General features: G+C 34.3%; 1 long non-coding RNA gene and 1 pseudogene across 1 annotated transcript; both read right to left on the reverse strand.

Annotated features, from left to right (window-relative positions):
• Positions 1–14,998: 14,998 nt before the first annotated feature.
• LOC115513183 lies at positions 14,999–15,098 on the reverse strand (annotated as a pseudogene).
• A 14,887-nt stretch (positions 15,099–29,985) lies between these two features.
• LOC115511697 lies at positions 29,986–48,296 on the reverse strand. Its single transcript, XR_003968133.1, has 3 exons — positions 48,278–48,296; positions 39,339–39,341; positions 29,986–30,038 (listed from the first exon to the last, which is right to left on the reverse strand). It is a non-coding gene; the product is annotated as an uncharacterized LOC115511697 (long non-coding RNA).
• Between the last annotated feature and the right edge of the window lie 23,793 nt (positions 48,297–72,089).

Consider the following 72,089-nt stretch of genomic DNA (forward strand, 5'->3'; position numbering starts at 1 on the left):
GACTCTATTCTGTCCCATTAATGCTTATATTGCTCTGATTTCATCACAGAGGCTTTATTATAACTTTTAAAATAATGTCAGTTAGGGGTGCCTGTGTGGCTCGGTCAGTTAACCATCCAGCTCTTGATTTTGGCTCAGGTTATGATCTCAAGGTGGTGAGACTGAGCACCTTGTCGGACTCTGTGCAGCCTGTGGAGGCTGCATGAGATTCTCTTTCTCCCTCTCCCTTTGTCCCTTCCCCACTTGTGCATGCTCTTTTGCTCTTTCTCTTTGTCTCAATAAATGAATAAATAAACAGATAAACAAACAAACAAATAAAAATGTCAGTTAGTCTTCAAACTTTGATATTCAATTTAAATTGTTTTATCTATCTTACATCCTTCAGATTTTTACATGAATTTTGCACATATCATGGCAATTTCTATGAGAAAACTTTCTGGGATTTTTATTAGAATTTCACTGAATTTAGAGATAAATTTGCTTAGAATTAACATCTTAACAATATTGAGTCTTCTGACCCAGCAATAAATTATATCATTCTATTTATATTTGCTTTAATTTCTCTCAACATTTTTTTCAATTTTTAGTGTACAATCCTCTCAAATTTCTTGCTAGATTTATCCCTAAGTTAATTAAATTTAAAAAATTATTCTATTTTATTATTGCTCCCTGCTAGAATAAAGAAATATCACCTACTTGTGTATGGTAATCACGTGTCCTAAGTCTCACTAAATTTATTCGTTAGGTCTACTGGCTTTCTTTGTAGATTTCACTGGATTTGATATATGGACAATGATGTTACCTGAAAATAAAATTTAATTGCCTTGCTTCAATGTGGATTTTTTTTAAACATAATTTCCCTGGTCAGAGATGCTTGTACAATGATGAATACAATTTGTATCAGGAAACATTCTTGTTGTTTTCTAGTTAAATGATGCAACTTTTTACAGATGTTCTTAATGAGTTTTTATCTTTAGTTTCCTAAAAGTTTTCATGATGTCGCATTTTTTTCAATTTTTTCTTCTGAACTTATTGAGACAATCACTAAATGGGAATAAAATTAAAGTCATGTATTATAAAGTACAGGCATACCTTGGAGATAATGTGTATTTAGTTCCAGACTACCTCAAGGAAGGAAAGATTGCAATAAAGTGAGTCAAAGGAATTTTTTGATTTCCAGTGCATACAAAAATTATGTTTTTACTACAGTTTATAAAATGTGTGCAATAGCATTGTCTCAGAAAACCATGTACATATCTTAATTTAAAAATCCTTTATTGCTAAGGCATCTGGGTAATTCAGTGAATAGTCGTACTCTTGATTTCAGCTCAGGTCATGACTTTGCAGTTCACGGGATGCAACCCTACACTGGGCTCTGCATGGACAGTGCGGAACCTGCTTGGGATTCTCTTTCTCCTTCTCTATCCTTCTGTCCCGTCCTCACTCATTCTTTCGCTCCCTCTCTGTCTCTTTCTGTCTCTCTTTCTATTTCTCTCTCAAAATAAATAAATGAAACTAAAAAATACTTTTTTGCTAAAAAATGCTAATCATAATCTGAGCTTTCAGAGTGAGTTGTAATCTTTTTGCTGATGGAAGGTCTTTTCTCCATGCCAATGGCTGTTAATTGATCAGGATGGTAGCTGCTGAAGGATCAGGTGGCTGTAGAAATTTTTTAAAATAAGACAATACTTAAGGTTGCCATATAGATTGATTCTTCCTTTTATGAATGGTTTCTCTGCAGCATATGATGCTGCTTGATAGCATTTTACCTACAGTCGATCATCTTTCAAAATTAGAGACCATCCTCTCAAACCCTGTAGGTGTTTTGTCAACTGAGTTTATGGAATATTCTAAACCCTTTGTTGTCATCTCAATAATCTTCACAGCATGTTTACCAAGAGTAAATTCCAGTCAAGAAATCACTTTCTTTGCTCACTCTTAGAAGCAACTACTTATCCATTCAAGTTTTATCAAAAGATTACATCAATTCAGTCACATCTTCAGGCTCCACTTCTAATTTTAGTTTTCTTGCTATTTTCACCACATCTGCAGTTACCGCCTTCACTGAAGTATTGAACCTCTCTCAAAGTTACACAAGAGTATTAGAAATAACTTTTTCCAAATTCCTGATGTTGTGGATATTTTGACCTCTTCTTGAGATCAGAAATGTTCTTAATGGCATATAGAATGGTGAATGCTTTCCAGAAGGTTTTCAATTTTCTTTGCCCAAAACCATCAGAGGAATCACTATCTATGGCAGCTATAGCCTTACAAAATGTATTTCTTAAATAATGGGACTTGAAAGTAAAAATTACTCCTTGAACTGTGGGCTCTAGAATGGATGTCATGTTAGCAGGCATGACAGCAATATTCATCTCTATCAGAGTTCTTGGGTGACCAGGTGCATTGTCAATGAGAAGTCATATTTTGAAAGAAATCTTTTTTTTTTTTGAGATATACTGCTTAACAATGGGCTTAAGATATTTAGTAAACCGTGTTGTAAATAGATGTGCTACCATCCAGGCCTTTTTTTTTTTTTCCAGTGAAAGAGTACAGGCAAAGTAGACTAAGCACAATTCTTAAGGGTCCTCGGATTTTTCAAGCAATAAGTATTGGCTTCAGCCTAAAGGAGAGTCAGCCTGTCCTTTGAAGCTTCAAAGCCAGGCATTGACTTCTCTCTAGCTGGGAAAATTCCAGATGACATCTCCTTCCAATAGAAAGCTGTTTCATCTACATCAGATGTCTGTTGTTTAATGTAACCAACTTCATTAATGATCTTAGGAAGATCTTAGGAACAACTTGCTTCAATCTCTACATCAGTACTTGCTGCTTTCTCTTATATTTTGATGTTATGGAGATGGCTTCTTTCCTTAAACGTCATGAACCAACCTTCAAAGAATTGAAGACTTAGGCCCTTGCTTTGCTTTCAGTTTTTTTTTTCCTTTTAAAGGAGAAATAGAGACCTTTCCCATATACAAAAACTAAATAATTTCGTCAACCAGAGGACCCCTACTATAAGAAATGTTAAAGGAAGTCCTTCAAGTGGAAGAAGAAAAGATACCAGAATGAAATTTGGAAGTATAAAAATCAAATGGTAAATAAATGGGTGATTTTCTTTTTGTAGTTTCACATATCTTTAAAAGATAAATGACTAAGCAAATAGTCACACTGAGTTGTGGGCTTTACAACAAATATGTATGTATAATGTATGACAACAGTACTTTGAAGACTAGGAAAAATGAAATATACTATTGAAAAGTACTTCTGTGAAGTGGTATAATATCATTTGAATATAGACTGTGATAAGCATGACTTTATGATCTGAGGGCTTCCAGAATGCCTGGTTTACAAGGATGAAATCCTGCATATGTCTTCTCAGAACAAGTGACCATTAAACACTTAGCTAAAGTGCCCGTTTGGAATGACACCCTAAGGACTTGGAGTGCTGTGTTCCAAGATGCTGTTTATAAATTAAAATATCAGATGATATGTGGTGATTTTTATGGTGCCTAGCAGGAAAAGACATAATTCATATGCCAAAGAGGATAATTCATCTTGATTACAAAGTGTAGCCAGCAGACACATAAGAGTATATCTAGAACCTGAGGAATTCACTGGGGTCTCTCTTGCTTCTTCCATGCCTAGTAAAAACACTGGAATGATGATTTCAGCAACCATAGCCTGGCCAGTGCAAGAAAACTAAAGGCTCTGTTCCCTCAAGAAGTGAAATCTGGGTGACCTCACCATGGACGCAAGTGACGTAGGAAAGCTGAAGAAGTGCCTGAAGTTGATGCAAATAGAGAGTAGACCATCAATGATAGAGGATGACCATCAATTAAGTTCTCAAGAACAGCTACAGGAGTTTGGACTATATTTGCTCTACTAATCCGTTTATTGTAAATCTTTTTCGAATATAACAACCCACCACACTGAGGGCACTTAATGTGGGCATGAGCTGATTTGAGTGTAACAGTGGTTACTTGTATAAGGTACTTAGAACACCATTGATTCATAAATTCTTAGTCCTGGTCCAGTTCATTCCAGCTGCAGCCATAGTCAACAGTCCCTGTGTAACCCAGTAGAATTCAGTCTGAAGGTGATGACACTATAAGAACATAGGGCAACCGAGAAATGTAAGGGATTAAAATTCCAAGGAAAATCATATTGGAGTTCAGAAGTTAATGGATAAATTCACAGAAATTCCTTCCTTTGTGGAGACAAATATGATGCACATTGGCATGATTTTTCAGATGGACCACAGCAGGATCTAAATCTGGTTTCTCAAAGCAGTAACTAGAATAGCAGTTCACCCTTCGTTGGTGTTCTCTCTTTTCCAGTTTCATTCTCCCAACTGCCCCTTTTGTGCTTCTTTTTTTTTTTATAGAAAATGGATTTTATTCGATACTAACATATAACAGATTGGTAGCACATTGCTTATATACAAATGATTTAACCTAGGTCGAAATATGTACTGGTTTAAATAAACCTTCAGTGCATGTAAATAAACCTTCAGGGCATCCTAACTTGGAAGTTCAGTCTGTGTGGCTTTATCTACTCTTGAAGCAACAGCCTTCTGTCAATGCTGGACTTTTTCCAGATCTTCCCGAAGTTGGAGAATGACTTCATCCCTCTCCTTCAGCTGCAGCTTCAGCATTGAGTATTCATCCTTCATTATATCCCAACAAATGCTCTGCCAGCCAAATGAAGAGCTCCAGAATCAAGAGTGCCTGTTGGAAAAATCCCTCTTGCTGGTTTCTAAAGATCACCTTCTGAATAAACTAGCTGCATGTGAGTCAGGTTGTGATTTTGTGAGAACCTAAATCAAGACCCCATACCACTAAAGTGAACCCAGTTTTTCATAGTGTAAGCATCCTACTGAACATTTTAGTTAGACATCTTCTCCTCATGTTTTACTCTTTAATTTGTTTTTTCTTGAGAATCTACATTAGAATCATGGAATCAAAATGTAACTACTTTTAAGGTTTTCATTATCACTGACATACTGCTGTCCAAAAGATACGCCAATTTATGTAGCTACCAGCAATGTATGGAGTTGGTACTTAATTAAAAATATTTCCCATGCCAATTTTGATACAGTTAGTGTGATTATGGTCAGACTAAGTTTACATGCCAAATAAAAAAAATGTTCTGTTTTGTTTAAAAAACTTATTGTTTATTTCCAAAACTTTTAGCAAATATATTTTCTATTCTGATTTAATTACACACAAATCTAGAAATATTTGAGTAAGATATAGTTATTGTAATCGGGGAATAATCAATTCTGATTATTGTGTGTAAGAATATTACTGTGTCATATTGTGGGTCACATAATTTAATGTATTTTGTTAGACAATTGATGAAGTAGAGGCTTTCCTTTCAATGGGATGTTTTTCTTAGATTTTTTCAAACACATAAACTTGAAAAAGTTAGGCGCATAAGCTACCAATTAAGACAATTAAATATTACTGCAATAAAATATGGACTACACAATGATATACATGACTAATAATGCAATCTCAATAAAACAATTCGTTGAAATATTATTCAGTTGGTTGATAGAAATGTGAACTGTCAGATAGTCTCATATATTAGTAATACACATTATGTCTTCATAAAAATAGATTTACAATTGATCTCTGTAATTGTCTTGTTTATATCATGAACATATACTTTTTAAAATAAGTTCATGTTTACTCTGTGTCCTTATTGCATGTGCTTATGGTTCAACTTTCCTTTATTTCAAATATACAGCTTTTGTTCATTTTAGACCTTAAATTCCTTGAGGAAGTTATACACTGGGAATATTCCAACCTACTGTGTAATAATAGATGTGCATTAAGTTTAAAATAACATATTTGGTCAACTTTCCTTAATCAAAATAGTTTATTTTTAAATGTTTTATCCACTTTAATATATATAAAACCAAATTCTTAAAAAAAACAGAAAGTTGTTATTATATTAGGAGCCTTAGAATTCAAAATTCTTATCTAGCATATTAAAAAAAATAGTTTCACATTTTTCTTTAAATTGCAGTTAGTTAATACACAGTGTAATATAAATTTCAGGTGCACAATTTAATGATTCATTACTTGCCTACAAGGAGCCTGTGAAGAGTCAGTGGTCATTGCAACAAGTGCCCTCCTTAATATCCATTATTCATTTAACCCCTTCCCCACTCAGCTCCCCTCCAGCAGCCCTCAGTTTGTTCTCTATAGTTGAGTCTCTTTTATGGTTTGCCTTTCTTTTCTCCCCCCCCCCATGTTCATTTGTTTTGTTTCTTCAATTCCACATATGAATGAAATCATATGGTATTTGTCTTTCTCTGACTGACTGATTCCACTTACATAATACTCTCTAGCTCCATCCACATTGTTGCAAATGGCAAGATTTCATTCTTTTTTTTTAAATGGCTGATTAATGTTCCATTGTGTATAAATACCACTTCTTCTTTATCCAGTCATCAATCAATGGGCATCTGGGGTCTTTCCATAATTTGGCTACTGCTGATAATGCTACTATAAACATTGAGATACATGTGCCCCTTTGAATCAGTATTTGTGTACCCTTTTGGTAAAGACCTACTAGTGCAATTACTGGGTCAAGGGGAGTTTTATTTTTAACTTTTTGAGGAAACTTTATACTGTTTTCCAGAGTGCCTGCACCAGTTTCCATCTCTAGTAACAGTGTAAGAGGGTTCCCTTTACTTTGCATCCTTCCCACTGTTGTTTCTTGAGTTGTTAATTTTACCCATTCTGATAGGTGTGAGGTTGTATCTCATTGTGGTTTTGATTTGTATTTCCCTGATGATGAGTGATGTTGAGCATCATTTCAAGTTTCTGTTAGCCATCTGTATATCTTCTTTTGAAAAGTGTGTGTCTTTTACCCATTTCTTCACTGGATTATTTGCTTTTTGTGTGTTGAGTTTGAGAGGTTCTTTATCAGATATGTCATTTATAAATATTTTCTCCCAAATCAAAGGTTTCCTTTTAGTTTTGTTGATTGTTTCCTTCATTGTACAGAAACTTTTTATCTTGATGGTGTCCCAATAGTTCCTTTTTGCTTTTTCTTCTCTTGCCTCAAGAGACATATCTAATAAGAAGTTACTATGGCTAAGGTCAAAGAGGTTGCTGCCTCTGTTCTCCTCTAGGACCTTGATGGTTTCCTATCTCACATCTAAGACTTTCATCTATTTTTTTTATTTATTTCCATATATGGTGTAAAAAAGTGGTCCAGTTTCATTCTTTTGCATATTGCTTTCCAGTTTCCCCAACGCCATTTGCTGGAGAGACTTTTTTTTTTTTCCATTGGGTATTCTTATCTGCTTTGTCAAAACTAGTTGACCATATGGGGCGCCTGGGTGGCGCAGTCGGTTAAGCGTCCGACTTCAGCCAGGTCACGATCTCGCGGTCCGTGAGTTCGAGAGTCGCGTCAGGCTCTGGGCTGATGGCTCAGAGCCTGGAGCCTGTTTCCCATTCTGTGTCTCCCTCTCTCTCTGCCCCTCCCCCGTTCATGCTCTGTCTCTCTCTGTCCCAAAAATAAATAAAAAACGTTGAAAAAAAAATTAAAAAAAAAAACAAAAAAAAAACTAGTTGACCATAGTTGTGGGTTCATTTCTGGATTTTCTATTCTGTTCCATTTATCTATGTATCTGTTTTTATGCCAGTACCATACTGTCTTGATCATTACAGCTTTGTAACATACCTCAAAGCTGTGATACCTCCAGCTTTGCTTTTCTTGTTCAAGATTATGTCAGCTTTTGGGACCTTTTGTGATTCCATAAAAATTCTAGGATCGTTTGTTCTAGCTCTGTGAAAAGTGCTGGTGGTATTCTGAAAGGGACTTCATTAAATGTGTAGATTGCTTTGGGTCGTATAGACATTTTAACAATGCCTGTTCTTCCAATCCGTGATGTTTTTCCATTTTTTCAGGTCATCTATAGAGTATAGATCTTGTACTTCCTTGGTTAGATTTATTTTGAAGTATTTTATGGGTTTTGGTGCAATTGTAAATGGTATTGATTCCTTGATTTTTCTTTCTGCTGCTTCATTGTTGGTGTATATAAATTCAACAAAATTCCACCTCACTCCCTGACCAGGGTTTTTTCCTCTCCACAACACCCGTGATCCATTTCTCTCCCAAACCACATCTCTGCATGTCCTGATCTCTATAATGCACTTTCTTCTCTCCCTGTAGTTATCCATTTTGTTCGGTCAGTCCTCAGATCGATTTCTTGGGTATTCAAAATGAGTTGATATTTATCTCGCTGTGTTTGAGGTATGAGGAAAGCCTAGGGTCCTCCTACTGATCTATCTTAGCTCCTACTCCCAACATATTTTTCAAATGAGCAAATAACCTATTAAATGTACTGATGACTCCTGTGATTCCATGCTGCATAAATATAATTTTTTCAATTGTTTTTCAAGAAGATTTATCTACAACTAATTAAAATAATATGCAATATTATACACATCTGTGACAAGAGAAGTCAACAACAACTGGCTTCTCTCTTAAGTCAATAAAATAACATTCTCTTGTGGGAGAAAAGACAATTTGCATTCCTATATCAAATTCAGTATGTTGATAACAATTAGTTATTAATAATTATATGTTAATATCATTGATATGTATTTAAGTTAATAATTGTTGTAATAATTAATTATTATTTGTTATCTGTCAGATTTAGATCAGGATGTTAATTACTGTTTAAAAGCAGTTTAATATTTATTTTTTTAAATTCATAAGAATATTCTGACAAATACTTATTTCATTGGTTACTAGCATAATATCAATATCATTCTAATTCATAACAAGTGGGCATTGACTTAAAATAAGATTAAATAAGTTAAATATAAAATTAAATAAAATTAAAATTAAAACTCACATTATCTTTGTGTTGACACATAAATATATTATATAGAAACTATTATATATATTTTGATTTTTATATTACCTCCATGCTACAAAAGAGCACTTTCAAGACATGACAAAAATAGGTAAAAATATGATGATTTAGTGGTATTTGAAGCAATAGGCCAATGCATGGGTATTAGAAAACAAAATGAAACAATATGAAGCAACTTAAAATATATCTTACCTTAAAAGATTTTTCAGTTAGTAGATCAACATTTGAAGAATATTTTTTAGAAGGCTTCTAACTAGTAACATGCAGATTAATTTCAATGAACCAAATTGTCCCAGACGCTTGAGTAAATAGAAACAGGAAAAGATAAAATGTCAGTGTAGTCTGAAAATTTTCCCCCTAAATCTTCAGCATTTTATTGAATTAAAACAACTGGAAAAGGTATTTTGGAATTCGATGGCAGAGATTTGATAAATAGTTTATCAATAATTTGCAGCAGATAAAACCACATAAGCATCTGTTCGGGAAAGAGATAACTAAATTGAACATGTGCTTTGGAAATGGTTGAGCTGGTTTAAGCCTTAAAGCAAGAGAAGAAAATCAAAGCCATTTCTGCTACCAAATTACATTATCTGGTCTAGAAATACTGAAATGTCTTTTAATATTTTGAAATGAATATTTTGAAGAAGATGCAGTTATATCATTTTCAGTTAGCATACAATTGGATTGAAAATACTGCCTTCCCTCCAGGCAATAGGACTCTGCTTTTCTTCTGGTATATGCATACTACTTCCATTAAAAAGGAGAATTCCTAATTTGTGAGTAGATTGCTGAAGCTTGAATACATATTAGTTCCTTTAAAAGTTTAGGAAGTCTCTTTACCAAGAACCATACTTTTGTCAAAAAAAAAAAATCTTAGAGTTACAATATAAGCAAGCACAGAACCTGGCAACACATCTAGATTTGCTGTTTTGGTCAAGAAGTTGCATACAAATTTGTGACTAATTTCTACGTTGGCAAGTACTGCCGCAATTATTTTGGTCTTATTCCAGCAACATTGTCTAATACGACAAAAATCTTTGTCATGATCAGAATTACTGCCTTGACTCCTTCTCTTTTTTAAAAAGTTTAGTTAATGTGATCAGAGTAAAACATGAAGTTTTCTACAGTTCAGAGAATTTTCTGGATTTGCATAGAATTAGCCTTGAAGCGTTTGATAGAATTTTTATTAGGAAATACCACTTTTTTTCCAATACAAAAAGAAATCCTTAAAGAATAAACTTGACAGAAATAAGTTCACCTATGGCTTTGCTTCCTGGTTAGATATTAGAGGTCACACAACTAAGGACAGCTTTTTATTTAAGGCTGTGTGATTACAAACTGACATGCTGCTAGGCATATACAGTTGACTTTAGAACAATGCAAAGGTTGGGGGCACCGACCTCCGTGCACTCAAAAATCCATATGTAACTTTTGACTTCCTCAAAAGTTAACTACAGATAGCCTACTATTGACTAGAAGTTTGATCAATAATATAAACAGTTGATTAAAACATATTTTATATGTTGCATGTATTATATACTGTATTCTTAAATAATATCGAGCTTCTAATTTTTTTCAGTACTTCTAAGCTAGGCAGTTTGTTTGAGAGTTTTTTCAAATTGTTGCAAATCTTCCAAAATTTCCCCACTCTATCCTTTGAAAAAAATCCACATAGAACTGAACTTGCTCAATTCAAACCCATGTTGTTCAAGGGTCAACTATAATTTGTCAACATGCCCATCTGAAAATGGTGATCGAAGGCAGAAGAAAGATATCCTGAAGCCTTGTCAAATTTACTGCAAGCAGACATCTATGGACACCTAGAATCAATACATAAGTTTTGATAGGAATGTTTGTTAATATAGTCATTGTCTGACCTTATCTGTGCTTTTGCTTTCTGTGGTTTCAGTTACCCACAGTCAACCATAGTGTGGAAGCAGATGATGCTCCTTCTGATGTTTCTCCTTCGTAAGGTCATTAGCACATCACAATGTCTACATTATTCACCTCACTTCTTCTCATCATGTAGGCATTTTGTCCTTTCAGGTTATCACAAGAAGGATGAATACAGTGCAATAAGGTATTTTAAGACAGAGATCACATGTTCATAACTTTCATTACAGTGTATTGTTATAATCGCCCTAGTTTTTATTGTTATTATTGTTAATCTCATGCTTAACTTATTAAATTTATCATAGATACGTGTGGATGGAAATAAAAGCATAGTATATATAGGGCTTCATATTACCTCCACTTTTAGATGTCCACTAGGCGTCTTGGAATCCATCCCGTGCAGGTAAGGGATGTACTACTGTACTACTTAAAGTGGAATGTGGATTGTAACTCCCTTACTAAAGGGAAAACAGTAGCAGAATTTACTAATGTTGACTTCATTAATTTTTGAAAAAAAGGAAATTATAAAATACTACTTGAATGAAAAGAGTTTGGGATAATTTTGTACCTCTTAAATCAAGAATTTTTTTTTTCTGTAGCAGAGACTGCTAGTTTTTACTCGATACCAATCAATTTTATCCTCAATTCTTACATTGCCTATAGTATTGGAAGCAGAAGTATACACCCTTCCTTCCTAATAAAAAGAGTCATTTGCTCATACTCCATCTTAGATAAGAGGTGAGTGGCCAAAGACATGTAAGCAGCTATCAAACTTTTCCTCTTTCCTCTTCATTTTTCCTCTTGCTAGAAATATGTACCTCATGGCTGGTGTTCTTGCAGTCCTATCACCATGAACTTCATATTAAGCATAATGGAGATTAAAGACAGGAATGCATGTGATATTGAGGACATAAATAGGCACAAAGCAAATCTCTATTTTGTTTAAAACTATGCGTGTTCCAGTTTTCTGTAACTATACTTAAACAATGTTGGTATTTCTAGTCATGAAAATTTTGAATTCATTTGATAAAACACACTCGTCTAAATTGGCATTTTGGCATGGCTGCAACCAAATTGATTGGTAAAAATTGAATAGGTGTCAAAAATTATACAGCCATTGCCATTACATATTATCCTTTATCATTTTGGTGCAAATGCTATGAAATAGTTATAAAATTGAAATTCACTTCATATTAGAATCAAAGTGTATTTTGTGTGTATGTGGGGGGGGGGCATTTATAATATTTTCCTCACTTTTTCCCTGATACTGATTCCTCATTTTTGTACTGAAACATAAAATTGAGAGAGATAAGTTTATTTGTAGCCAGTGGTCAGTTTCCCTTAGAAGCAGATATTTTGGTGTGGAGTGGATTGAGAAGTATTCTTAGCATCAGCACTTGTGAAACAGAAGGGAAGGAAATAGGATTGGTCAGATGGAGAAGTTCAGCTGTGAAGCCAACCTCATTTTAGCTTCAGTTGACCGCACACGAACTCCACTGGGGACATGGAATTCCAGAGTGGTCTCTGGTTGAGGCAAGTGGGCCAGGTCTCATTACACTGGCACTGGCCAGCTTTTGGATGTGGGCCACCCAAGGAAATAGGTTTAGTTTGTGGGAGGCAGTTGGCAGTTGAGTAGGAGTTAAGAGTACCAGGCAGTCTGATGGCAGCATCCCCTGCTGGGTGTTCAAATCCTTTATTTCTGGAATGGTAATCTGAGTAGTTTATCACTTAGTCACAGAATATATGGTGATTTTGTCACAGAACTAATTTACAATGCAAAAAAGTGATATGCATGTGCATTGCTCTGAAGGGAAGTAAAACTGATCAGCTTCTCAATTTTTTAAACTTCTGCCTTAGATAAAATGTTTTTAAAGTGCTTATTAAAAAAAAAAACATTGCTTTTTTAAAAGTATAGTGTGCAGATTAGGGGGAAAATACACTTAAACAGTATTGAATTTTAGGCAAACTTGCCTTAGGTGAGTGTATCTTTAGGTGAAGTGACTTGAGGCTTGCTGATAAGATGAAGGGCAATATTTTTGCTGATTCCAAATTCCCATGTAAGTGCAACTAATTGTTATTTTTGTCCCTAAAAAGATGAGCACCTAGAACAATTAATTATTGCTTTTGATGAATCTCTGTTATGAAAATGTGCTATCCTAACTCAAAATGAACACAAAAATGACTGAAAAATAATAAAGCCATAGCATACTGTCTTGAGCAAGACATTTATATTTTTATTTCCTCCATTTCTTATTCTGCAAAAATTGTTTCTTCATGAAAGTGATTTAGTTAGTGTTGTAAAAACAATCCAGAACCCAAAAATGAGCACTGAACAAATACAAAGTACTATTCTGGTTTTTTATATCCTGGTAATTAACTACCCTTTTCTCTCAATTCTATAATCTAAGAAGAAAAAAGTAAGTAGCACCTTTTATTGCTTTACAAATAAATAAGCATTTTAATTTTTTCCAGTTGGCGTATTGGATTGGCGAACGCGTCATTTAACGACTAATAGATCCATGAAACATCTTATTATGATTGCTGATAAAATGACTATAATTTGAGCCTTGAGAATGTGTGGATAGATAGTGGTTGCTGTCTACTTACATTGATATAACACTGAGTCATACTGAAAGAGACAAACAATTAAAAGGAAAAAAAGTAGAAAAAATATTTTCCCCTTTTTAGTTTGAAATTCCTGTGACAAATGTCACTGTACCTTCTAAATCTAAATGTGTTACAAGGGCACATCTGATGTTGATAACCGCCTACGTATCCTCTCTAACCAGTCATGTTTGGCAGTTTTTCTTCATTTAGAGTTCAGTTCAAAGGCTTGACATCAAATTTCTGCAACAAATTCAGAGCTACACATTTTCCTTATCCGTTCCTTTCTGGTTTTGATTCTAGTTTCAGTAGTTAAAAAAATGAAGACACTAACCACCAAAGAGATTGAAAAAAGACCAGAGTTATTTTTCACTAGTTAATCATCTCAGCAAAATTTCACTAGCAGTGCCTTACTATTTTCATATATGAAATATTCCTTAAGTATATCCTAAAGTTGGTGGAAAGGAAGTAATATTAAAGTGATCCATGCTCCAATTTTGACTTTATCACTTAGAACTAAGTGAACAACCATGATTTAGGTAACTCCTGTGAACTTCATTTTACCCATTTTTCCAGTTAAGAGTGATGATACCCACCCAGAGAAGTGTTGGAAAGAGTGACTGGAATAGAGCATAGAAAACTTTCAGCACTGTGCATGACAAATGATAAACACGTGAAAATATTTCCATTTTCTCTCATTTTTCACTTCTATTTATTCTTGCTCTTTTTTTTTTAATCTTTTAAACTTATTATACAATTTTCATATGTTTGGCCCCTTGTCTGACTTTCTTTGAAAAAAAAATTTTTATGTTTTTATTTATTGTTGACAGAGAGAAAGACACAGCATGTGCGGGGGAGGGGCAGACAGAGAGGGAGACACAGACTCAGCAGCAGGCTCCAGGCTCCGAGCTGTCAGCACAGAGCCCGACGCGGGGCTCGAACTCACAGACGGTGAGATCATGACCCGAGCCAAAGTCAGAAACTCAACCGACTGAGCCACCCAGGTGCCCCCCTTGTCTGCCTTTCTTAAATATCAGTGCTTTCTTCTCTGGTCAGGATTTTTATCACTTGGGTTTCACTACGAAGTATTTTGTCACAAGTTTTCTTTAGTGTTATACCTCCCTCTTCCCATATCTAGACACTCACTGTGATTTTTTTTTTTTAATATTGTCCTTTAATGCCTCAGATTCCTTTACTAAGTATTCATGCATTTATTTAGCCAATGTGTTCATGTGTTCAAAAGCAGAGTCCCTTCATGGAGACTAAGACACAGGTTTCCAAACATTCTTGATTCATAGCGCCCTTAGATCAAAAGAAATACTAATAATCTTGTTGATTGATTATTTAGACCAAAAAATTATTTATTTACCTATTTTTTTAACGTTTTTTTATTTATTTTTGAGACAGAGAGAGACAGAGCATGAACGGGAGAGAGGCAGAGAGAGAGGGAGACGCAGAATCGGAAGCAGGCTCCAGGTTCTGAGCCATCAGCCCAGAGCTCCAAGCGGGGCTCGAACTCACGGACCGCGAGATCGTGACTTGAGCTGAAGTCGGACGCTTAACCGACTGAGTCACCTAGGCGCCCCTATTTACCTATTTTTTAATATGGAACACTTCATGGATTCACATGTCATCCTTGCACAAGGCCATGCTAATCTTCTCTGAATCTTCTTAGCGTATGTGCTGCCGAAGCAAGCACTAGACCAAAAATTTAATCAGTAGTCTGTGTGGTGGCCTGGGAGGTGCCTTGAGAGCTGCCAACAATAACTGCTTGGGGAAAATGGCGCTTGGCTGCGCAGTGTAGTCTGTGACATCCGTAGATTGCACAAGAGGTCCCTGTGGGATTGGATAGACCTCTGGGTGGGAACCAACAGAAGCAACACAAAGTACAAAGGCTGAAAATCCAAGAAGTCTAAACTCAGATTTGGAAATTCAGAATCTTTACGAGGGGTACATTCTTAAAGTGGAAGGGCATAAAACATTTAATATATATATGTTATATACATATATATAACTTAATAGATATCGTATAAAGATTTTATAAACACAAGATGTATTCGTTTCCATTTATACTGTAGCCCTAAACCCCCCTAAATGTTAGGAGTAGGTTGGTTATCAAATTCTATCAGAACATATAAAGAAGAAGTAAAGAAAGATTATTACATAAATAGACTGAGCCATATTTTAAATCTCCATTCTGAATTTGCTTTACTTCTCACCTATACAGCTTAAATAAAGAGAATCACTTGAGACAAATTGGAATAGACGAATTGTATGATGTTATTAGAGTTTGGTTTTCTTTTAATTAGTCATTTTAAACAATTTTGTATAGATAGAACTGACAATGTGGAACTTACAGGTAAAATCGGCAGTAAAAAATTCACAATAGAAATTTAAAACTTTATCTCAGTTGATGATGCTACCCAGAGAAACATATCAATTTTTACATGTAAACCCATATATGTAATATTTAGCTATGGATTCACCAATACAACTTAACCCTTACTGTTCCACCCAGTGAAATACAACTTTGCTTCATATATAGGTGTATGCATATGTAAAAAATAAGTGATATATACACTTAAGATCTGTGCACTTTATAATGGGTGATGTCTCAGTAAATCTTTTAAAACAAAAATTTGCTTTGATTATTCAAATTATTTGGGTACCACTATCTTCTTGTTAACTGCTTTTCCCTCTAGTGAGGAGTATCCATTTGAAAAATTACTAACCAAAAAAGAATTCTTCAAAGTTTCAAAGTTATATATTTCCCACAATGTATGAAAACTATGTCAATAAATAGATTTGATTTCACTTTTAACATATGAGATCTCTATTAACTGCAAAAACAAAAAATTAAAATACTGTTAATGTCAGAGCAAATTTTAAACTTTTTAGTACTCCTTTAACTTAAGAATATCTGTGTATGTCTATTTTAATGGTCTTCTCTTTTCAAAACATCATTAAAGTGATGTAAAATATATTCTTTTGAGGGAAAGAAATATACAGCAAAGGGGCTAATATTTTGGTAAGACTGCCATAAAAGAAAACAGCACAAAACAGAAAAACATAATCATTGAGTGAACCATCTGGTGATTATAAATAAGAATTCAGAAGACATTCCATTCTTAAATGTCTTTTTCATCACTTCTAAACTATATTTCCCCACCATATAGTACATGTAAGCGGCATAATTCAGTGAGTAAGGAGATTCTCCCTACCCCAGAGCCAGAGAATACATAGTGAGGTCCAAAACATTCTCTTTTTTCTTTCTTTTTTTTTTTTTTTTTTTGTTTTTTTAAGTAGGCTCCATGCCCAACATGGAGCTTCAATGCATGTCGCTGAGACTGAGAGTTGCGTTCTCTACCAACTGAGCCAGCCAGGCGCCCCAAAACACCCTTTAAAACAGCAAGCACATAGGGCTGCCTGGGTGGTTCAGTGGGTTAAGCATCTGACTCTGGATTTCAGCTGCAGCTATAATCTCACGTTTAATGAGTTTGAATCTCAAATGGGGCTCTTCACTGACACTGTGGAGCCTGCTTGGGCTTCTCTTTATCCCTCTCTCTTTGCCCTCCCCTCCTTGCGCTCTTTCTCAAAAAAAATAAATAAATAGACATTTATAAAATATATTTTAGAAAACAGCAAAAATAAGATAAGGCGAAAAACAAAAGACTAGAAAACATGGGAGGGAGAAAGAGTCTACAGTTGGGGAACTTGTTTTGTTATGACCCTTCTGGAAAAAAAATAGAATGTTATATCTCATTCAGACTATGAGTCTGTACCTTTGTCTATTCTATCATTTTATTGATCCATTTGTCAAAAGAAGGGAAGTATAATACTTCTTATACCATGGACATATTTTGACAAGACTGAAATTTAGCGTCATTGATTTTACACAGTTGGTGGTCACCTCATTCACCTGCAGTCACATGTAGCCCTTGGCTTCTCCTCTTTTGCCTGCTATTAGTTTTTATTTGTCTATATGACTTAGAGTTTGTATCAGTCATGAAAAAGACAAAAGAACATTATTTGTAGTCATTTGGAATATAGATATTAATGTATGTAAAAGATAAAAGGTAAAAAGAGATTAAATATTTTAGTTTGATTGCTCTGGGTGCTTTTTGAAAGCTTATAATTTTGAACAGTAAATTCTTTTTTTTTTAATGTTTATTTTTGTAAGAGAGGGAGAGGGTGCATGTGAAAGCAGGGGAGGGGCAGAGAGAGAGGGAAACACAGAATCCAAAGTAGACTCCAGGCTCTGACTTGTCATTACAGAGCCCAACACAGGGTGCAAACCCAGCAACCGTGAGATCATGACCTGAGCTGAAGTCAGGTGCTTAACTGACTGAACCACCAGGTGCCCCTTGAAGAGTAAATGCTATTGAAGTGGAACGAAACCCACAATAAAATGACATGTGATAAGCTGAACTATAGACTTTTTTGAATCTTGGTATTAAGAAAACTAATTGAATCATAACTTTAAACATACAGTTTGCCATTTTAGAATGGAACAGTATTTCCATTATGCATTTTGTACGTGAAAGCATAAATTATGAGGATATAGTGGGATATTTATTTTTTAACAAGATTATTGACTGTTTAGGATATATTTTAAAATGGTTAGTGTTTATATCAACTTCTCTCTTTTTTCTTTTTCTCTACAAGAATTTCATTGAAAACCTATGCTGTTGATGAGCATTCAGTAAATTGATGTTTAAAAGATAATCATCTTTAGTTTACTCATTCATACATTTCAACAGAGTAAGAATATTTTTATTGAAGTCCATAAATCTGAAATAATGTCTTTCACATATGCATATTATAAGTCAAATTAATTTCTGATTGTCTGGATGAATATTTTGCCTAGATTCTTCTAGTTACTTTCCCTTGAAAATTACTAGCCAATGTATTATTTATCAACTCAGGAAGTGGTATTAACATAAATGCATCTCATTTTATTTCCCTGATAATTTGGTATAAGTAGGGTTATACACAGGCACACATGCACAAAAAGACATATTATGTGGAAGATATTTGATTTAAAAATATTATTAAATAGAATATTTTATTGAAATAGCATTCACATCATCATTGGAACAAAAATCTGATGCCTTTATAAATGCTTTTTAAACTTAATTTGTTGGTGCTGGGAGAACTGGACAGCAACATACAGAAGTTGAAACTAGACCACTTTCTCACACCATTCACAAAAATAAACTCAAAATGGGTAAAGGACTTGAATGAGAGACAGGAAAACATCAAAACTCTAGAGGAGAAAGCAGGAAAAGACCTCTCTGACCTCAGCCGCAGCAATTTCTTACTTGACACATCCCCAAAGGCAAGGGAATTAAAAGCAAAAATGAACTACTGGGACCTCATGAAGATAAAAAGCTTCTGCACAGCAAAGGAAACAACCAACAAAACTAAAAGGCAACCAACAGAATGGGAAAAGATATTTGCAAATGACATATCGGACAAAGGGCTAGTATCCAAAATCTATAAAGAGCTCACCAAACTCCACACCCAAAAAACAAATAACCCAGTGAAGAAATGGGCAGAAAACATGAATAGACACTTCTCTAAAGAAGACATCCGGATGGCCAACAGGCACATGAAAAGATGCTCAACGTTGCTCCTCATCAGGGAAATACAAATCAAAACCACACTCAGATATCACCTCACGCCAGTCAGAGTGGCCAAAATGAACAAATCAGGAAGACTATAGATGCTGGCGAGGATGTGGAGAAACAAGAACCCTCTTGCACTGTTGGTGGGAATGCAAACTGGTGCAACCACTCTGGAAAACAGTGTGGAGGTTCCTCAAAAAATTAAAAATAGACCTACCCTATGACCCAGCAATAGCACTGCTAGGAATTTACCCAAGGGATACAGGAGTGCTGATGCATAGGGGCACTTGTACCCCAATGTTTATAGCAGCACTCTCAACAATAGTCAAATTATGGAAAGAGCCTAAATGTCCATCAACTGATGAATGGATAAAGAAATTGTGGTTTACATACACAATGGAGTACTACGTGGCAATGAGAAAGAATGAAATATGGCCCTTTTAGCAACATGGATGGAACTGGAGAGTGTGATGCTAGGTGAAATAAGCCATACAGAGAAAGACAGATACCATATGTTTTCACTCTTATGTGGATCCTGAGAAACTTAACAGAAACCCATGGGGGATGGGAAGGAAAAAAAAAAGAGGTTAGAGTGGGAGAGAGCCAAAGCATAAGAGACTGTTAAAAACTGAGAACAAACTGAGGGTTGATGGGGGGGGGGGTGGGATGGAGGGGAGGGTGGGTGATGGGTATTGAGGAGGGCACCTTTTGGGATGAGCACTGGGTGTTGTATGGAAACCAATTTGAGAATAAATTTCAAAAAAAAGAAATATATTTTTAAGTGTGAGAGAGAAAACGCAAAAAATAAAATAAAATAAACAATTTGTTTTCCACATACAAAACACACATACACACACACATACACACAAACACACCAAACTTTGTCAAGATAAGCAATGAAAAACTAGGCAATATTAAGCTGGCTTTAGAATATAACCATAGGATAGCTCATAGGTAATGAGACCACAGTCCATTTTTACAATGATATTAACTAACTTTTATTTATTTTTTATTAAAAAAATTTTTTAATGTTTATTTATTTTTGAGACAGAGAGAGACAGAGCATGAACGGGGGAGGGTCAGAGAGAGAGGGAGACACAGAATCCGAAGCAGGCTCCAGGCTCTGAGCTGTCAGCACAGAGCCCGATGTGGGGCTCGAACCCATGGACCGTGAGATCATGACCTGAGCCGAAGTCAGACGCTTAACCAACTGAGCCACCAAGGCGCCACAATATTAACTAACTTTTAAAAGTAGATCTTATATCCTAAATTATAAGAAGGGCAATGTTAAAATTTTAAATTACCTTACTTTTTTCTAAATGACATGGTTTAGAAATTCACCTCTAAGAATGAAATTAAAGTAAATGTATTGCTATTTTCTTATGTAATTCTTCTGTATGTTTTCTGGAGAAAAAAATCAAACATCTTTAGCCATTTCCTTTTTATATTAGAGCACACCAACATGAAATATGTAGCCACATTTAAAAATAGATGCACTTGCTCTCAAGCATGCTTTCCATTCCTTCTATCATGCTTTTGGGGGTCCTTAAAACCTAGTTTTATGTCCTTCTTCTTTATCTTGCACTCTAAACACTCATTCAAACAACTTTCTACACTTATTTGCAAATCACTCACAATCTAGAGTCCCCATTGATTTGAATACTTATATTCACCTCTTAAACTCACATACCTAAGACCAAGCCATAGATCCCTCATCCATCTCTAACTGCATAAGATGTACAACCCCCTAACACACACACACACACACACACACACACACACACACACACAAACAGAACAAACTCTTTTCATGTTTCTTTTTTTTAAGTCTATTTTATTATTAATTTTTGAGAGGGAAAGAGAGCACAAGGCAGGGAGGGGCAAAGACAGAGAGGGAGACACAGAATCCAAAGCAGGATCCAGGCTCTGAGCTTTCAGGTCAGAGCCCAACGTGGGGCTTGAATTCACGAACTGTGAGATCACGACCTGAGCCAAAGTCCGACACTCAACTGACTGAGGCACCCAGCTGCCCCTCTCTTCATGTTTCAATTTTATTTAAAGACAGCATCCTCCATTCAGTCAGTCATGCAGTGAAACAAACAGTCATCTTAGATAGCTCTCTCAGCCCCAAATGACAAAACCATCACTAAGTTTTATTTGTCCTACCTTTTTTTTTTTCTCTTGAAACTATTTGTTTCTCTCAGTTCTTGTTTTCATAAAACAAGTCTCAGGAAATATCATCTTTTACCTAGATTCTAAGAATAGTAAATTCCCTTTTCCAATCCCTCTGGCTTTCTTCTAATTCTTCACACCTCATTCAGAAATAGTTTTTTCTTTCAAAATCAAATCTGATCATGTTATTCCGTTAATTAAAATCCATCAGCAGCTTCCCATAGCCAAGAAAATTAAAACCAAAATTAACGTGACCCCTAAGTTCTTTGTCTACCCCAACATCCTCATGAACCGTTGCTCCTTTCCTATCTGCACACTGACCTTTTGTCTCTTTTCCTTGCCATGTACGTTTTAATGTTTGCACACATCTGTCTGGGACGGTCTTTTCTTCCAGTCACCCACTAGATATAAGCATAAATGTAACTTTTTTCAAGGAAATTATTCTAGACTTCTTCACTTAAGTCTGTCCCTGGATTATTGACTTTCATAGAATTGTGTATATACCACTTATTAGCATTTGTTATAGTTGCTTTTCTACATGTTTATGAATAATTAATTAATCTTTATTCTCCATCGTGTTATAAATACTGTGAGGATTAGACTGTGTTTATTTTTATTCACCAGCTTAAACTTGATTAAAGTAGCAATCAGGATGTTGTCTGGCACATAGTGCAGGCCTCTATAAGTAGTTTTTTTTTAATTTTTTTTTTCAACGTTTATTTATTTTTGGGACAGAGAGAGACAGAGCATGAACAGGGGAGGGACAGAGAGAGAGGGAGACACAGAATCGGAAACAGGCTCCAGGCTCCGAGCCATCAGCCCAGAGCCCGACGCGGGGCTCGAACTCACGGACCGCGAGATCGTGACCTGGCTGAAGTCGGACGCTTAACCGACTGCGCCACCCAGGCGCCCCAAGTAGTTTTTGACTAATAGAATCAATGCATAGATTGTTAAATAAATCACATGGCATGTAATCTCAACAAACTAGAAACAAATAGTTTGTGTTAGTTATAATTACTAAGATGACAAGAGCACATTTCTAATAAATAGTCAATAATTGTCTCTCATAAAACAGATACTACAGTGGGATATGTACCGTAGTATATTCAGAGTTGGAAAAAATAGTGTCATTATTATTTTTATATTTTTTAGAAATAACTATTGAACAGTAATGGATGAATGCAAAACTGTCACATTGTTTTTTCTTGTATATTAATCTGCTATGGTAAAGTAAAAACAATCAACCTAGCAACTCTTTATATGTCTTTCAGAAATGATTTGCTTGCTCTTTGCAAATGCCAATTTTGTCAAATTGATTTACATTAAGTTTTGTATTTTCAAAATTATCTATAGCACACCATATCGCATTAGATTGTTATGAGAACTACATGAGATACATACAAAGATGTTTAACATGGAAAACATTTAAGTTCATAATTATTAGTTTAATGAGATGGATGCTTAAGTATATTATGGCAATGTAACACAAAAGTGTTACACATACTGGGAACTCAATATATATATAAATTTAATTAGTATCTTCTAGGCTCATATATTTCACACAAGCTATCATGTATCTGAGTAGGGTTTTCACAATAGGAATAGGAAAAATAGGAATATTATTATATGGTATGTTGAAAAGATGCTCAACTTCTTTGTGTTCCATATACTTCCCATATACTTCCTTTCTAGTTCCAAATAACTCTATTGTGTCCAGTCTTACAAAAAATATTTTATTCTCAATATATCTCTAGACAATGAAAATATGTTTCCTGGCTGTCTGGTTAAATAATAGAACTCTTCAGTCAATGTCTTTGATAAGTTGGTTTCACTAAGCATTTCTTCAGTTTAGCATTTTTATGAAAAAAATAACTATTTCTTTTAACAACTACTGTTATTAAGGTATTAGAATTTGTCCTATAAATTTGAAATGTAGTATGGAAAGAAAATAAATTAGCAACAAGAGGCAATGTTTTAGGTCCAGAAGATGTGGATCACAAGGAAGGCTTTGTGAAACACTGGACAATTTTTCTTAGAGCAAGTCTAAAATTCAACTTCAGTTTTGTTATCTGTCTTCATTGTAATAACCACAGATGTACTTCTGGATCTCTTAAAGTGCTCATGAAAAAAAAAGGAAATAGGATGATTTTTATATAAATTATCTTAGTTCTTAAGCAATAGGACCAGTCTTTAAGTCTGTTTCTCAATATCTTAAAGATTTTAAGTAATATTATACAGCTTAATCCAATTTTTATTGACGTTGTCATTATACCAGGTTTTTCAGAAAGTTGTGTTTTTTTTTTTTCTGCACTCTGGTAGGAAACAATAAACTAGATTGTCAGTCTTAATTTGTCAAGTTACAGGGCAGATGAATTAGTTTCTGTTTGCCAAAATATGATCATTTAAAATGTGAAAGAAAAACTCAAAACCTCAAAACAAAACTTCTATTATGTGTATCAAATTATTTGAAACCTTAAAAATAATTTGGTACACATTATAGAAGACTAAAATTCTTAAAACTTCAGACTATGAATTATTGAAATTAAAGGTTGTCTATCTTTCCCATTCCTAGTCCCCATTCCTCATCAGATATTACTACTTTTCTGTCAGATTCATGTTATTTTACAAATCAGGGGGACCTGGTTGGCTCAGGTGGTTGAGGGTCCAACTTTGGCCCTGGGCATGATCTCCCAGTTCGTGGGTTCGATCCTTACATAGGGCTCCCTGCTGTCAGCCTGTCAGTGCAGAGCCTGTTTCAGATACTCTGTCCCCCTCTCTCTGCCCCTCCCCCACGTGTGCTCTCCCCAAAATAAATAAATATTAAAAATAATAAAATAAAAATCATAAGTTGTTTTTATTTGGCAAAAGAGTAGAAGAGAAAGGCAGACTACTTTTTTTTTTCCTTTGGTGGGAGCTGGGAGAGTTTTGTTTATGACAGTGTGAAATACTGCTTCATAGAGGAAAGCTTTAAATGTGATTTTTGGTGGGAGAACTCAGGGTTTGCGGCTGGACTTTTACTTGCGAGAAACAGAAAATGACTCTGGCTAACACAAGTAGAAAAGGAAACCATTGGAGTATAGCTGGGGCTCATAGAATTATTCAAATGACCAGAAAATTGGCACATGGAAAAGCCAGGGGGTGAAGCAATGACAAGCACAACCAAAGCCACCACAATGAAGTAGTGTCAGAAGACTTGTGCTGCTTGCACATCTGCCCTGAACACCCAGGACCACCACCCACATAGCCAGGCACTGGATCATCATCTGATGCTTGACATGAACGTGAGGTCACTACTGAATCCAGAGAAGGTCCACTATATACTTGTACCGAGATTCCAGGCTGGAATATCTGCTAATGTTGAACATAGTGCATATTCTTGCTAATCAGAATCAGGAAAAGGAAACCTACCTGGCTTTTATTATGTAATGCGGATCACTATCCACCAACTAAATTGACATCCTGGAATAGGAAAAACATTTATTTGTTTTTATTTTATTTTATTTTATTTTATTTTATTTTATTTTGAGAGAGAGAGTGTGTGGGAGGGGCAGAGAGAGAAAGGGGGAGAGAGAGAATCCCAAGCAGACTCTGTACTGTCAATGCAGATACAAACCGAGAAATCATGACCTGAGCTAGAATCGAGAGTCAGAGGCTTAATCAACTGAGCCACCCAGATGCCCCTAAGAAAACCATTTAAATGCTGTGTAACTAAAATGCAAAATAGCCAGTGGGCCACTATCATTAAGACTTGAGTTTTCTTCTAAGGTCTTATAGAAACCTTTGGTCAGGCTATATTTGATGCTGAAATATTTACAGCAAACTCATACATTGAGTTTAACAACAGACCTTTCCTGTACTTCCAAACCAAACTCTGTTTAAGACTCCAAAATGAAGTATCCCATGACATATCCCTCCTATAGATACAGATACTTTCCAAATGTTGCTTGGGGACAATGCGCAGGGGTTCACTACTCACTGAAAATGTCAACTCCTGGGGTGCCTGGGTGGCGCAGTTGGTTAAGCTTCCGACTTCAGCTAAGGTCATGATCTTGCAGTTTGTGAGTTCGAGCCCTGCTTTGGGCTCTGTGCTGATTGCTCAGAGCCTGGAGCCTGCTTCTGATTCTGTGTCTCCCTCTCTTTCTGCCTCTCCCCACTCATGCTCTGTTGCTTTCTCTCAAAAATAAGTAAACATTAAAAGAAAAGATTAAAAAAGAAAAAAAAAGAAAATGTAAACCCTTTGTGACTCCAGTCTCGGCAATTCCAACAGTCGCTCTCATGGTGGGTTGCTTCTGTCTCCTCCAATCTTTCATAAATTGTCTTCAGTACAGCTCCATCTTCTAGATGTCCTGGGTGTCAGCTTTCAGGAAGTCTTCTGAAAAAAATATTAAAATAAAGATATCTCACTGTTTGGCCTCTTATCAGAGAAAGACTCAGGACTCAGAAATGGAGTATATTTAGGTTGAGAAAGGAAGCTGTTATTTTTCATTCTTGGTAAAAACAGGATGCAAATTAATTTATCATGAAGTCATGATTTTGGTTTGGTTTTGGTTTTGGATTTGGTTTCTTTTCCCCTGCAAACCGTAGGGCCCCTCGCTGCTCACCAGCTGGGCAGCAGCACTGCATGTTGGCAGTGCATGATGGAGACCTACCTACTAGATTTTAGCCTGGTTGTTTTTGCCACACAATCTGAGCCCCAGCTGTACAGGGTGAAAGATGAAGCAGTTGAAAGCTGAATCTACGCCTTTTAGTACCAGTTTGGCTTCTCATCTTTTCATTTATTTTACTATTTATTTAGCTATTTGGTTGAGATCTACGATAGAATTAATTTTCTTATAGAACTTTGAAGATACCACTCTGGCATCTTCCCTTACGAGGTTCATGATAATCAATCTTACTCTTTTGAAGGTGCTCCATCTTTTCTCCAGCTGTTTTAGAGTTTATTTTTGACCTTCATTTTTGGCACTAAGGTTATTGTATGTGTAGATTTTCCATAGTTATCATTCTTGGGACCTTTTGAGTTTCCTGACTCTTTCTAACCACAATGCAAAGTGTTTAGCAGGATTTTATTTATTTTTGTCCTTAAAGTAACTTTTTACTGCCACACTGATGAATTTTTCGAAAGGTTTCCTCTTTCTGTTTATCAGCTGCAGATGTTGGAAGACCCGTCCTGGATCTTGTCCGTATCACTTTGCAGTAGTACCAGTTTTAAGATGCTATCCCAATTACTCGATTGGTTATAGGTGGGATGTCGTGCATGGCTTCCTACTCCAAGACGGCTGGAAACACAGATCTCTTGTCACATAGTTACAGCATAACAGGATATTTAGGTGGTTTGGACTTGATGGTTCAGTGGGAATGTCACAAAACATGTACCAGTTTATGTCAAGAGCAACTGAGTAAATATAGGCGTTATTTATTGATTTGATGAGGATCAGGAAAGACAACACGCAGGGGGAAGGAGTGTTGTAGAAGTGTACGTAAGTGATGCCTTGCCGAACTCTAAGTCGTGCTACTCAGCTGCGCAAATAACTTCATCTTGATTTTCTTTTTTTAACTGTCATGACTGTACTTTCCCTGCTGCTCTTCCATTTGGATTACAATGAATAATTAAAAAAAAAAAAAAAACATGAGGATAATCAACATCTTTATATTAGGGTTTCCTCTTCCTAACCAAGAACATGAATTATATTTTAACTTTTACAGTTCCTTTTATATAATTGAGTAAAGTTTTGTGAAATACATAATAAAAATACTATTTACATGTATGTTTTATTTCTTTCTCAATATTTTATGTTTTGGGTTGCTATTTCAAATGGCTTTCATTGAGTCATATATACATGTGTTCAGTGTGTATGGATGAATATTTATGTGTGTAAAGGTCTAGCTAGCTAGGATATATTAAATATGTTAAAACTCCTTCCTATAGGTATATAAAAATACAGTTGAATTTTCATCTTAATCTCATATTGGTATATTCACATATATATTCCTGTGTTTTATCAGGAAATTATCTGGATTCCATAAGGAAGCACCATGTATCATCAGAGAACAAGAATATTTTTTTTCTTTAATTCTACTTATTTGTTTTAATTTCTTAAATCATCTGGGTTTTTTTGTTTTGTTTTCCTTTGTTTTTTTTTTTTTTTTTGGCTTCTATATTTGCTAAGTTCTTTAGTAATTGTGGAGTAGAGTTAGTGAAAACATACGTACTTATTCTCGTTTTTCACAAATTTTTCCATCAATTTTTCTCATTATGCTGTACACACATACTTTATTTTATTGTGCTTCACAGGTACTTCAATTTTACACATTGAGAGTTTGTGGGAACCCTGTATCGAGCATGTTTATCAATATCATTTTTGCCACATTTGCTCACTTCAGACCTCTGTGTCATATTTTGGTAATTGTTGCAATATTATTTTTTAAAGGTTTATTTATTTTGAGAGAGAGAGAGAAAGAGAGAGATAGAGAGACAGAGAGAGAGAGAGAGAGAGAGAGAGAGAGAGAGAGACAGGGAGCACAAGCAGGGGAAGAACAGAGAGAGAAGGAAAAAAGAGAATCTCAAGCAGGCTCTGCACTGTCAGCATGGATCCCAACATGGGGCTCAAGCATATGAACAATGAAATCATGGCCTGAGCCGAAATCAAAAGCTGGACGCCTAACTGACCCAGCCATCCAGGCATCCCAAAACTTTTCTATTATTATTATTTTATGATGATCTGCGGTCAGTGACCTTTGATGTTACTATGGTAATTGAAGATTCCACACACTGCATCCATATAGTAGCAAACTCAATCAATAAATGTTGTGTGTGTTTTGACTGATCCACCGACAAACCATCACCACTTCTCTCTCCCTCTCCTCAGGGCTCCCTATTCTGTGAAACACAATAATAATTGAAATTAGGACAATAAATAATCCAACAGTGTCTTCTAAGTGTTCAGGTGAAAAGAAGAGTTGCATGTTTCTCACTGTAAATCAAGAGCTAGTGAGGAACACAGGTTGAAAGTCAGGATAATCTGAAAGCTGGCCTTCTTATACCAAGTTAATCAAGTTGTGAATGTGAAGGAAAAGTTCTCAAAGGAAATTAAAAGAGCTATTCCAGTGAATACATGAATTACAAGAAATCAAAACAACCTTGTTGCCGGAGAAAGTTTTAGTGGTCTGGATAGAAGTTAAAACCAGCCACAGAGTTCCCTTAAGCCAAAGCCTAATCCAAAGCAAAGCCCTACCTCTCTTCAATTCTGTGACAGCTGAGAGAGTTGAGAAAGCTGTAGTAGAAGAATTTGAAGCTAGCAGAGGCTTGTTCATGAGGTTTAAGGAAAGAAGTCATCTCCATAACATCAAAGTGCAAGGTCAACTGTAAATGCTTATGGAGAACCTGCAGCAAGTTTTCCAAATGATCTAGTGAAGATCACTAGATCACTAGATATAGTGAAGATCAGTAATTAAGTTGGCTATACTAAACAATGAATTTTCACTGTAGACAAAAAAGCCTTCTTTTGGAAGAAGATGCCATCTAGGACTCTCATGGTTAGAGAGAAGTCAATGCCTGGCCTCAAGGCTTCAAAGAGAGCCAAACAAGATTCTTGTTAGAGGCTACTGCTGCTGGTAACTGTAAGTTGAAGCCAGTGCTCATTTACCACCTGAAAACCCTAGTACCCTTAAAAATTATGCTCAATCTACTCTGCTTGTGTTCTATCAATGGAAAAACAAAGCCTGGATGACAGCAGTGGTTACTGGTTTACAGTAAACATTGTTTACTGAATAGTTTAAGCCCACTGTTAAGACATAATGTTGGGGGGGGGGAAGATTCCTTTTAAAATATATAACTGTTCATAGACAAGAACATTGTCACCCAAAAGCTCTAATGGAGATGTGCAATGAGATTAATGTATTTTCATGCCTGCTAACACAACATACATTTTGAAGTCCATAGATCAGGGAGTCATTTTTACTTTCAAGTCTCATGATTTAAAAAATGTGTTTTGTAAGGCTATAGCTGCCATACAAGGTGATTCCTCTGATGGATCTGGACAAAGTAAATTGAAAACCTTCTGGAAAGAATTCACCAAACTAGATACTAGGAAGAACATTGGTGATTCATGAGAAGAGATCAAAATATCAATGTCACTAGGAGCTTTGAAGGAGTTGATTCAAACCCTCATGTATGACTTTGAGGTACTCAAGACTTCAGCAGAAACAGTTACTGTACATGTGGTGGAAATAGAGAACTAGAATTAGAAGAAGATCCTAAAGATGGAATTGGATCACTGCAATCTCATAATACAACATGAACAGATGAGAATTGTTTTCTTATGGATGAACAAAGAAAGTAAGTGGTTTCTTGAGATGAAAGCTACTCCCAGTGAAGATGCTGTTGAAATGACAACAAAGAATTCAGAATATTATATAAACTTAGTTGATAAAGCAGGGAGCAGGGTTTGACAGAATTGACTCTAATTTTGCAAGTCATTCTACTGTAGATCAAATGTTATCAAGTAGCATCACATGCTGCAGAAAAATTGTTCCTGAAAGAGTCAATTGATGTGGCAAACTTCCTTGTTGTGTTATTTCAAAAAAATTATCATAGCATCACACTATCCTTCAGCAACCACCAACTTCATCAATCAACAACCATCAACTGTGAGGCCAGACCCTCCACCAACAAGATTACTATTCACTGAGAACTCAGATGATAGTTAGACTATTTTTTTCAATAAAGTATTTTTAGTTAAGGTGTCTTCACTGTTTTGTTAGACATAATGCTCTTGCACACTTAATAAGCTATAGTATAGTATAAATGTAACTTTAATATGCACTAGGGAAACCAGAAAATTCTTTTTAACATGCTTTGTTTTGCTATTTGCTTTACAGAGGTGATCTAGGACCGAACTCTCAATTCTCACAAGGTATACCTGTATTATGAATGTTTTCTTTCTTTCTTTCTTTTCTTTTTTTTTTTAAATATCTTCCAGATAATGAATGAACCTTATTTCATCCAGTTATTGAATCTTTAATTCCAATGATTGCATTTTAGACGTTTACTATTCTACTTAACTATTGTTCATGTTTTTTTTTACCAATTTTGATAATTTTTTATTCCTTGTTCATGTTTGCAATCCCCTCTTTTTTATTTTTACATATTAGACATCATTATTTTATATGCAGCATTTTATGGAGCTAATATATTAAGTTCTTATGGTTATGATGTCTCATATGGTTTACTAAATTGTTCATATTGAAATTATGCATTGTGCGTATATACCAATCTGTATCTATATCTATATCATATATATATTCCTGGTATCTTTCCTTTAATATACAATTTTTATATTTTATACAAATCTGTTTCCATGCTACCTTCAGCTAAAAGTGACCCACTCTTCACATAAAAATGTGATTTTAAATTTATTTCCTTTACTTTGTTAATTCACTAGGAACTTACTGTAGCATCGACATTCTAACCTGGTGAAAGTTTAGGTAATGTTATCTAGCTTCCATTATCTTAGAGATGTCCTCTTAATATGAACCTTGCTTTTTCAAAATTAACATGCATGTGTAGATTTAAAATAGAAATGAATTGCCATTATAAGCAATTCTTTAAGAAACAAACATAGATAAAGAACTAATTCAGTCCTATTCTTTGGCTTCTTCATTATGACTGCAATTTAGAGTAGAATTGTATGTTCCCACATGCCTCAGAGAACTAAATGTGGTTAGCGTGGGTAAAATTTAGCTACCTGAAAAAAAATGTTTTATATAAAATCAAGGGCACTGGCTAAAAAGAGATCTTCATGGTCCTAGAAAATATCTCTCTAACAAACCTCTAAGATAACCAACAATAAGCAGAGAGAAGTGAAGAGAGGAAGGTGACATTTTGTTAAGTGCAACATGGGCATCTGAATCATAATATTAAAAACATTATTTTGTAGTAAAATCATTTGCATTTGTCAAATGCCTTACCATCTCTTCCTCTAACTGATAACTTTTAAATGTATTGCATACACTTATGTGTTTGCATTTATTTTTGCATTTTTCTTTAGTAAATTGTAAGTAAATGTTTTTGAATACGTATATGTATGATATCTGCATTTATATGTTTATGTGTATATAGACATGTGCTTGTTATATTACATATATATATCCTAAAATTATATATATATATATGTATATATATATATATATATATATATATATATTCGTTTTGAAGAATTGAAGTTGGTACAGGCTAAAACCAAAATTTGAACACAGGCATATCTGTATCTCTATATCCAGGTGTATATCTACATCTATATCTGTATCTTTATCTTTGTATGCACCGATTATTTTACTGTGGAAAAGCTGTTTTCCATTATGAATCTCAGATTTTAGAACTTTAAATGAAAATAATGAAAAAAGAGAAAATAATGACAAAAATATTTATCGTGCATGGTGGTTGGTAGATTTAAAGAACACCGTACAATTAAGTGTAGAAACACAAGAAAACAGTCAAGAATTACCATAGCACTATAAAGATATTACTTTTCATTCAAAGAGTGATAGACTGAGATGCTATACAACCAGAATCTGACATGCATAGTGTTTAAGGACTATTACACCGTTACAGAATGAAGTACTGACAACATTGAAAAGCTTTGAATTTCCAGTCCCTTTTTATATCACTGACCTAGGATGACATTACTCAGGACATGTTTCTTGATGATTGCCATTTAGAAAGATAGGCTATGCTTCTTGGATGAATAATTCCTCTTTGAAGCACTAATATGCACTTGAATGTGCGGTTAGTTAATATCAGTATGTGTTAGAGCACTAAGGTTTAGAAAAACACCCCACTGAAATCAAATAAAATCTACCTGATTTATGGGCCAGACAGTTAAATAAGACTCACAATGATTTTAGCAGCTTTACTGGTGCTCAGATTTACAGACAATTGAATTTCTACAGCAGAATCTTCCTGACAATAAAATTTAGTGATAAAGTAGGAAACATTGTTAGCACTAAGGAGGAAATTGTTAAGAAGAAGAGAAATTGATATTTGTTATGGCAGCAACAAAAAGATTCAGTGTGAGTACAGTAAGGTTAGTTATCCAGGGAGATAGAAAAAAGGGCTTAAAATAAATGTTTAGATTGACATTAATCTTGCAGAAACAGAGGGTAGAAAATGACCTGGGGATAGCACAGTAATTAATAGTCTGAAATTAAAAGTTCAGGGTCTAGCAGGTATAATAAAAGAAAGTAAAATCCCACGGTACATATATTTTTTTAAAAGGTAATTAAAAATCAAGTAGATAATAGACCTTGTTCACAGAGCATACCAGTACTAATCACTATTTCAATATTAAACTGAATTGAAGTATTGTTCCTTTTTTCCTTCCCACAAAGCTAAAATCTTAAAAGGTAGTGTTAAATAATCATCAGAAATGTGTAGAATAAAAATGCAACACACATTGACCAGGAGTCATTAAGAACTATTTCTGAGAATACTATGCCATGCTAAGTGAAGGTTAACTTTTGAGTTCAGATATTTTTAAAATTTTTTAACGTTTATTTATTTTTGAGAGAGTGAGAGAGACAGAGTGCGAGTGGGGAAGGGGCAGAGAGAGAGGGAGACCCAGAATCTGAAGCAGGCTCCAGGCTCTGAGCTGTCAGCACAGAGCCTGAAATGGGGCTTGAACCCATGAAATGCTAGATGGAGACCTGAGCCAAAGTCAGAGGCTTAACCACCCAGGTGCCCCTCAGATATATTTTTTTTTTGATGTGCATTATGAAAGCCTCCAATAACCATGTTATTATTCTAAAAGTATAGTGACCATGTTTGAAGATTTAGAAACATATGTCAAAATTTATTTTATTTGAATACAAAAATTGTTTTTTCTTGAGTATTTATCACGAAAGTACCTTAACTAAGTAGTATGGTCTTTGCATTCTTTAGACTTGGTGGATACTTATCTGATAAAGTCTACTCCTACTTAAAATTTTTTTTTCAACGTTTTTTATTTATTTTTGGGACAGAGAGAGACAGAGCATGAACGGGGGAGGGGCAGAGAGAGAGGGAGACACAGAATCAGAAGCAGGTTCCATGCTCTGAGCCATCAGCCCAGAGCCCGACGCAGGGCTCGAACTCACAGACCGTGAGATCGTGACCTGAGCTGAAGTCGGTTGCTTAACCGACTGAGCCACCCAGGCACCCCAAGTCTACTCCTACTTTAATTATAAGTTAAACATAAACAGTTTAGAGATCCAAATTATAGTTACCCTAAGATAATTATATACTTGTGATAGATATTTAATTTGGGTCTGAAAATACGTCTTAAAAACACGTATTCTGGGTGACTCAGTCAGTTGAACAGCAGACTCTTGACTTCGGCTCATGTCATGGTGTCATGGGCGTGGGATCAAACCCCACATCAGGCTCTGTACTTGCAATGCGGAGCCTGCTTGGAATTGTGTCTCTCCTCTCTCTTCCCCTCCCCTGCTCATTTGCTCTCTCTCTGCCCCTCAAAATAAATAAATAAACATTTAATAAAACCACATATTCACTTCATCAAATATTTATTGTATACGTATATCACAAACACCTGGTAGTTTGACAGTGCACAAGTGAAAAAGGCCTAATTCTAGCTCTCTTTTTTTTAAACGTTTATTTTTTTGAGACAGAGAGAGACAGAGCAGACAGGGGAGAGGGTCAGAGAGAGACAGAGGCACAGAATCCGAAACAGGCTCGAGGCTCTGAGCTGTCGGCACAGAGCCGGACCTGAGGCTCGAACTCGCGGACACTGAGATCATGACGCAAGCCGAAGTCCCGGCGCACAACCAACTGAGCCAGCCAGGCGCCTCTAGTTCTTGCTCTTTAAAAGACTTTTCAAGAGTGAATGAAGCCGACATTAAGCATTTTCATTGAGAAGGAAACCCTAGTGGCAAAGCAGGGAGGGCACAGGCTTTAATGCTGGAGCGATCTAATTTCTGAATTCTTGCTGAGCCCTTTGTACAGTGACAAGTTTCGTTGATTACTTAAAAACTCTGAGCTTCACTCTTTTCTTTTGTAAACTAGTGGTCATGCCTGTGTTAGGATATTAATATCTGTAAAACTGTACATGTAATAGGCATCCAATAAGTGCTTTTTTGTTGCTAGTTTTGTGGGTTTTTTTGGGGGGGGAGGGGGGGAGAGTCTGACATGTAATTTCCATGACCTTTTTTGGGGTCATTTTTCATTATCAGAAGCTATTTTATTTATTTTTTTTACTTTTTTTTAAATCTTTTATTTATTTTTGAGACAGAGACAGAGCATGAACAGGGGAGGGGCAGAGAGAGAGGGAGACACAGAATCCAAAGCAGGCTCCAGGCTCTGAGCTGTCAGCACAGAGCCCGACGTGGGGCTTGAACTCACGAACTGTGAGATCATGACCTGAGCTGAAGTCGGTTGCTTAACTGACTGAGCCACCCAGGCGCCCCTATCAGAAGCTATTTTAAAAATAAAGCCACACAATATAGTCTCCATTTAATTTTCTTCCCATTTGCAGCATGACACAATCTTCCAGTCACTTATATTATCTGGTATGAAATAGCTTGTTATTAAATTAAAGTATATTTATTAAATATTTGCCCAAGTCTCCCAGGGCCTCCATACTACTTATAATATGTGGAATCAAAAAGAATGCACAGAAGAAACACTTAGAGAAAAGTGCATATCCATATATTGGAAATAGCTTCAACAGATGTGTTAGGAGGAATAAATCTAAGAAACCACAGGAAGCGATTATTGGAATCCATTCCATAGCAAATATTTTATGATGTAAGCTTTGAACTGAACTTTGAATAGTAAAAGAAATGTAGCTTCGGATGAAACAGTACAAAGATGAATATTATTATAAATGTTTCCCTTGCTTTTACATTTGTAATTATCACATATTGATTATATGGTTTCTTTTTTGTATGATTGCTTTGAGGCACAAAATTGTATTTCTTGCCAGGCTGTTTGAATCTATGTTTTTACTATCTAGTAATTAGATCTGAAGAGAAATTACATTAAAAATGCCACTGTGATTATGGGTTGGAAGAGGATTAAATAAAATGACAGAGTTACAATAAAATTTGGCTATTTCTTGGGGTTTAAGTTCTATGTTTTCTATATAAATATACCAGGATGTTTTATTAAATGCTGTAGCAAATAAATATATGTTTCCTAACAAAGTGTTAATTTTTGTGTTCTTCTATATCTTCTGAACTTTCATTTCCTCGATATTTAGTGATCTGCACTTCGTTTGTATGTTTGTTTTGTTTTTCTCCTACTCTCCGAATGAAGTGATAAGTAGATGGAAATGTTCATAAAAATTGTGGTTACCCATAGTAACAAGTATTTCGAGCAATTATGAACTGTTTTGAAAGGTGAAACTCGTAATTCTCTCCTAAACAAGCAGATTTAATTGAAGTTAAAAATGCTAAAACAGCAGATTTGTCCATGAAAAGAATACTTTATTTTCCATTTTTCAAAGAGTCAGGAATGTTTAAAGGCAATGGCAAGCACTGAAAATGTAAGAAAAAATATAAACCTTGTAACCTCAAAAATAGTTGTATAGGGCTTTCACCTCAAGGAAGCAAAACGGTAATATAGAGTATAGATACAAAGAACACGGTAAATGTTTTATTTGCTGAATTTAGTATTTGATTTTTGTCTTTAAGTTGAGTAACGTGTGCAAACTTACATGTTGTGTAGCATTAAACTAAATTGCATTTGTTTAACTAGCCATTTTCTATTTAAATTACTGCTTTCCAAAAGAGCTGCCAAAGAGCAGCAAAAGAATAAACTCAGAGATGGTGTTGAAAAACAGAGCACACAACTCAAAAATAAAATAAAATAAAATAAAATAAAATAAAATAAAATGTACCTCTCAATTTAGAAATATTTTGTCCATAATTTTGCAAATTAGTTTCATGTCAATTTATAGATAAAAGCAATACATTTGTGCTTGCTCTATTCTGCAAAAAAGGATTTAGAGTTAAGGCACATTATATGAGTTCTTCATGATAACTGTTTGTAGTTGATAACTGGATTTGACTGCTTTGGTCTTTATTTATCTCACCTGTATTATAAACCCCTGAAAAGGAGAGCTAAATCCAAGTAAAGAAAAAAAAAAAAAAAACTGAATCCATTACAAAATTGATCAACTTTCTCACCATACTTCTTTAAATCAAAAAGTTCAATTTATAAAGAAAATCATTATCCTGATACTTTCATTTTTCCAATTGTCCATCTTCGTCATAGAAACCCGAGCATTTTCCCCAGCGAAATTATTGCTAGATTAAAATTCACCGAGGAGAAATCTGTCTAGTCATATTAAAGTAACTGTGCACAGCTATTGAAAAAAAAATTCTATTGGAATGCAGATGATTAAACTGGCAGAGAAATATATGCAGTATTTTGAGTGTTTGTATATTTTAAATTGTGATAAATATTAAGGATGTTAAGGGACAATCATCCTTACAACACACAAATTAAAACAATCAATTGTGTTAGATATCAGAGAAATATTAAAAATATCCCTCCTTTGTTTAAATATAGAACTTGACATTTATTCAACCAATTTATTTGACAAGATTGATTAAACATAATCTGACACCGTTTAGGCATAAATTCATGACATATAAATCTGACTTTGTGTGTGTGTGCGTGGGTGGAGAGAGCACCAACTAGAAATATAAATGAAGTGCATTTTTAAAGTCTGTGTGTTTAACTATTTATGAAACAAAAACCGCTTTGTATATGTATTAATGAAATTGTCTTCTCCCTGTAAAGAAGGTGTAATCAAAAGAAATGAATGTAAAACAGTTCAGGAAGGAAGAACCATAACCCCTTTTTCTTTTCTTTCTAGTTCTCTTGGTAAAGCTAGTTTGAGTCCAGTCAGGATCAGCATATTCTAAGATAACAATATAGCAACCGAGCATGAGATTTGCATCTCCACTTTAGATTTTTCATTCTTGAACCTCTTTTTGCCTTATCAGTACAGCTACCAAAGGGCTTAGCAAATGCTGCTGGAGTGGAATCTTTCACTGCATTTCAGACTGAAAATGTAATTGTTCATGTCCATTTCCAGCAGCAAGCCATGTCTGCAGACTTGTGATAAATCCAAGTGAAGAACAGGACAGACTTGAGGATGTATGCAAATAAAATATTAACCTACATCTGCAAGAGTTAATGTAGGAAATTCTATTATAGATATTATGTACATAACTTATTTTCATTTGTGCTTTACATTGAATGGCCTCATCAAGCCGAAAAATATTGAACCTGCATTTCAAGTAATATAGGTCACTTTAAACATGCCTAATATTACCATGCTATTGGCAAATTTATTTCTGTCATTTAGATCAAAGGCATGTATTTGCTACATTTCCATGCCTGCTTTTCAAATATACTGCCGTTCTTTCTTCCCTCAACAAATGTAAACTTAATGCTTGTAATCCTACAGAATATAGAAAATAACAAAACTAAATTGTATAAATGATCATATTTTCCTATTTTCCCAAAAACAATATTTAGATCTTTGTGTAATTGCATTATTACTTGCTTATCCACACTGCTTTAATTTATTTTAATGACATTATAAGAAAGCAATATGTTTATATCATATTTATTACATTATATTATGTATATTATATTATATATATTATACGGCAAAAATGGATAATAATTTTAAAAAGAAGGAAAAATCGGGGCGCCTGGGTGGCGCAGTCGGTTAAGCGTCCGACTTCAGCCAGGTCACGATCTCGCGGTCCGTGAGTTCGAGCCCCGCGTCGGGCTCTGGGCTGATGGCTCAGAGCCTGGAACCTGTTTCCGATTCTGTGTCTCCCTCTCTCTCTGCCCCTCGCCCATTCATGCTCTGTCTCTCTCTGTCCCAAAAATAAATAAACGTTGAAAAAAATAAAAAAATAAAAAAAATAAAAAATAAAAAGAAGGAAAAATCTAAACTTACCAGATTAAAACATATCGCTTTTAAATGTAATGAGAAAAATTCAATCTCTGAATAAAGGAACTATAAACTGTAATAAAAACTATTAAGATAAATATATGGGAAGTAGATATATTGTGATCAACTCCAGGGAATTATTCAATTTTGTGTATATGCTGAGTTAATTAAAAAAATGTGATTCTTTTGATTATAAAGCAGAAAAGAAGAAGAAGAAGAGGAAGAAGAAGAAGAAGAAGAAGAAGAAGAAGAAGAAGAAGAGAGAGGAGGAGGAGGAGGAGAGGAAGAAGAAGGGAAGAAGAAAAAAGGGAGAAAAAAGCAACAAGTCAATTGGATTATCTCCAGAAAGGAAGTAGAGGCTGCAATCAGGATAAAATGAAATACCAAGTTTCATTTGAAATGTCTTAAATAACATTTGGAAGTGTCTTAAAAACAAATTTTCTATAGCTTCTTCTACATTATCAAATACTGGAAACATATAGGATTCCCCCCCCCTTTGGAAAGTTAGTGTTGTTTTTTTGATAATAGGAGATTAACAAAATGTTTTTCTACTTACTGTAAAAGATTGATGCTTCATATCACAGAAAGAAAATGTATTTGAACTAAGAGTACAATTATCAGTTTATGTACAACTGTTTGTATAGTTGGCATTTACTAAGGTATTTTTTCTAAACATCATTTTCATCCAGATAAGTTGCCATTTTTCTTATTTTTCTAAGGTTTTGTGTTGAGGCTATGTTCGTTGTGCTGTTAACACCAAGTACAGCCGATCTGGTGTCACCATTACTCTTTATACCTATGAAGATTGCAAAGTGTATGGAAAGAAACATTTCCTTTTATTTATCCCTTATAGATATTATTTTTGATGCTGTCTACAGATGTGGCTGTTTTACTAGTTAGAAAATTGTAAGACTACATTCCTATAAAGAGCAGCTGTTTTGGAATCATAAATTGGAAATAACCACTTTTTCATTTTGATGTATATAATATTGATAAGTAGGGTGATAAAACAGTTTCATTGGAGATGTAGGAGTCTGTGTATATTGTTGAGACACAAATATATTAGTTTGGTTTAATAGTGTAATGTTTACCTTTTCAGAAGGGTCTAGATAGATCACATGGAGGCAGAATTAACACAACAATCTGAAGTTCAAAACGATTGGGTTTGCAGACCATCTTCAAAACCTACTTTATGGCATGGGGTAAGTTAATCAGCCTCCCTGTGTATCAATTTCCTGGACGATAAGACTGATAAGATTTATGCCTTGAAAGTTTTAATGAGTTTTGGAGTGATGTAAATGATACATGATATATTCAACCAACATGACTCAAACAGCATTGAATTCACATATTTGATTAGATGGCTGACATGACAACTCAAAATTAATTAGATTTTTTCTTCATTGAAACTTACCCATTCTTTTAAGTAGTTGTACTGTTTCATATTTCCTGAAGTTAAAATAAATACTTCCAATGTGGTAGACAGATAAAAATGTGTAGATTACAGTACTCTGCAATGGACTGTTAATAAAAATCAAGATTAATGATTAATAAAGATTCCTGATAATAATTCTCAACAAACACATTTTTTGTTGGGAACTATTAGAGTTGCCCCTTTCCTGCAAAAAGAAAAAAAAAGAGGAGGAAACATAATTACATACATAGAACATATATTTTATATTTTCCATAATTTTTTGTGTTGTGGATCTTAAGAGTAAAACATACGAGAGGGGTACAAAGCCGACATCATGAAATTTATATAATTCAGCCGAAGTAATCATCTTTTCCATCTCATCTTAAAGATGACAGCAAAAATAATCAGGTAAAGATGCAGAGATCAATAATCCTGGCTGAGAGAACACTATCTTCAAAGGATTAGAGGCTAGCTAGGGCATTATAGTTCAGCAACTTTTGGATATAGAATATAAGGATATAGGACCCATGGTAACAGAGAGGATTATAGAAATAAGAAGCTATCAGATTATTTGTATGTCATCCATTAAGGGAAGCAAACTGTCAGTTTTACTCCAGAACCATCACTCTGAACTTCAGTGTAGAAAATGGAATAAATTCAGATGTGAGAATACCACTTTAGAGGCATTCTTAGTAATCTGCCTAAGAGATGATGAAGAACCCACAACACTGGATAATGAAGGGTGGAATTGACTAGACTTGACTGACGAAAGAAAAGGACAGCCACGAGTCTCTAGACTAGTGTCATTCAGTAGTTATGGTGGCCCAAGACTCAGGAGAGAAATCTTAGGTGGAGACGTCATATTAGAAATTAGCAATGGTTTTAATGTTCAAATAAGAATTTGGTTTTCATCACATCGAACAGTGTTTAAACACTTTGTATATATATGTATGTATATATATAGGCCACTACCTTTTTCAGTTGCAATGATTAATCAGTTTTATTAATTAAATAATTTTAAATATTTTCAAAAATATCAAAAAAAATACTCCCTTCTATAAGTTTTATTTTTACATTGCCCTTGCATCTTTATTTCAGTGCTGAATTAGCTTAGATTTCTTTAATCTTACCTTTTCTGTCCCCTTACACCCACCATGCAATTCCTAAAGTTGATACATTCTTATATAAAAGATAAGGTTTCCTAGGATCAGGATAATTATGGTTATTTTGACTACTGGAGTGCCTCAAATATGTGGATAGTGATACATTTTATGAAGTAAATTATTAATATTTTTAAGTTTTTAGGCCAACAGGCAGCCATGACATTTTATTCTAGCATTTTAGATTAGAGGCTGGGAGATTATAGACTTATGCAGCTGTGTGCGTGTTGTTTTGGTTCCTTATAGTCTACGATTAGATAATAGATTTACTACTTGACCAGATTTTCTGAAAAGGGTTGCTTTATTAACAGTTGTGAAATGTGATTTTTATTTTTAAGCCACAGTTGGCAAATACCTCCTTTCTGAACTAGATTCCTGCAGCTCTGAATTCCATTAAAGAATGCGTTTAGAGGTTTCATAACTTTCTCTCCAGGGGATTATTAAATTGTGTTTATTATCATTACCATAATACATATCAATTAAAAATCTATGCCTCTATAAAAAGCCATTTGAGAAATCACAGACCTTTTATATAAAAAAGGAAAATATATTATGACATATTAAACTTCTGATGCATGGGTAAGAACTACACAGTAATTATAGAGGGACAATTTAAAGCTGACCTGTGCACACAAATACAGGACTACTAAACACTGAAAAAAACATTACACAGGATCTTTTCACTTATTTCTTTATTAAATGTCTTTGTTTTGCTCTTATTAAAAAATAAATTTTTACTAAAACCTTATCAGAGAAAACTTATAAGAAAAACTTATCAGAGAAGCCCTCACTCTCACAATCTACATTTCTTGCAATAAGGCAGAAAAATACAACACTATTGGATCTAATTGGCCAAAATATTAAGCTCCCAAAGGGAATTTTTCTCCTTCATTATCTAATCTTGCAAGCCTTTTCTCTGCATTCAGCTCAGTTATGTCTAATCCTTAGTGAGCACAACATCTGTGAACTTGATAAGTCTTCTTAATGATGCCAAATCTGTGGCAAATGACCCACACATTTCAAATAATACTCACATAAGCTAAGCATAAAAGTAATTTATCCTTTTGTCTGGAACAGGTGTTTCTGGAATGACTTTCAGTAAGGCATGCTTCGGTTTGATTCCCACAGCTGTGAGACTAGGTCCCAAGCAGGTGACAAATTGCTTATCCACTAAATTAACATTTGTCACTTTAAATAATGCAAACATGTTTCCAGTACCTCCATATCATTACCTTTATGTCATTTTGAGTGTTAATTATACAAATATGCCATCCTAGCTTTACCTTGAAAACTACCGAAGCCACCCTTTGTAACTCAGAAGCTATTGACACAAACTTAAAGAACATTCTGGGTAATTCTCAAAATGTGTTTCCATTCCAGTAATGTAAAATGGCAGATGAGAAGTGTATTGTGCAATTTCTTGCTGGCTAACTTTGTACACTCACAAGGTCATATGTACTTGATTTGGGCTCTTTGTTGGGATCTAGAAACATCAGTGAAGTTTTCCGTTTCACTTTCATTTCACTTTGAGCATCGCATTCATTCCCTGCCACCCTTCTCTGATTTTCCTAGCAGAGACTACACAATAAAGAGAAAGTGACACTTAAGGAGATATTTACAATAGATCAAACATACATACTTCAATATAACATTTACCAAATAATCCCAGTATTTCTGCTGTTAATGTACCCTAAAAGTCTCCACATTCTATTGTTATCCTCTGCAGGAGACCCAGTCAGTGGTATTCTTGCAAGTACTCAGCACTCAGTGTTCTCAGGGGGGTGGACAGACAGCTCAACTACTTCAAGCAACTGTGATTCTCTGCCTGGTAAGTTTCAATAGAGCGGCTGAAAAGTGCTAGAAGGCTGAAAGTGCTGAGGATTGAAATTCCCACTCCCTTGCCCTAACTCTTATTCCCCAACTGTAGTTATCAAACTATGACTGATGGACATTGGTAAGTAAATTATGCCAACTCTCATCCCTAAGATGAATAACTCTAAAGTGTTTTCTTGCACACATCCCTGATGGGCCAAGTGCCCCACTTACCCACAGATGAGCTCACTGATACCCCTAGTTACTCCCTTCTCTTTGTTCTTGACATCTCCTTGCTTGGACCTGTTATCCTTTTGACCTCTGACAAAGTAATTGCCAGTCAGATTCTTGTTTCAGGACTGGCTTCTGGGAAAACCCAAATTAAGACACCCTGAATTTTTTTAAAGGGAAATTAGTTAATTTTATCTTTAACACCCAACTTGTGAGTTTCTTTTTATTTATCATTTATTAAGTGAACAGAGAAGTTTACTTAGTACACACACACACACACACACACACACACACACATTAATATCTATTTAGAATCTCAGAGTGCTGGCAAAATAATGTATGCATACATAGCCAGGTTTTTCTAACAACAACAGCAAAATACCTTTAGATATTCCTTAGTTTGATTCATTCTTTTATTTCACTCATTTTACTAAAACTTTTTGTTGTTTTTATCTGGCTTCCCAGCCCACTGCAAACTAGAAATATTTCAAATTTGAATTCAAGAATTTATTAATAAGGAAAAGACAGCAAAATTCAAATTAAAAAAATACAAAAGTTTCGGAGAGCAATAATTTTACAGCTCCATCAGCTAGAACAAAACTGGATGTGCCTAGGTCAGCTTATAATTACATAAACATTCATATTTTGACTATAATATTTAGAAAATTTTCAATACTATTTTGATATTTGGAACTGTTTTGTAAGAAGTTATAAATATTTAGTATGTTTTAAATGGTCAATATAAATGTTTTGCTCCAACAACATATCCTGAAAAGTTATATAGCAGAACTCATTTTTAAAATTTAGAATAGCTAATGGTTGACTGTAGAGAAGAATAACATAAACTGAAATTTTGACAGTTTGGAGCCTATGAAATGAATTTTTCTCGTATTCGTGCATGAAAAAGATGAGTAAAGCAAGCTACATGGTAGTTACACTTCTTTAGGAAGTGTTTCCAATACTTAAAACACTATAATGATCGGTGCACCTGGGTGGCTCAGCTGGTTAAGCAAGAGACTTTAGCTGAGATCATGAACTCACAGTTAATGAATTTGAGCCCTTGACGGGCTTTTTGCTGACAGCTCAGAGCCTGAAGGCTGCTTCGGATCTTGTGTCTCCCTCTCTCTCTGCCCCTTCCCTGCTAGCACTCGGTCTCTCTCTCTCTCAAAAATACATAAATATTTAAAAAGTTGGAAAAAAAAAACCCACGGTAATGAGAAAATGTTTTTTCTGAAAAAACAATTTCTCCTAATTTATTTAAGATTGTTATTTTTACTAAAAGCCTAAAAGTTTATAGTAAAATAGGGGCTTTCAAAACTCTCCCTAAAAAATAACAATAATTGAATATACAAGTGTAAAATAAGTGTTTCACTGTGAACAGAAATATAAACCAAACCAAAAAAAAACAGGGAATATGCATATGAAACATATTTTTATTTTTCTCTTTTATTAATTTATATACATAGTGGATCAATCTGGCAGTGGAATTTAAAATCAAATTATGGAAACATGCTGTTAATATGAGTATTGCATACAGTGAGATCCAATTCTACAACTATACCTAGGAAGAATTAAATTAATTTAGTGTAGACAGTTGTCCTTTTTTGTGCTAATATTAACATCTTCAATAATAAACATATATTATTCTTCTTACATTTGTGTCTTTTAATATAATTTAGTGACTAAATTCTTTTGCAATACATTGGGGAAATCATGTAGCATAGTTTCTAAATCCTTAAAGTGATTTTGGAACAACACTGTACTCCTGTTTTACTCAGAATATTGTATTAATTTTCCTAAAATGGAAACACCACAAGAGGATACAATCCTTTAACTGTTTGTTACACATTTTTTAATAACAAAAACCACTATTTACACATATAAATGTTGAAGTTTACATATTTCAGCTTTAGTTGAAATTAGGTGCATTTTTGAATTGACTTTAAGTTAGCTTATACATTTTATTTTCTGATGTATTTACATGGAAATATGATCACTTTCATTGTCATGTATTTTTAACATCGAATACTTACTCAAGTTATTTGATGGTTTCATTGCCCTTTGAGAAACAATATAATTTAGCACACTGTGTCAGTGCACAAGTCACTGGACTGGTATTTCTGTAGAATGAAGAAGTTTATTCTATTGTTTCCTAGTTTCTCTTAGTGCCCTGGTTCTGAGAGTTTGCTCAGATTGTGGTAAGTCTCCTTGAATCTGAACACCTTTATCCACTGTGCATTCACTTGTCACTTGGACTTTTTCTTCTTCATCCCTACCCTTGAAAATCAGTGACACATCCACTCAGTACTCAAGGGGTATTGAGTCCCCCTTAATTCACAAAAAAATACCCAAAGATTTTTGTTGATTTGTACATATTTTATGTCCATATCTACCTATAAACTCCAAGGAGGAAAAACTATATCTTAAAGGATTAGTATTCTCTATTGTTCTTAGCATAATACTTTGCACAGAGAGGCAAGTAATATATAGAATGAATATGTATGTCTTAATAGGCTTAATTAATTGCTTGGTTGGTAATTATGCTACAGGTAATAAGTTGCTTCCTTTTATGTTCTTCAAAAATAATGCAAATATGCTAACTGTTCAAATTTGAAAATTATTTATTTTAAAGGTATTCCAAATACGTGTAGGCACAGTTTTTATCTTTTTCATTGAACATTGCTAGAAATAGACCTAGAATTAGGACTCTGATATAACTGTTAACTGCTGCTTCTGATTTTTCTTATAGAAAGTATACATAGATACATAGCAATACTGCTTTTCATCATATTCAAAGGTTTGAAAGTACTACCTTTTGTTGAGTTTCGTTTTTTTTCCAGTTTTTTTTGTTTTGTTTTGTTTTGTTTTTCAAAATCAGTAGAAACAAAATAAGGCAATACTTATAATAACCAAGGCGCTTCATAAAGTTCTGGGCCTTCAAATACAAAAGGCGAGAAAGACAATTGTCTCTGTATATTGCATAAAAATTATCTCCTTCAGTAGCTTGCAAGTAATTTAGGAAATATATGCTCCACAGGTAGTATGGTAGAGCTGGTTGTTGGGGATAAGGTACACTACTGAAAACTTGCTAATGCTTCAATCATTTAAAAAAATATTGTCTTCAGAGGTTAGAAAGCAGAGAAGGGACTGTTTATCACAATAATGCAACATTTTAATTAAGCAAGGAATAATAAGAAATAGTAAAATCTGTGTTATTTTCTAATCCAGTGATACTCAAATTTTAGTGTATGCAAGTGCCAGGAGTCTGTGTTAAGAATTCCTAGGAACTATTCTACTCCTACACATTGAAAATCTCTGTACGTAAGGAATCAAGAATATGCATTTTGAGAAGGGCTTTAGGCAATTCTAAGCCCGTGAGGATTCAGACCAACCTTCCAACTTTTTCTTCAAGTTCACTTAAGACGGGGCAGTCATGGTACAGGGCATAGATTCAATATACAATAAGTACTTGATGGATGGTGGTCTAAATATCATAGACCTACAAATTATTCTAAGACTATAACTTTGTCCACATCAGTTAAACAAATATAATCTCATTTTCGATAGCCATTAACAAGTGATGATTCTTGTTCTTATACAAATGCTATTTAATGAATGTTAGTTTCACAACATGAGAGGTACATGTATTGATTTCATGTGAAAATTATGTTAACTAAAAGAATGACAACTTTTTTTCATCCATTATTCATATCTTTTATTCTCAGGGTAGACTTATAAATAGTGTGTGCAAAATACAATCACTCTATTCAGTTATCATTAATATTAGCTATTGATTTAAAATTTCTTCTTCTAGTCACATAATGTAGAGCCCAACAATCGTGAATCATAGTGGGCACCATTTTATCAAAATGATATTGCTGGCCAAGACAAGAAGTGTTTAGATGAAATTTAAATAAATTGATTATTGCTAATTCATTACTATTTTCTTCTGATCATGGGAAACTACAAATAGTTATACACAGAGAGAAAGTTATTTTTTAATGTTCCTTTTTATGCTTTCTTGAAATATATACACAATCTCAAGTTTATCCTATTTCTTATTTTAAATTTTTGCAAAGTATTTGTTAAAATAAATGAATAAAAATGTCCATATGTATGCCCTTTTTTTTGTCTTCAAAGTAAATAATTTGTGACCTTGAACTCCTCATTCTTTGAACTGTAAAATTCTTACACATAAACAAGGACATAATTGCTTTCAGCCAGTTCTCTCCAAACCCATCTCAAATGCTATTTTATAAATTAATGCCAGAATGTTGGGATTATGAAAGATCCACACACTTAGTTATTCGTTCATTCACCTACCCAGCCAGCAGCTCCTAGATGCCAGGTCTTACATTTAAAAAGTGGGTGACATGACAGCTAAGTTAAATAGCAAAGAATGTATAGAGATCTTAATTGTTTTATATGCATATCCCAGTAATCAGATAAAAACAAACAAAAATGCATTTCTCTGCTCCAAGATTAAACAAGTTACCGAAATCAAAATTTCTTCAGAAAATCAAAATTTCTTCAGAATTTCTCATTCACTCATGCATTCATTCAACACAGGCTTAGAAAGTTCTTATTTCATACCATGTTCTACAAGAGGTTCTACAGATACACAAATAAGGACCTCAAGCCTAGTGAAGACAGCATACGTGTAAATAAGTAATCAACCTATACTTCAGCCTGCAAAAATGATAAATATTGCTGTAACACTCTAATAAAGCAATATTTTGAATATATTGATGGTAATTAAATCAATCATGAATATTTATGCTATTGGTTATAGATACAAAGACCCAAATGTTTAAGCATCTAGCTGGAAACACACATACACACTCACTCACATGTAATCCTTTAAAAAACAATGAAGGAAATAAAAGTCTAGGAAGGTAAATGTTTTGATGGACTAATTCGTGCAAGGCCTGAATTAGGTAGTTTATATAAATCATATTTAATCATAATCAATTTAGTGAATATAGCCGTATTAGTAAATGTTTTCAAATATTAAATACAGTGGACATTTTAATATTTTACATATTTTAAGATGAGAAGAGTGACCAGAGGGACCAAGTAACTTCTGCAGTAATCAGCACAATCAGCTCAAACCACATATGTCTGGTTGATCATCACAGCTGCGCTCTCCATTATTCCTCACTTTGTTAAGTTCGAATGCAAGTTCGAATAATGACAGAAAGCAAAATACACTGGGATGCAGTAAACGTTTCTTCAGGATTTGAAAGTGTTTTTCACATAAGATTTGAAAAAGTTGTAGAAGACATGAAAGTAACAGGATATGAGTCAAAATTTGAAAGATGAATGTGGTTTGAAATACGAACCAATGTTGCATATATGAAAGATAGTAAAATTATGGGATTCTTTGAGGATTGAGCATAATTACTGAAATGGATATTTTCCATCAAGAGGGCACTTATCAACTAAGGACAAATAAACATTTGAATAATAATGAATAGATCAATCTTCTAAAATACTGAATTTTAAACTTTTGTGTGCATAAGATACATGGAATAAGTGTTAAACATGCAAATTCCTGAATATTCCAATTCATTAGCATCTCTGGGAGTGATACCTTGAAATGATTATTTGAACGAGAAACTAGATCCTTTTTTTTTTTTTTTTTTTTTTTTTGTCTGAGCAACCAGATGGTTTTGATGCATGTAGTTTGAGGACTATACTTTGGGAAACATTGGCTTGTTGAGAATGATAATATATTCATATATTCATATAGTGAGAGAAGACAGAGAAAGGTAGATAAAGTTATTGAATTGGGACACAAATATTAGGGGATAAGAAGCCTTTAAAGGTTTTGTGTGTGCTTTTTTTTAATACAATGGGATTTGCAAGGCAACATGTTTCAAATGTTAATTAAAGCTAATCATATATATCTCTATATGATGTTTATAAATACTAAAAAGGCACAGGGCTTTTTACTGTTTTCCAAAGATGTGAAATCTACAATAATAATAACAGCTAGCATTTAATTATCCCTTAGTATATGTCAAACACTCTGCAGAGTGCTTCATAGGTAAGTTATTTAAGACCACAATAATCCAGTGAGTTACATGTTGTTACTGTCTCTGTTATACAGAATAATTAAGACCAAGAGACTGAATGAATTGCCTCAAAAGTAATCAAAGTGACATAGCTAAATGCAGAGCTCACAATCTTAATCAATATGATATACCAATATGGTGATTTCAACTATTTTATTGCAAATACTCAAATTAATGTGTAGTGAAAATGTTTCAGTTAATTTATTTATTTTTTATTCAGTAAATACTTTCCAAATATTTATAGCATTTCCCCTAAAACACTAGAAAAGTTTTAAAGATTATTTTTGAGTGTAAAATGTCACTATAGAAATCATTTTAGATATATTTGACATAAATCTTAGCCATTAACTTTACTTCCATCCATCTTTGTCTTCGATGTATAGAAATATGTCCACAAATAATGGAAAAATAAATGTAAATTCACTTAAATGAGTGGAAAAACCCAAAACCAGTGTCAACTGTCAAGTGAATTAGAAGAACTGAATGAGTAATGACTGAGTATATATAATTCTGCTGATGGTGTGGATTTACAGATACATATGTGACATTTGTCCCACAAAGAAAGACAGAGACAAGTGAACTGTTTTAAACACATTAAGTGTATCTTTGGGGAATTTATGAAAAACTTTTCTTAAAATAGGTTACTTGGATTGGTGTATTTACACCTTTAGATAGCACCCACCCTGGAAAAACCAATTTAATATGGATATGACAAGTCCTTGACTACCCAGAATAAAAGTTCTCTTCTACAAAGCCAGAGCAAAATCAAACCCCAAACAGTATACATGCATCTCTGCAAATAAAAATATAAACAAAACAAAAATATACATAATAAAAAGTTTAAGGGAGAAATCACTTCTCAAATGAATTTTTAAACTTGAAAACACGTATTAACTGGAGTGTCTCAGGCCAACCACCAAAAGTTGTAGACGTGTTTTTTCTATTAAATTAGTGGGAAAATTCTGAAATATTAGTCAAAAATAATTATACATTTGAGAGATGATATGTTCAATGGAATGGAGTTTGGTGATGAAACTGTGCTGTTTGGGAAGATTCTAAATGTTCAACTTAAGATGAGTCTAAGTATAACCTCTTTCTACTTCAGTCTGTTTTACATAAAGGGCACTGTTAGAATGTGCCTTATTGATAGTTGTTTTTAGCACTAAATGTGATAATTCAGGTTAAAGAGTTCTGGATCATGGTAAGGTCTTCATAATAATTTAGCTACTTATATCATCATTATTATCTCTAAGAAAAGAATAAAATATAACTGGCAAGTTTTTAAAAAAATGATAGACAAATGTGAAAAAATAATATAATGTTTACATAAATTAAAGGAGGAAATTATTTATAATGTGAAAGCATTTTAAAAAGATGAAACCCTAAACCAAAAAAAAAAAAAAAACAAAAACAAAACAAAACAAAAACAAAGAAACCCTTCCAGAACAAACAAAACACTTTGTGATCTTAGAGTGGACCAAAAATTGATTAAATAGACTATAAAGCACAAAATACAAAAGCAAATTTTGATAAATGGAACCTCATCAAAATTAAACAGTTTCTCACTCTTCACAGGTCACCAAGAGCAACGTGAAAAAGCAAGTCACAGAATGGGAGAAAATATCACTGAATACATATTTGACAAAGAACTTGCATTGAGAATTCTTAAAGATGAATGATAACAAATCAACTCAATATGGAAAAAAAGACAATTCACAAAGAACATTAAGAAGCATCAAAAGATGTTTAACACCATTATTCATTACATAAATGTAAATTAAAATCATAAGGAAACACCCCTACACAACCATTATATTGGCTAATATTGAAAAGACTGAGCATCCCAAAGTATTATTGAACATGTGGAGAAAATGGAACTCTCTTTACACTGCTAGTGAGAAAGTAAAATGATATAATCAATTTGGAAAAACGTTTGGCAACGTTTTCTGAAAAGTGAACCTTCAACTTCTTATATGGTCCAGCCAGGAACAGCTACATTAAAGAGACCCAGTGAAAAATAAAAGTATAAAATATAAATAAACAAATAAATTGATACTATGAGAGTCTCTTAGGTAATAACATATTCTCTCTCTCCGTTTTGTTCTAGAAATGTACAATTTTATCAGGTCAAGAAATAGGTGATCTTTGCTGGGAATCTACAAATGAACTATTTCTGTAATGCAATCATGAATTCCCGTGCTTTGTTCGGAGGGTGGTTTGGAGGTCCATTACCAAGAGCACTGAAGTCTTTAATCCATGTTTCATATGTTACTTTTATGTTTACGGCAAAACCTAAAGGGTCTCTTTAGCTCAGAACCGTGTAGACAATAAAATGATTGAGAATGACGAAATCTGAAACTCAGAATTGGATAAATGCACAAATCTTAGAGCCATGTAACTCACTCATGGATATTTGAGATACACAGTTAATTTCTCAAAAAGAATGAATTTGGAAATTTCATTAACAAGTGAATCTGTCTATGCGTGGATCAGATTCTCTGCTTTATTCATTACTCTATATCTTTTTTACCCCATGATTGTTTTCTGTGCTCACTTTCACATGTATTAAGGACCACACGCCAACAAACTAAGAAATAAACAAGCAAACTCAGCAAATACCTCTTCCCTCAGGATTGGTACCCTAATTGCTGAGCATAGTCAGCCTCTCTGCTTCAGATCAATACTAAGTTTCAATCAGAAATAGTCCCTGGCTCTATTTCTAGAGGTTCAATTTCTGTTTCTACTTGATACTGCATAAATTTCCAGGATTTCTAAACATGAAATAAGCTTAACTTTTACGATGGCTCTGCAGACTATCAACTGTTGCTGTCCAGTGTCTATGTTTACTCTCACATAGAAATTCTTAACTTGCCTGTCTGAGACCTAGGGCATGTTGCTGCCCTAAGGTTATGACCCATTTGAACTTTCATCAGAAAAAAAAGAGTCATTCAAATTTGAGCAATACATCAGCAAAACCTTCTTCTGCTGAGAAGAATTTGCTAACTTTATGCTACTATGTGCTATAAGCAGGAAGAAAATAAACCAGAAGGAAATTATTTGAAAAACTATGGTTTCCAATGTCTTGATTCCTATTTTGTAGGTTTTATATTTTAAAATGACTGTGAGACAAGCAAGTGGAGATCTCAAAAAGACAGTTAAGCATATTTATTATAAGCTCAGTGGAGGGCGTTAGTCTGAAATAAAAACAAGAGAGTCATTTTTTTATAAAAATCATACCTTAATCAGAAATAGATGAAATCACTCATGAAGAGAGTGTGATTGAGAAAAGAAAGTGGGGTATGTTCCAGTAAGAAAACAACATTCATAAAAGTAGTTAAGGAGAAGAGGAAATTACAAACAATAGCCAAATCTATAGAGGAAAATTGGGAATGTATGGGTTACATGAACCAAAGGAGGAAGTATTCCAAAAGGAGGGTATTACCAATTTGGGAAACTGTCGACTGGACAAATAAAACATAACAGCAAAGGGACCACTGGAGTTTTCAACATGAAGGAAATTGATGTCCTTTTAAGCCAGGGGACTGGTAGAGCAGAAGACAGTCTGGACCACGTTAAAGGGTGAGAAAGTGCAAAGAAAGTTTATATATATAAATATAAACGTTATATATATTATATAAATTTTATATATATGTTATACATATATGTTATATATATTATATATAATACATATATTAATTGTATATATAGTATGTATAATATATATACATATATATGTGTATATATATATACACGTATATATATTTTTTGTTTTTGATTTAAACTGGTTTATTTTTTTTTCAATATATGAAATTTATTGTCAAATTGGTTTCCATACAACACCCAGTGCTCATCCCAAAAGGTGCCCTCCTCAATACCCATCACCCACCCTCCCCTCCATCCCACCCCCCCCATCAACTCTCAGTTTGTTCTCAGTTTTTAAGAGTCTCTTATGCTTTGGCTCTCTCCCACTCTAACATCTTTTTTTTTTTTTTTTCTTCCCCTCCTTCATGGGTTTCTGTTAAGTTTCTCAGGATCCACATAAGAGTGAAAACATATGGTATCTGTCTTTCTCTGTATGGCTTATTTCACTTAGCATCACACTCTCCAGTTCCATCCACGTTGCTACAAAGGGCCATATTTCGTTCTTTCTCATTGCCATGTAGTACTCCATTGTGTATGTAAACCACAATTTCTTTATCCATTCATCAGTTGATGGACATTTAGGCTCTTTCCATAATTTGGCTATTGTTGAGAGTGCTGCTATGAACATTGGGGTACAAGTGCCCCTATGCATCAGTACTCCTGTATCCCTTGGGTAAATTCCTAGCAGTGCTATTGCTGGGTCATAGGGTAGGTCTATTTTTAATTTTCTGAGGAACCTCCACACTGCTTTCCAGAGTGACTGCACCAATTTGCATTCCCACCAACAGTGCAAGAGGGTTCCCGTTTCTCCACATCCTCACCAGCATCTATAGTCTCCTGATTTGTTCATTTTGGCCACTCTGACTGGCATGAGGTGATATCTGAGTGTGGTTTTGATTTGTATTTCCCTGATGAGGAGAGACGTTGAGCATCTTTTCATGTGCCTGTTGGCCATCCGGATGTCTTCTTTAGAGAAGTGTCTATTCATGTTTTCTGCCCATTTCTTCACTGGGTTATTTGTTTTTCGGGTGTGGAGTTTGGTGAGCTCTTTATAGATTTTGGATACTAGCCCTTTGTCCGATATGTCATTTGCAAATATCTTTTCCCACTCCATTGGTTGCCTTTTAGTTTTGTTGGTTGTTTCCTTTGCTGTGTACACGTATATATTAAAAAACCTTAAATCAATTCTGTTATAAGACAAACCCGGATGGGCACATGGAATCTAGGAATGGTTTCCTTATTTTTTCTTTCCATTTTAATATGAGAGATAACCAGAACATTGTAGATTTGATCCATAGACAGAAAGACGTTGATGTAGAAAAAAACACAACCAAAAGAAAATTATCCTTAAAAAATGGCTAACAGGGTTCACAAGATCACAAGTGGTGGGTTTAATCAATCATTGATTCCATGTGGAGACTCATTGTAAAAGAAAAGGCTCCAAAGAATATAAGGGCAAACAAGGATTGCATTATATTATCTGTATTGTTGTTTGAAGAGTAGAAAGTTTCCCCTGATGACTTCTTTCTCCCTCTGAGAATATGGTACATTCATCTTTGAGAAAATGATGGATGTGTGGGGACATTTGTGGACTTTATTAAGTCTGAACATTTTTGAGCATGAGTAGCAAAATATTCAACGGTGTTAAGCAATTTATTATCTTATATTACTATTTTACTTTATAAGAAATCCGAAGCTGGATGGTTCAAATTGGTTGACTTAGTAGTAACTGGTAACCTCAAAAATCTCCTGATCTTTTGTGTTCCTATTGACGTTGCTAGTACATTTTTCTTTCTATACACGTGGTCACAAGGTAGATGCATCCACTGCAGGCATGACTTTCTCAAATTCTTTTTGTCAAAGATGAAAAGAGCACTTTGTTCTTAAGATGTTTCTCTTTTAGTAGGAAGGAAAATTTTTTCTTAAACCCTTTCATCAGTTATTATCATGTATTTAACTGATCAGAAGTTAATGACTCCTCATGTTTAAACCAATCGTGGACAAGGGAAGAGGGGATTACTATGGTTGAATTAGAAGTGCTATTTTTTATTCTGAGGACTGGGCTGGGTATGGGTGCAACTTCTTAGAGCACCAGGAGTTGTCTTTCTCAAAATGAAGGTAATTTGGGGGCACCAAGGTAGCTCTGTAGGTTAAGCATCTGACTTTGGCTCAGGTCATGACCTCCTGGCTTCTAAGTGAGTTCAAGCCCCAAGCTGGGCTCACTGCTCTCAGCCTGCTTAGGTTCCTCAGTCCCTCTCTTGCTCCTTGCCCCTACCCCACTTCTTCGCATGTACGTGCTTGCACTCTCTCTCAAAAATAAATAAATATTAACAAAGAAAGGATAATGAAGATACTGTTACTAAATCAGAAGAGGCAATTGACTTTTAAGTAGACAGCTAATAAATAGTTCCACTATAAGTAAAATGGAGAACATACCAAACGTGTAAGAGCACATTTTAATAGCGATGTTTAGTTTGACTGCCAAGCCATTTTTCAGGCATATTTGAGTTATAACATAAATTCAAAGTAAACTCACATTTGAAATTTCCCAAATTTGTAATTAATGACAGTTTTACAAAATATTTGTGTATGGACTTATCTAACATCATATTTTTGAACTACCTCAAACATTCTGGAAGGCCCAGGATTTCTCTTCTCATCCCCATTCTCAGGACAGCAGACAAGAAGGGACTTGTCAATCAAAGAGTAATGGGTATGGTCTCACAGATATTGCTTTTTTTATACTTCCATCATTTATGCTCAACATCATCTTTTGTTACATGGAAAGGCATCTGTCTTTTTATTATTAAGAGCTTTGAAAAGGTTTATAAACTAAACAATGTAGAAATGTTTATGACAAATCACCATAAAGAAATTAAAAGACGTCTTAGGCTTCTTATAGTTTGTTTTCTTCCCATATGTTTACAATGTGGAAGTATCAGTTTATTTGAATGGAATAGTTTCAACTTTGCTGTTTTGTTTGTTTTGTTTTTTTTTTTTACTTTCCGAGCAACAGTTTACAAGATTCATGTTGACTCATACAAAGAAATTAATATTGCATGTGGAGTGATTAAAAGTTCCTTTGGCTTTACTCAAGCAGAAATGTTAAAGGGTACCTGCTCCACCAGGAGAGACTTTTTAGAGAGAATACCAGAATTAAACCAGAAATTTATTTTGGGGGAAGGTAATATTTAATAGAATCATAATTAAATGATTATCAAAATTATAATAATGGTATAAGTTTTGAGATAGTGGTGATATAAAGTCATCACTACTTTGAAGATATAATAACTAGAATCTGGATATTCATATTTATGTATGATGAAATTTACCAGACACTGCTTCCCTCTCTGACCAGAAACTAAAAGCACTGAGTTGAAACTCAAGGGAAACTAAATTTAGGTTGTGATAAAGTTTACAAATCTTGCTTACCGTGAGGTGCAAGAGATATAAATTTAAGGACTGACAACATAAGGTGGTCACAATGGCCACTTTTATAATGGAGATCACTGAATATTTCCTGGCACTCTAAGAGACAATGTACTTTAATGTAGATTATATTGATTTACCCTAAGATAACTGTTTCCTCTTACCTTGCAATAACTTGGAGCAAATCAATGCAATCTGCATTTCAATACTTTGTTTTACTGACTTCTTAATAGAGATGGGTTGAAAAATTTGATTAGAGGAAAATATGCCCACACCTACTAATAACTGAACTGCATACAGGTAGGAAATTAGAGAGCAAAATAACTCACTTTATTTTTAAATCTACCAAAGCAATTAATGCTCCTCTCTTCTAGAAACTTTACCGATGAAGATGTGACCTTGCTAACTTTGGAATAGTGTCTAAAAGGCCCTCCCTGAAAGCATTCATATCACACTATTAAGGGCATATCTTTCATGATTCCATTAAAATATAAACAGTAAAAAAGTACTACTAATAAATGTGGAATAATTTCACCACATCTCTTGTGGTGAAAAACAAAATCTTCATTTTTTATTATTTCTTTTTCTTTTATTTATTGTTAACAACATTTCCATGACTATAAACATACTACTCAAAAGTGGTAAAAGTGTCTCCTAATCCACTAAGACTTTGTATAAGTTTGGACCACGCTCCTTCCAGAGTTGTTTTACATTCTTCTCAGTAGAGATACACAATTTGAAGGCAATGACCAGGTGTACTGATGTTTCCACTGTTATTGCCATATTAGCCAACGTTTAATGTCTTATGTATCTGAAAATTAAATCAAAGAGGCCAAGGAAGCCAACACAAGTCCACTAGGAAAGACATCTGGTATAATCAGGATAAAGGGCTTATGTTAATACAGCTTAATGCAGGGAGAGTTGTTAACAGTTGTTAACATCTTGTTTTGTTATGCTCCTATTACATTTGAATATCAAGAAAGATCACATGAGGAAGATTATGAAACCAAGAAGTTATTAAGTCTTTGATATGATTCATTTAAGAATGTGATAAATGGATAATTTATAGATTGTCCACTTGAGAAGAAAAAGAAGAGAAAGAAGAGAGAAATGGTCTCTGTCCACTAAGACAGTAACAGTTAAAATACCTTGTTAGTGTAATAAAAATTATTAAAGAGACTTAATAAGACTTTAAGATATTCTTAGATTAATGCAGTATGAAAGCACAAAAATTATCTACAATTACTTCAACGTTTCATCTACTCTAATTTTTCATTTTTGAGTATTCAGCCCAACCCCTAACTCTTTCTTAAATCTATCTTGATATTTTTCTTCTTTAGTTTCATCTTACATTTATTGTACATGATTATATTATTTTGAATTTTATTTATTATGCAATCATTTCTTTCCAAAGAGATTTTAATTCTAAGCACATGCACACACACACACACACACACACACACACACACAGGTAAATTCTTTGTATCATAGGGGCGCCTGGGTGGCGCAGTCGGTTAAGCGTCCGACTTCAGCCAGGTCACGATCTCGCGGTCCGTGAGTTCGAGCCCCGCGTGGGGCTCTGGGCTGATGGCTCAGAGCCTGGAGCCTGTTTCCGATTCTGTGTCTCCCTCTCTCTCTGCCCCTCCCCCGTTCATGCTCTGTCTCTCTCTGTCCCAAAAATAAATAAACGTTGAAAAAAAAAATTAAAAAAAAAAAAAATTCTTTGTATCATAAATTACTAAGTTTGTTTCACAGTAGGACTTACAACTATATAGGATAAAATCTAATAAAGTGAAATCCTAACATTTTCATTCTTCTGATCACTAAATCCAAATCACAAGGATATTTGCAAGAGCATTCAAAATCTATTTCTGTGAACTTCAGAAATCAACATTTACAAGAACATTTTCAATTGACATCATAAGAAACCTCGTTAGGCCATTTGAAAGTACATTTAAAAGAACATTTACAATTACAAGGGATTTTTAAGACAAAAGACATGTTCTTTATCTTGTGATTTTACTGAATTGTGTATATGCAACTAGGCACAATCACAAGAGGTGGTAAAAAAACAAAAAGTAATTTTCAACAGTTTTAATTTTGATTTTAACTTTACACAAAAAATAGCACTATTATCGGGGCACCTAAGTGGTTCCGGGTTAAGCATCTGACTTCCGTTCAGGTCATGAACTCATGGTTTGTGAGTTTCAGCCCCACATCAGGATACATATTGACAGCTTAGAGACTGGAGCCTGCTTCAGATCTCTATCCCTCTCTCTCTGACCCTCCCCATTTGCACTCTGTCTCTGTTTCTCAAAAATAAATACATATTAAAAAGAGAGTGCACTATTATCTTTACTTTTAGAACAATTTCTTATGAGCTTAGCCAAAATGAAATGTGCAAATACATGTCCCAATACAGTTTGAATTTACTTGTTATACTTAAGGCAGCTAAAAATACATCTACTGATTTTCATATTGAAACTCCTGCACTGTTTATCTCTTAGTTTGATTACTATGAATAAAATATTATTAGACTTTGATATTTAGATACTTAATTTATGGTTGATCAAACTTTAGGAATATGGCACATAAGAACTTGTCTCACAAGAGACGAATTTATAGTCAAAATGTTAAGGTACAAATATAGAGAGGAATTTTATAATATTCAAAACTGTGTATTTAAAAAAATAGAAGAGAAAGGGGTATTTATAGTTTGAAAATGGCTACATCCCCCAAATATTCAGGAAAATCCTAGGTAATGAATAAACTTTAGACATATTCACTTTAATGTCAGGAAAACGCATGGATGTTTGAATTTGTTATGATTTTTTAAAAAAAATACTTACCAGTGCGCTAAATTAATAGAAAAAAAAAAGGTTGAAAGGAAATAGATGAAGCTTCCATTATTTGAAGGTGATCTGATCATCACTGAAAAATATAACAAAATCAACATGTTTTTAAATAGTCAAGAGATTATGGGAATATTTGGTCAAATGTAACAGGAATTTTTCTGCACCAGTGAAAACATTCAGAAAATGCAATAAGACCTGCCAGGGCATGGTCAACAGGGTACAAAATATAAGTCACATGTAATTCAGTATTGCTTTATTACCAGTTAATAAAATGCTCTGACCACTCTAAGCAGGAAGAATTCTGTGGCCTGATCTAAAGGGCTTGACATCACCAATGGGCAGGTGCCCACCCTGCTATCAACAGGATAAAGATGACTCTTGGTGTTGTGGTATTCAGTGTCTTCAGAAAAAGAACAGCAACTGAAAGAATATCTGCTTGGATATTACCTATATTCTGATCTAAATCCAGGAAAATTGAGCAGGAGGAAAATAATGACTCAGGGACACACTGTACGACCCTGGAGTTGCCAATACTAACATTCCTCTAAGGACAGTTCCATCCATCTCTTCCATGTTCCCTTGCTTCTGTCAAAAAAACCAATAACTATAATTATTTTTATCTCATTTTTTTTTTTGAATGTGGATTGACAGGGGTACAAACAAAGCCATTCATCTAATGTCTTAGATCTGAATAAGGTACATAACCATGGACTTTTACTGTGCAATATAATATAATATAATATAGTATAATATTCCTAGGGTCTCCTGAGTGGCTCAGTTGGTTAAGTATCCAACTTCGGCTCAGGTCATGGTCTCACAGTTTGTGAGTTGCAGCCCTGCATCAGGCTCTGTGATGACTGCTCAGAGCCTGGAGCCTGCTTCAGAATCGGTGTCTTCCTCTCTCTCTGCCCCTCCCCTGCTCATGCTCTGTCTCTCTCTCTCAAAAATAAACATTAAAAAAATTTTTAAAAAGAATATAATATTCTTATATAACCCAAAATAGTAATAAAGTTACTAATATCTTAGGAAATAACTGAACAAGAAATGCTCAACACTGTCAGAAAATTTTTATAACTATTATCAACATAAATATACCATAGTAATCTTCTAAAACTACCTAAATAAGTAAAATATACCTAACATATCAATGGATTAAGTGGCTGATAATTGCTTCACAAACTAAACCAGTACCTAAATGCAGCCCAAATCAAATTTTTATTTTGGAAAATTAAGATCGTTAAACAATTTATGTTTGAAAAAAGGAAAAACGTGATGGGGGCTCACTCTATTGCATATTATCACACAATAAGAAGCCACAGAATACAAAGCAATGGTTCAGAATGGGAAAATAAGAGATAATCTATGTTTATGTAGTACCTATACAAGATAAAAGAAAAGATGTACGTTTCATATATGATCTTGGGAAAACTGGAACACTATTTGGAGAAAAAATAAAACCAGATTTTTATTTTATACTAAATAAAAATACGGACTCTAAATGGAGGACAAGATGTTGAGAATATTATTCCTAGTTAAGTAATCCTGGGAAGTACTTCTTACACAGGAGCCCTGTAGTATAAATGTAAGGAAGTTGTGGGTTTTGTTTTGTTTTGTTTTGTTTTTTACATTACATTAAAATTGCCTTTGCACAAAAGATAAGCAGAGACAGTTTACCAGGGAGATAATTGGGAGGAGATACTTGTGAAATGTTCAATTAGTACTCAATATTTAACATATACAAATAATTCTTGCAAATGAAGGAACAAAAATATAAAAACACACAAAGGGTATGCAATTGCAATACCAGACCTGGGTATATATCCCAGAGAACGATCACATAGGTTGATGAGAAGAAACAAAAATATTTACCTCAATTGCCTTCATAGTGTTGAAGAGTTGGTGGCAACCCAGGATGCAGCTCAGTAACATGTAAATACTGTTCAGCAGGAAGCAAAATCTCAATGTGGCTATAGCTATGAGGGTCCTTGTATCTTTCAAGCAAAATAATTTGAATACAATGTAAGTAACAAAATACGTAACAGGAACAAGTAAGAAACAGAAAGAGGTGTGTTTTGGCCACTCTGCACAAATACGATGGGTCCCACCCAACGTTTGGTTGCAGTGATGCTCATTAGGCTTTCTGAGGAGAGCAGGGTGACTCCCAACCTGGTCAAAAAGATGGCTTAAGAGAGCAGGGAAAGGAGACCAGTTGAAATTTTTAATGGTTAGGATGCTGGCTAGGTTGAATGTTGCCAGGCATGGGAATGGGCTTTGTGATTTAAACTTCCCATCTGGGTCAAAGGAGAGGGCATCCATGCTTTCTTCTCAGCTTATTTGCCGTGGGGCAGAGGAAAGGGGGTTGGTTATAGCTTTAAAGCTGTCAGTAAACATCAAAAAATTGACTCAGACGTTTTATTATGAGATCTCTACCAGAATAGCTTTTATATATCTGTAAACAGACACAGACATAGTCACACACACACACACACACACACACACACACCAATATGCATTTCCCAAAAATCAGTACACATTCAACACCTTCCATTGCGTAAGAACTGAAGCCTTTACGAAAATAGGGGAAACAGCTTACTAATCTCAAAAATTCCTGTTGATTATGGAACAGAAAAATAGATATGGGGTGCCTAGGTGGTTCAGTTGGTTAAGGGTCTGACTCTTGATTTCTATTTAGGTCATGATCTCACATTCGTGAGAATGAGCCCTTCATCGGTATCTGCACTGGGCAGGGAGACTGCTTAAGATTGTCTTTCTCCCTTTCCATCTGCCCCTCCCCTGCTCACATTCTCTCTCTCTCAAAGTAAAAAAAAAAATAAAAAATTAAAAAAAAAAAAGAAGGAAGGAAGGAAGGAAGGAAGGAAGGAAGGAAGGAAGGAAGGAAGGGAGGGAAGGAGGGAAGAAGGAAAGAAAAAAGAAAAATAGATACCACAATAAAAACAGCAACCATAGATTAAGCATATGTCATATTTTAAAAGTATTATATGCATTATTTTTCTGAATCAACCTTCTGAATAATTCAAAGGAAACTGAGTCTATGAGAAGCACACTACAGGTATTATACTAGAACTTGGATAATTATCTCTGTCCATTGCAGAATCTCTGTTTCTAGTGACTCAGTTATGACAGACATACTGTGTCTTTTCCTTACAGAATGTTTTACAAGCCCTGACACATATGTATCCATGTCTCTTTATTGGAATGTTCATAACCTGTCACTGAAAAATGGTACCTTTTGTAGCAAGCCTGAAGATGTGCCTAAGAAGTGCTAGAAGTGGTGAATATAATATAGAAAGAAACCTTGTTTAATAAAAATATGTATCCAGCCATTATTTTTCCTTTGGGTATAATATCCTTTGTGAAATAGAGTAAGAATATAGCTAAAAGTTTCCATAGGTAGTGAAATTTTTATATGTTATGTCTTGCTTCTACAACTAGGTCTTGACTATAAAAATTTTAAGAAAAAGTAAAAATAACATCTGCACAGTGAACACTTGTGGCATTCATTTTTTTTATTTTATCTAGAAAATGTCACTTGATTTTTTCCTAATTTTTTGCACTTGTCTCCACTTGAAGTGTAAAATGCCCTGATATGCGCATGACTTCCTTCTTTAGTTCCTAGAGGTTTTTGATCAGATATCATCTTCTAAAGAAGGATTTAATCAATCACCACATTGAAAATAATAACACAATCTGATACACCCTAAACCTTCTCCTTGCTTTTTCCCCTCTTCTTAGTACTTACCACCATTCAGGTCATTATATATTTACTTGAATGTTTATTTACAGTCTCTGCTTCTAAAATGTGAGCTCTGGCCCGGCTAGCTCAGTCGGTAGAGCATGAGACTCTTAAAATGTGAGCTCTGATATTTTTTCTGCTTTCAAAATGGTTCCAGTGATAAACAGAACAGGATTAGCCTTACTGAACGAGTCATTTTGTTACCAATGCCCAGACATTGATCTCTACAGTGTGTGCTAATTTTCCTGTCATATTGAAGTAATATTTTTCTAAGTCATGCATTTGTGGAGAAGATATATCTTAATATTTATGTCTGTTCATACTTTAAAACATTAAAATTAATAATCTGTAGGAATCTACATATATTCATCAAATATACTAGCAATCATATAACTTTAGATTTTAAAAATACACTAATATTTTATGAATTGAGTTTCTGTCAGGAAATTCCATGGATTCCATCCTCGTGCGTGTTTCATTTTCTTTATATATTTATTACAATTTTATAACATATTTTCCTATTTGAATACATTTTATTTGCCATTTGGGGTATCTTTAGAAGGGAAGGGTAATTTCCCCTTGCTTCTTACAAAAACGTAGCAGAAACTGCTGTCTACCTAAAAAGTTTTCACCCCAGTATCACTGGAATTTTGCCCTAACAGTATTTCTCATTACCCAACTTCCACTCTCTTCCTTATGCTCAGTCACCTCAAGAAAGGCTAACTTCTTTCTCAGCCAAAAGGGCTTGTTCTTCTTGGGTAGAAACCGACTTTATCATCTGTGTAGCGTAATTCCTGCCACTGACTGGTTCAGGCACTGCACTATTATGGCCAATACTTATTGGGGGCAGGGAACTACTTCTAAGATTTTTTTCTTCTTTTGCTCTTAACAAGTACATGAGGGAGAAATGCCTTCTTTTATGCCTCTGGACACTGTTGCATCTGGATGCAAGAACTGAAATTGTTGTTGCCATTAAATGACCAGAATGAAATCTTGCCTGAGGACAAAGCAAACACAGGGAGCAAAGCAGAACTACAGGAAATGCAGAGAAATGGACTTGGAGCCTTGGTCACAAAGTGTTTGGAGCCACCTTATTTTTGAAACTTTACAATATGTGATACGTTTCCTATTGTTTAACTGAGTAGAGTTAATGCTTGCCACACATATCAAAAACCATTCTAAATAATATAAAGTAAAAAGTTTATCAATGACATAAACATGATGATAATAAAATGGATTGTTTTGTTTAAGTTTGCTAGTGTCAAGTGTGGTGAAGGCATGAGGAAAATGATACTGTTTGACTTTGCTGGTTGGACTATAGATTAGTAGAGCCGTTTTGGAAGGCGATTTATCTGTAGAAATAGAAATTTAAAAGGCACCTAGTTCCTGAAAATCCATTCCTCATTATCAACCTTAAAGAAACGATCATGTGTGCATATATATTTATTTATTTGATAAATAATATACAATATGTAGTACATTATATAATAATTATTTTATTATTATTATATAATAAATTATATAATATTATTGTATATTATATAATATGTAATAATAAATAACATATATTTATTTAATACATATATATTTATCCCAAATTTGTTTCAGTGAAGAGAAGTGGAAATCACCAATACTTTTAGTATTAAGGGAATGGGTAGTATTTTAAAAAGCTGTATTCTGTTTTTGTTTTCTGACCCTCTTTACTTTAGTTCACCCAAAGCTTCTATCTCATTAAAAAGTGTTAAAAATAGGGGCCCCTGGGTGTCTTGGTCAGTTAAGTGTCAGACTTTGGCTCGGGTCATGTTCTCATTGTTTGTGAGTTCCTGCCCCGCGTTGGCTCTGTGCTGACAGCTCAGAGCCTGGAGCCTGCTTTCGATTCTGTGTCTCCCTCTCTCTCTCTCTGATCCTCTCCAGCTCCTGCTCTCTCAAAAATAAACAAACATCAAAAAAAAGTGTTAAAAATAATGTAAGCGACAACCATAAAAATAGTAACAGTTTCTGAAATGCAAGAATAAGATTATCTACCAGGAAGAGAATTTGGGGGAGAATAAAATCCAAACTCTTTTTTCTCTCTCTCTCTCTCTCTCCTTATTGAGTTAAGGGTTTTAAGAACCCAGATGAGAGCGCTCCTATAGTGTGGAGAAGAAACTCACTCCATATATGTCACCTAAGTCACTTTAAGGCACTATTAGTGATATAACTCGGGGCAAGTAATGGATTAGCTATTCCTTTCTGGTTAATAAAAATGTGAGAAAAAGGCAATGAGAGACGCAGAAAAGTAAAATGGTGAGAAAACTAAGAACAAACTTTTTCTCCCAGGGCTTTAGTATAAAGAGGAAGAGAAAGAGAGGAATGAAGGTTTTTTTTTTTTTTTGAGAATTCTCCACCAATATACCATCCACCCCTCATTTATCTGAAGTGTCATTGTGTTGAATCATGTATCTAAGTGACCACATAGTCACTTGTCTCTGCAGAAGGGTATGTGAGAGAAAGGCCTTAGGGTTTGCTCTTTTGGGTCACCCACAATCTGTTTGCATTTTGGACATTGAAATGAGAGAAAATGGACCCATCAAGGTACTTCTAGAGCTGGAAGAGACAAACCTACAAAAGAGAGAGAGAGAAAACTCAGGGGTGCATTGAAGAGGGACACAGATGTCTCTAGCGTGTTGATAGGCTCTGAAGTAAGAAGAAAAAATGAAAAGTGATCTCTTTTTTGGATTTCATTTGTAAGTGTCTCTGAAGCTAAAAATACCCAGGGAGACAAGCAGCACTGCTCTAGTGATCAAAGGAGGGATGGGAAGTTATGCTCAGAAGCCATAATTCTCCCTTATCTCGACTTCACAAGTCCCATCCTCTTCCTCAAGCTCCTCACTTCCTGTAAAAGTTAATATGTACGTCAGGACCCGCCAGATGGAGGCTGTCCCAGTGGCTCAGCTAGCCTACAAATCTAAATCTTATGGAAAAGGCCTCACTGTCAAGGAAACCCAACCCCAGCCACAACCCTTCAACTGACTTTTAGCTAGCTTGTATTAGACAATAGGACCTCCTCGTCTCATCAAGACATCTTTTACCTCCTAGCCAATCACATTCTGTTTCTGCATTATCTTTTCTTACATTCTGGGAAACTTGCTGTTGCCCCAAGTCTCTCAGGCAGAGCGCTCCATGGCTTGTGAGGGCACTTTGTTCTTACAATCCATGGGTTGATTTCTCTTGAATAAAGGATGACAAACTTGTTTGTTATAAATTGTTTTAGTTTTGTCACGTGATACCCCAAATGTGCTTTTCAAGAGCTACTCAAGAAGTGGGAAGGATATCTGAACAACTGAATTTATGAAACGCAAATTAACTCTGTTTAAAAGAAATTTTTATATTTTTGTCTAAGACCAATGTTTAACTGAATTGGGCAATTTGAGAATCAGAAAGGCATATTGCGTTTAGTCTGCACACCAAAGAAGTGTTGTTAGTTAAGAATGTTAGAGAACTATTAAAAGATGCAAATCTCTATGTACAAAGAAATATTCCTGAAATATATTAAGTGAAAAATTAGCAGAATGATTCAATTAGTATGACACCTTTTATGTAGAAAAACACTGTCCCCAGCCTAGCACACATATGAAATGTAAATGCTTAGCAAAAATGCTGAAGGAAGCAGTCCATCTGGGTGGCAATGGACATTCTTTGAGAGAAGGAGAGAAAAACAAAGTTAAATTAGATTTAGCATTGGTTGATATGTTTTAACTTACTAGGAAAATATAGCTAATTATATAATATTAAAAAATACTTTTTAAAGAAATGTAAATGAAATCTCACAGTACAGAAAGCAATTTTGAGGGGCACCTGGGTGGTTCAGTCAGTGAAGCGTCTGACTTAGCTCAGGTCATGATCTTGTGGTTAAGGTTTGTGGGTTTGAACCCCACATCAGGCTCTCTGCTGTCAGTGCCAGCCCTCTTCAGATGTCTGTCCCCCTCCCTCTCTGCCCCTCCCCTGCTCTTTCTCTCTCCCTTCTCTCTTTCTCTTTCTCTCAGAAATAAATCTTTAAAAATATTTTTTGAGTTATTTCAGAGAATCGGAAGTATATAATCACTATACTTCTATGTGGAATCAATTAGCTACAAATTTACTCCAAATTTTGTTAAGGCCAAAGCAATAAAATATTTCCTGTTATATGCATTTAATTTTCAGAAATAAACACATGACTTTTGTTTTAATCTGGTCAATTGTGAGCATAGAGAAGAAAACTTTAGGTGCCAATATCAGTATCTGATACATTTAGTATCATGTTAAGCTTGTAGATGCCCTCAGCATTGTTTTAATAATGACAATATTGACTGACATTCATTGTCCCAGTAAGCATGTTGAACACTGGATATGCATCATCTCACTTAATCTTCACATACACCAAAAACTTATTACATGGTCATATTCATTCCATTGATAGACGAGGAATGTTAGACATAAAAAGTTTAAGAGTATCTTGACCAAGAGACTATACATAGAAATGAAGAGTAAATTAAACTTGGGTATGCTATTTTATAGTCTATGTCATTTATTTCTAAAATAAAGACCTACCTTGAGTTCCAATGACTAGATTACTGAAAAGTCTCTTTGACTCAGTTCATTTTCTTATTATCTGTGCCTTTTTTACATTACAAGCTCCAGAAAGGGGCGTTCTTCCTAATGGCCCAGCCGCATCTTTGCCACCTTATTTCTTATATATCTCTTCTGTATCTGTCCAGCTGTGGAGAGATTTTGGAAAATCCCTGAAGCTTTAGTATTTTGGATATAGAATTGTATTTACAGTATGATTAGCTAGCTAGACATATCACCTAAATCTCTGAGCTTGTCTTTTTTGATTGTTAAAATACAACAGACTCTATAAGGTTCCTATGCACTAGTTTCATACAAAGTACTTACCCTTCTCTTATGCCCCTGTTGTGATCTATTTGCAATTTTCCACAAGAAGTTCTTCTGTTACAGACAAACCCTCTTTCAAGGAGCTTTTGAACCTAATTTAAATATATTAATAGCATTTAAACACAAGTTTTACAGAATGTAATTTCCCTGTCATCAAAGAGTATGCAGTCCCTTTCACTAACTTGCAAATTTTCTTTTTAAACAATATAAACTGCACAAATACAATGTATTAAATAAATGAAAAGGCCAACATCACAGAAACTAGCGAAACCATTAACATATAGATTAACCCCATCAAAGGGTGATATTTGTGGGATATTCAATGTGATTTATATATCATAAACTAAAAGAGCAGAAGCTTTACTTTTGGAAAGCCTCTAATTCAGCAGTCAACCTTACTTTCTGACATGAAAAATTTAATATGAATGCAATGTGCATGAATGCCAATTACTAGGATAAAAGAGAAGCTCATGGCAATTAAGAGATTATAGTCCTTTGAAAGATGTAATTAAATGACAGAAAGTTTCATTTCAGTAATTTCTAAACCAAAAATGTATGGATTTATTTTTATTTTTATCGTTCCAATAAAATAAAGCTATAAGGTAATGAGCCCACTAAATTTCATAGCTCAATAATTGCATTAAAATAAAAATATATATTTTGCATCATTTATTTTAGCAATGCAAGTGATTATTCATTGTAAACTTCACCGTTTATTAACAGATATAATCATAAATAACTTCTTTCATTCCTAACACCTTTTTATAGTTCTTTTTAAAGACTATTTGTAATGTTAGCATATGAATACACTACAAAATATCTGTGAAAATAAACAAAAATCTTTTAACAAATCTTATATAGATATTTAACACAGCCTCTTAAGAGATTGTTTAAATAATTAACCTTAAATTGAGATTAAATTCCTTGGAAGTCACTGAAATCTTTTTTACTGAAGTTCTAAACTTTCACATACATACAGTCTCATCCATTGTGTACTTCTTCAGATTCTGTCAGATATAAGCACGGAAAGAGAAATGAAATGACTTAGTCCCAAATAACAGTTATTTCATTTTAGAGCCAGACCTAGCAGCTCCATCCCAAACCTCCCACTCGGTGGTCTTCTTTCCATTTAAACCTGAAGAATCAAAGGAGAGAAAGGAACTTTTAAATACTCTCAAGAAATTAGGACTATGCTATCTTAAAAACATGTGGTCGAAAGGATACTTCTTAAATCTTGGTTTGTCATATGGCAAATGATTTCTAACAAGAGATTGACCAATTTCTCTCCTCATTCTCATAAGTGAGTATAGAAGGAAAGGAGTTTAAATTGAGATTTTATTTAATCAACTGTCCTCAGGATTTTGTATCATCAAACTCCCAAGACCCTTTTAATCTCACTAAACAATGTATTTTTTTTAACTTTGTGAAATAAAAGTAAGAATAAATCACCTCTTTTCCCATTTTCCCTGCATATTAATGAGTACTTATTAATGAAAGCTTGGTTGGTCATATAGAAAATAAAAGTGACAAAAGAGTTATAATAGGAGGGGCTCTGGGTGGCTCAGTCAATTAAGCGTTCAACTTCGGCTCAGGCCATTATCTCAGGGTTGGTGGGTTAGAGCGCCACATGGGGCTCTGTGCTGAAAGCTCAGAGCCTTGAGCCTGTTTCAGATTCTGCGTCTCTCTCTCTCTCTCTCTCTCTGCACCTCCCCGCTCGCTCTCTGTCTCCTCTCTAAATAAACATTGGGAAAAAATTTTTTTAAATAGTTATAATAGGGGAGAGAACATAAACAATCATGGAAAAGGTAGTGACGGACAAAAGAAAAATATATTCATAAACTAGGAGAATGTTGCTCTGACATTATTTCAGTGTCTGTGACCTCCATTACTTATTTTAGAAATTTGAATTCTATAAAATTATATGAAAAGTCAAGGACAAAATTTATAAAATATAACTTAACATACCAAGAATTATTTTTTTTTTTACATTTATTTATTTTTGGGACAGAGAGAGACAGAGCATGAACGGGGAAGGGGCAGAGAGAGAGGGAGACACAGAATCGGAAACAGGCTCCAGGCTCTGAGCCATCAGCCCAGAGCCCGACGCGGGGCTCGAACTCGCGGACCGCGAGATCGTGACCTGGCTGAAGTCGGACGCTTAACCGACTGCGCCACCCAGGCGCCCCAAGAATTATTTTTTATGATATAACATATTGAATTATTATGTATAACAGGTCATGGTTGACCTAAACAGAATTCTGTTTAATTGTCTCATGTTTTAACCATTTTTATTAATTTACCATTTAATTTTGTAAAAAAATTTTGGTTATAAAAAAATACCCTTAATCCCAACCACATTTGGAGCATCATAACCTCCTCTGAGAGTGTGTGCTACTTAGTGTTACATAATGTGGTTGTAAGAAATGCTGTAAAAAAAATAAATAAATAAAAGTTTACTCAAGCTCGTTAGCTGGATTTGTCAGTAGGGTAAGTCATTGTGCTTAGTATAACTCATTGAGATAATCTGGAGCCACCCCAAATTTTCAGAGATTGACACACTTCGACAATGTTTCAGCAAAAGTACTTCTTAGTGGTCTTGATTCTATGAATTTTTCACTGACATGTAAGAAAAGTTTATTTCCTAGAAATTTTCTCCAGAACTCTGATTAAAAAAAAAAAAAGAAAAGTAGGTCAATGCCTTTGCTATTTTAAAGATGGTTCACATTGAATTAAAGCAGATTTTGGAAAATGTTTTATGATTTTTCTCCTCCATTTCTTTAACATTTCCAATTTACAGAAATGTTGACAGACTGTTAAATATAATCACTCACGTACTCATCCCTTTAGAGTCATCAGCTGTTACTGTTCTTTTTATCTTTCTGTGGATATGCATGATGTACATGTGTGTACTAATATTAATAATGTTAAACACAGGTCTTTTCTGTTTCTTTGAGAGAATATGATTTTTCCTCATAGAGCTATTATGCTAATTACATTAATATATTTACTAATGTTGAACCATGCATGAATTAAAAGTCTGGAATACATTCCAGATTTATGGGCATGATATACCATTTTAATAGGCTATTTGAGTGTTTTTGGTAATATTTAGAAGTTTTACATCTATATTTATAAGTGAGGTCAGCCTGTAGTTTCCTTTTATGTTGTCTCTATCCAATGTAGCTATAATTGTTTACCTGCTGAAATAAAACAAATTAAACTTTCTGTTTTCTTTTTTCTCTTCTACAGAAATTTGCCTGTTTAAACCATTTCTATTTCTAAATAGCTAAAAATTATTTCTCAAAATTGCTGCCAATTTTTGTTACTGTTATGTTTCCAAGACATTCATCTAGATTTTAAGTTAATTTGCAGTTATGCAAAAGATATTGATATACTCTGTTTAAATGGTTTTCCTTCTTTCATTGGTTGATTCTGTAAATATTTGTAATTTATTGTTTTTGCTGTTAAATATTAGTGGTTTGCATTATGTTGATTTTTTCAGCCTATCTTTTTAACACCCACATATATATATGTTTAGTATATGTACATATATGTTACACATATGAACGTATATGTATATATTTAGCTACTGCTTTTTTTTCTTCCTGTATTAATTTCTGCTTTTATCTATATCCTTTCCCTCATTTTGCTTAAGTTTACAATGTTTTCCTACTTATTTCTTTGAGAATTTTTTTCAGTTTTTCCTTGTTTTTTTTATTGACAGGTGTTTATAAAGATAACACAATTGTACTCATTCCTTCAGTTTTAACTTATAGATTTTGATACCAAGTGTTTTAATAATTAATTTTCATATAATACTGTTAGCTGGGTTTGTATTTCTCTTTCACCAATGAGCTACTTCAGAATTTTTAAATATCTATGAAGAAGGACGTTTTTTTTCTTTTGATGTAACATTAATTTCTAGTTTTTTGTATTGTGACCAAAAAATACTATTTGTGATGTATCTATATTTTAGAACTTGTTGAAGTCTTTTTTTTTTTTTTCACTTAATACATGGTCAATTTTCTAGAATTCTCAATGTGAGCTTCAGAAATATATTCTCTTTATCACCTGAAAAGTTTGCTATACAGAAAACCTTGCATTGCAAGTAACTTGTTCTGCTATTGTTTCACAAGATGAGAAACACTACTAATAAATTCTAACTTGATAAACGAGCAATGTCTTACAATATGAGTAGTATGGGATGCCAATGTCACATGATCACTGAGCCAATGATTCTTGAAATTGGCTTTGATATATGAGTGCTTTGTATTATAAGCATGTTTCTGGAACAAATTGTGCTCACAACCCACAGTTTTACTGTATATCCATTTAATTTGAGTTGTAGTATTCTTATCTATATTTTGCCTGTTTGACTTGTCTTTGACTTGATGATACGTTAAAGGCTCCTAATATTAGTGTATTTCAGTCTATTCCTTCTTCCCTTTCTTGTAGTTTCTGCTTTAACTAGTTGCTTTTTGGGTTATTGGAAATGTGATATCCAAAATTATTTTGTACTCATTGAGAGTTGAAGCCTTTCCTATTTAAGTGTCCTTATTTGTTATGCACAGCTCTTCATGAGGAATTCTACCTTGTACAAATATACATTTGCCCATGCTTTTTTTTCGTTTTTTTT

Source organism: Lynx canadensis, chromosome B1 (genome assembly GCF_007474595.2).
Source record: "Lynx canadensis isolate LIC74 chromosome B1, mLynCan4.pri.v2, whole genome shotgun sequence".
In the NCBI taxonomy this organism is placed as follows: Eukaryota; Metazoa; Chordata; class Mammalia; order Carnivora; family Felidae; genus Lynx; species Lynx canadensis.